This window comes from Durio zibethinus, chromosome 28, assembly GCF_047325235.1.
Source record: "Durio zibethinus cultivar Kanyao isolate XHJ-2024 chromosome 28, ASM4732523v1, whole genome shotgun sequence".
Classification (NCBI taxonomy): Eukaryota; Viridiplantae; Streptophyta; class Magnoliopsida; order Malvales; family Malvaceae; genus Durio; species Durio zibethinus.
Window position 1 is genome coordinate 14315998 of NC_143189.1, and position 72089 is coordinate 14388086.

General features: G+C 30.2%; 2 protein-coding genes across 11 annotated transcripts in view; one reads left to right on the forward strand and one right to left on the reverse strand.

Moving 5' to 3' along the window:
• LOC111281142 (metal tolerance protein C4-like) overlaps positions 1 to 4745 on the forward strand; it is a 6935-nt gene extending 2190 nt beyond the window's left edge. Inside the window, exons 6-13 of one of the 4 annotated variants that reach the window (XR_016335073.1) lie at positions 64 to 121; positions 235 to 353; positions 999 to 1118; positions 2398 to 2499; positions 2587 to 2659; positions 3084 to 4239; positions 4371 to 4431; positions 4516 to 4745. Coding sequence is in view for 3 of the 4 variants with exons in the window: in XM_022868778.2 (XP_022724513.2) it covers positions 64 to 121; positions 235 to 353; positions 999 to 1118; positions 2398 to 2499; positions 2587 to 2659; positions 3084 to 3151; positions 4371 to 4431; positions 4516 to 4640 (726 nt within the window). In the remaining variant the exon portion in view is untranslated. Of the gene's footprint in view, positions 1 to 63; positions 122 to 234; positions 354 to 998; positions 1119 to 2397; positions 2500 to 2586; positions 2660 to 3083; positions 4240 to 4368; positions 4432 to 4515 lie in introns of all 4 variants that reach the window. The other 3 variants (XM_022868781.2, XM_089757136.1, XM_022868778.2) reach the window with 3 other exon arrangements.
• Positions 4746 to 25454: 20709 nt separating this feature from the next.
• ACA9 (autoinhibited Ca(2+)-ATPase 9) lies at positions 25455 to 53657 on the reverse strand. 7 transcript variants are annotated; one of them, XM_022867871.2, is made up of 35 exons: positions 53538 to 53657; positions 53184 to 53434; positions 52642 to 52916; positions 50567 to 50683; positions 50448 to 50487; positions 44364 to 44479; positions 44142 to 44273; positions 43945 to 44034; positions 43137 to 43206; positions 42887 to 42957; positions 42714 to 42797; positions 42558 to 42635; positions 42411 to 42482; positions 41552 to 41635; positions 41387 to 41469; positions 41195 to 41303; positions 39881 to 39936; positions 39712 to 39754; positions 39522 to 39605; positions 38018 to 38155; positions 37531 to 37596; positions 37356 to 37454; positions 35257 to 35367; positions 33590 to 33757; positions 32566 to 32625; positions 32157 to 32321; positions 31914 to 32030; positions 31391 to 31489; positions 31123 to 31260; positions 28783 to 28883; positions 28357 to 28402; positions 28043 to 28180; positions 26712 to 26819; positions 26504 to 26595; positions 25455 to 25870 (listed from the first exon to the last, which is right to left on the reverse strand). In XM_022867871.2, exons 3-35 carry the CDS (start codon positions 52792 to 52794, stop codon positions 25765 to 25767), a joined length of 3234 nt encoding a protein of 1077 aa, XP_022723606.2. In that variant the 5' UTR covers positions 52795 to 52916; positions 53184 to 53434; positions 53538 to 53657; the 3' UTR covers positions 25455 to 25764. The 7 variants fall into 7 exon arrangements, with proteins under 7 accessions (XP_022723606.2, XP_022723608.2, XP_089613096.1 ...); XM_022867873.2 differs by having other exon boundaries at positions 52642 to 52946; XM_089756970.1 differs by having other exon boundaries at positions 53184 to 53450.
• Between the last annotated feature and the right edge of the window lie 18432 nt (positions 53658 to 72089).

The following is a 72089-nucleotide window of genomic DNA, read 5'->3' on the forward strand; positions in this document are numbered from 1 at the left end:
CATTCCTGCTTTTGTAGCCATTGGCTTGACAAATGGCAGCTTATTTACTTCTGTCCTTTTCAGCCCCCGGCTAACATTGAATATGCAGCTTTGGTGATAGTTGGTTCATTTGTAATTGAAGGTATAACTTGGAGCATTATGATTGTAGGCTATTATATTGTCCACAAAATTGCATTTAGCTTAAGCCATTCAACCTCAGATTTCCCTTTTTAAACTATCATATCTTCTCTTCAGGTGCTTCTCTTGTTGTTGCCATACAAGCTGTCAAGAAAGGTGCAGCAGCAGAGGGAATGAAGGTTAGGGATTATGTCTGGCGTGGCCATGATCCTACATCTGTTGCAGTCATGACAGAGGTAACTGACTATGCCTTTGTGCACTTTTGGTTGTTAAAGAACTTAACTTGTTAAATGTGAAGTTGGGAAGTTTGGAACAGCATTTAAATGTTTGCTTCGGTTATTGTTTTGAAGGACCTGAAGGTAAAATGCAGTCAACTGGACGTCTAAATTGAAAATCTGTTACTTAAATTGTTGATAAGCTTTTCTTGTGCCTTTTTCCTGGCATCTTTTCCCCATTCGCTTTTCTGCCTACCTCAAGGATGATGTTGAGTGTTGAATGTGTTACCTCTATGCTGTATCTTTTCCCAATTCCTTTTTCTAACTTCTTTACTTATCATGTGTGCACATGCCTCTATGCACAGTTTTTCTCCAACGACAAAAACAACAAACTAAGCTTTATGTACCATAACTCTGGGGTCGGCTGTATGAAAGGCCAAAAAAAAGGAATTATTTTAGGTCGTAGTTTTGAATCTTCTTGTGCCACTCATTTTTATCAAAATAACCTTTTCATCTACTTTCTTAACCTCATATCATTTCTCATGTGCAGTTTTTCTCCAGTTATTTAAAAAAAATTATTAAGAATCGTGATGATAGTTGAAATTTTCCTAGCTACTGCAGTTTGTTTCTCTAATTGCTTCACAGTGATTATGCCAATATTTGCAGGACGGTGCTGCAGTAACTGGTCTTGCTATAGCCGCAGCATCACTAGTTGCAGTGAATACAACTGGGAATGCCATTTATGATCCCATAGGCTCGATTATAGTTGGCAGCCTTCTTGGAATGGTATGTCATACTTCTTACCCATGAAAATTTTACATTTTAACTGAATTTCAGCAAATGATGCCTGATATTTGCTTACAAACTCTGAGTATTTGTTATTTTTTCATAGTTCATAAGTAGTGTTAGGTTTGAACTAGAAGCTTGGTTTCTTTTTGAATTCAGGACATAGTCACAGCTTTCTTGACCATTCTATCTGGCTTTTATGGTGATATGCTTCCAATTAGACCTTAGTAATTTGTGTTTTCTCATGGGTTACTGAGAAACATACTATGTTGTCTTTAGGAATTGATTGGCGAAGAACAAGGGTGTGCCTAAACATTATGCCATGAAGTATGAAGGAGGATAAGACCAAGAATTTAGTCAAGTTACAAAAATCTTATCTAGCAAGGTGGTATGTAGGATTTGTTTTGGATTTATGCCATATTTAGTACTGTGGCAAAAAATACCTCACCATAGTTGCAGCGTTAGGTTTGGCTGGAAAGTCATCTATTGAATGGATAATCTGGTATAAGTATTTTCCAAAGTTTTTCCATTACATATATTGCTAGACTATTGTGTGCTTCGATGGATTGAGCAACCTTGGTGATGAGCCTGGATTTCTAGACATTTCTTATGTAATGAAATGTTGTGAAAGGATGACTTATTGAATGACTTTAATTAAGATTTAGGCTACTGAAATAAGATTCATGGATGATTAATACATATGGAATTATACTTGTGGGTGTGTTTTGTTTTTTATTGGGTTCATATGTTCTTAGTTTTGTATTACAAATAGTTTGTCATACCCATGCAGCGATAGCTAGGTATATTTGGAATGCCAATTGTTTATTTTCATAATTTTTAGCTGGTTTTTTTTTGGGATTAAGTGTAATATATAACTTTCGTTTGCTAACCATCTTTTCTTTTCTGTTTCAATTTTTGAAAATGATCTTTTGTTTCCTGAGAATTAATTGATGGCATAAGATGTTTGGAGGATGCATGGAATTTGGCATTATGAAAGTGGGAAAACCTGAGTTGGTGTCTGATGCAATGACTACTAGGCAGTAGTTTGGAGATGATTTTAGGAGTTCTAGTTCATTTTGGACAGATTCTCTGAGAAAAGACATTGTAAAGATGCGCATGTGAGTGTATGTTAATGAGCAAGAGAAAGAGGGAGGGAGAGATGGAGGGGAGGAATTATGTGGGTAGAGTCAAGTTAATAGTCTTATGGCTGTGCTATTATAATAATTTCAAGCATCTTTGGGTTTGTGGTATATCTAATTGAAGAATATTACTTATGCAGGTTGCAATATTTCTCATCCAGCGGAACCGGCATGCCTTGATAGGAAGAGCAATTGATGAACATGATATGCAGAAGGTTCTCCATTTTTTGAAGAATGACCCAGTATAACTCTTCTACAATTATTTAACTTGAAATCCACTTCACTTGTAATCATCCTTGAAAGGTTTGAGGGGCATAAAATTTTTTCAGGTTGTAGACGCTTTATATGATTGCAAAAGTGAGGTGATTGGGCCTGGGTTCTTTAGATTCAAGGCAGAGATAGGTGATTTTCTCACACAGCCTTTTCTTTTTTGCTGATTATTTGTTAGGATCAGTTTTCTTAATATTAATTTCTATTGCAATATTTTTTTTGCAAATTTCCTTCATCTTGTGTAATACAAGTAGTTTAATTGCAAAGCAAGAGATGCATTTTGTTAGTTGTCTTGTTGGTAACACATTGATGACACTAATATGTTATGAACGTGGATGTGTTGGTCTTGCTAGAATTATAAAAAAAAATTCATACTGATGTCCATATTTTTGGAGTAGGCAAGGATAAGTATCTTGTGAGTCCAAATAAATCATGGACATTAGGTTACTGGCACAGAATTTATGCTAGATCTGGTCTGCTAAAATAAATCATTGACATTTGTCTAGTTGAAACCTTTTGGCATTTATTGCTTTTGCTGTGACAATGTATGCTACAGATTTCAATGGAGTGGTGGTTGTGCAAAATTATCTTGATAGAACAGGGCGTGAAGAGTGGGCAAGACAGGTTATATGTATAAGTCTCCAATTTCTTTTTTCATCTTCAACACATTGCTTGTTCAATTATTTTTGCAGTTATCTATGTGAAAATGTTAATACTTGTCCAATTAACTGATTTTGCCTGTTTGTCCTGTCTGCATGAACATTTTCCTGGATACAAGCATTTATATTTTTGCATAAACTAAAAATTGAGTATTAAAGCGCAACTCATTTGTATATTAACTTTTTCAAAATGAAATGATGCCCTTGTGAATATATCCAACTTAAATTATAATGTAATTTTCACTATAACCTTTTCAGTCAATACGCTATTAACTATTTGTTTTATGGTTTGAAGTTTTCATGTTTTATCAACATTACACCACTTTTTTGCTTGTTCATTCATACTTTACACATTACTTGCATTTTTTAAAAGCTTTCCCTGGTAAGATGGATAGAAAAATGAAAAAGAATAAAAGTGAAAAGATAAAAAACATTTTTTTTCTTTCCATTTGTGTGCTTGGCAGGAAAGATGGAAAAGTTGAAAGTAAATATAATTTTCTTTTCATCCATTGCTTGGTACAGTGGAAAAATGAAAATAATGAAAATGGAAATTATATTATTTTACCATTATACCCTTTGTAAATTAAGTTGAAAATGTAAAATCTAAATATGATGGATAATCTTGTAAATATGCAAAACTTGACCCACTCTTTTTTTTTTTTTTTTTAATTTTTTCTTATTCTATCTTTTCAGTTTGGAGTAATTTGCTTTTGTAAATAAGTATAAAAAATGGTCAGGTTTCCTCTTTTCTTGTCTTACTTTTATTTCTTACCAAGCACATTTAAACTTCATTTTTCCACTCTTCCTTGTCTATCCTTTCACTTTTCTACTTTACCAAGCACATCCTTGATGTTTTCTTAGTGCTTGAGTTGGCAACTTCTTGGTACCCTTTTTAGTGATTTTATTTCTTATCAAAAGAAAGTCATATATTACTTGGAAGTGAGCAGTAGAATCCAGTGTTGTCAGAATTGTATCAGATTGGCTGGTTGGATCAGTTGAATCGAGAAGTGGACATCCAACTGGTTTGATCTCCGTCTGGTTTTTAAAACACTGGTAGGTTGAGGTAAAAGCACCAAGGCAGGAAGCCTGAAGCCTTCTAAATAATCCACTCATGCAAATTTCACGTCCTGGTCTTTTTTTATGCTTTGTATGCATTTGACTAACTGGAATTTCGTTGCACACAGTTTCGAGAAGCTTCCAAGGAGAAAGATGATTCTGCATTGCTAAAGATCATGTCAAACTATGGTATGCAAGTTGATGAACTAGTGATATGCTAAATGAGTTGTAATATGTCTAAGGAAAGGGGCTTTTTTTTTTTTTTTTTTGCAGGTGAGGAAGTAGTCACAGCCTTAGGAAGTGAAGTTGATCGGCTGGAAAAGGAGATCCAAGAACTTGTTCCTGGTATTCGGCACGTAGATATTGAAGCCCACAATCCCATAGACCTATCATCATGATCCACATTTTTATGCAGCAATGTTTCCACCATTTTATTTTTGTTTTATATATCTAATGGACATCTAAAGGCATGCAATTAAAATATTACTTTCTCATTCAAACTACACTGATAATCTGGAAATATTTATGGTGAGACTGTAACCTGTGACTATGGGGGAGAAGGGGGGGAATCATGTTTCAGTTTTCGAGAGGAAGTGCAATTCCTGCATTGTCTTGTATGAGCCTAACTTTAAGAATCATCACTGAGCGTGCTACAGCTCCGTAAATGATGGAATTTGTAAGTCCATTTGTTTGCCGCGGAGCAGTCGAGTATATATATATATATATATATGAATTGGGGTTGAGTACTAGTTTTAAATTTTGTTTAAGATCCAATATAATATTTAAATAGGATTAACAATTATGTTTAAAATCGTTTAATGAGTTTTAATTTTTTGTTCAAGTCATGATTAGTTCAGTTGGATAGACAAATGACTTTGATTTGGTACATCAAAATGTTTGCATCGAATTGTCTTCACGAGACTAAAAACTTAAAATCACAAAGTTGGAGGTCGGTTAAAAGCAAATGTAAGAGGTTTTTTTAACGTTTACATTTTGACGTTCAACTCAATGTTCAAAACAAGAGAAAAAAAAATCTTAAGAAGAGAGAGAGAAAAATTGAATGAATATATTAGATGTGAGAAGAGTTATTTATATTTGTAGACTAAAAATGTCTCTAGTTTACGGTTAAAAATGTTAATTCGATCTAACCTAGTAGGTTACAATTTAAGTAAGAGATAATAAGTCAGCATTCATATATATATGAATTTGGGTTAAGTTGAGTTGGACTTAAGTTTTAAATTTTATTTAAGATTTAATATAAAATTTAAATAGGTTTAAAAATTATGTTTAAAATTGTTTAATGAGTTTTAATTTTTTTTTGTTAAAGTTATGATTGGTTTGGTTGTTTAGACAAATGATTTTTATTTGTTATGCCAAAATGTTTGCGCCGAATTGTTTTCATGAAGCCAACACCTAAAATCACAACGTTAGAGGTTGGTTAAAAGCAAAGGCTAGAGGTTTTTCTAACATATATGTTTCGACACTCAAATCAATATTCGAGAAAGGAAAAAAAGAGAAAAATCTTAAGAAAAGAGAAAAATCAAATGAATATACTTGATATGAGAAGAGTTATTTATATTTGTAGAGTGAAAATGTCATGAGTTTAGGGCTAAAAATCTTGATCCGACCTGACCTAGTAGGTTACAATCCAAGTAGGAGGTAATAAGTAAGCATTCTATGTGCCTTTAGGTGAAAAGTTGAGTTAATTGAGCTAATGTGGGTTCTGAAATTTCAGGTTGGCCGGACATGTTAGCTTGAGTCGAAATGAAAAAATTACTTGTACTTTTGTTGATAAGCCACATTTGAAGAAAAAGTTCATAATGCCCTTATGATAAAAAGATGCCTGTAACAAAGTGCATGAATCCACCATAAAAACAATGAAGGTTCAAATTATGGTTATGTCATTCATAATGGAGGTTAAAAAGATAGTATGTCGAGTGCATATGCCTCGTTAGGCTAGACGCTTTATTTGAATACCTTATGGTTGACCTTCATTTAACAATAAGAAGGCACCATTATGAGGATATAACATTTCTTATTCCCTAGCCTCTAGTGTTTAGAAACCATAAAAATTTAAAAACAAAAAAAAGGGTTATTGCGTAACATACTACTAGCATAGTGTTTCAGCTTAAAATTTTTTTTCATTTTGGTGAAAATTCTTTAACTCCAAGAATACATGGACTATAGTTAGAGGCTAGATACATGGGCAGATGAATGTTTGTGACAACCTAACCTAGTGATCTTGGAGGATTAGTGTTTAAATCAAATTAAGAAATTTTGTAAGCAAAATTTCGTACCTTATCCAATTATATGCTTATTGTATATCATGATATCAATGCTTGATTTTGTCTTTGACATTGAAAAAAATTTTAAATTATGCTATATATGCATGCCTTAATTGTGTTCCAATCCCAACAGGGTATCAGAGCTTATGTTGAATTATTTTATGCAACATTTTATTTGATTGTTCATGATATTAAACTATTTGATTACAATATGCCAATTATGATTCATGAGCTAAAAAAATTAATTTTTCATGTTTTTTATTTGATACTTTTAAAATATTAAAATATAACATATTAAATTTATAGATATATTAAATCAAACTTAGTTAATGAATTGGTGAAAACATTAGTTTTTTAGGAAATGAGCTTCATAGGTTTAAAGCTGGTTTACTAAAAGCTCATTTAAAACTCGTGTAAAGCCTATTCATTGTTTAATAAAAATTAGATTTATTACACTTTGTTATTAACTTTTGTTTTATTAGTTCTCCCTCGTTGATAGTTTTAGAATCTAAGTCTAAAACCTAAGTATCTAAGTAACTAAATTAAACCTATTTAATTATCTAAGTTATTAAACGATATATATTTTTTAAACCGAAACTAAATAGTAACTGAAAAGTTTGGTCAAATTATGTCAAAAGTTCTTATATTTTGATAAAATTTGAAATGTAACCTATGTTTTGTAATTTGTATAAATTTAGTTCTTATTTTATTTTGATTTTATAATTTTAATCAAATCACTAATTCTATCAATTTTTTATTGTTAAAAATGGCATGATCATTAACTTAATAACCTCAGCATTGATTTAGTTGACGTGATATTTGGATAAATAAAATCAGTTATTAAATTATGCAAATGGTCTTTTTACTTATAAAATTTGAATTTTAGTCCATTTAATATAATTTTTATAAGAATCTCGTCTTTTACATGTTGAATTTGATAATATTTGTCCAATTATTAATGAAAATCATACTTTATTTTAGGCTTTTTAAAAACCATATTTCAATTTTTTAGAGTTTTTTTTTTATATTTTTAAAATATTAATTTTAATATGTTAAAAATATTTTAATCTTCAAAAATCATATTTTTTATTTTTATAAAATCTGATTTTATTTTTAAAAAATATTAAATTTGAAGTCTTCAATATTTTTTTTTTAATTTCATTTTTTGAAAGTTTTGTATTTTTCAACTTCTAACATTTATTTAAGAAAAATATTTAATTTTAATATTTTTAATATTTAAGAATTTTTATAAAAATTTCTATATTTTTTAATTTTTATGTTTCTTGTGTAAAGTTTTTATAATTTTTATACTTTTGTGTTTTATAAAGAATATAGATTTTAGAAATTCTCTACGTATTTTTTTATGTTATTCAATGAAGAATAAATTGGAATCAAAAGCTCTTTGTGCCCTATTACTCTGTTTTACCTCAATTTTTTGTGCTCTTCCATCTCATATATATCAAAATAGACAAATTCTAAAGACCCTACCTTTTTTATAATTTTTTTTTCATTCAAATATTAAAAAATGTGAAAAATTTATAAATAAATGAAAATAATTATAAATAAAATAATTATAAAAATTCCAAAAAAATGAAAACAAAAAATTAAATATTTTGATTAAATAAAATGTTAAAATTTCAAAAAATGGATTCGCTTTTACAAAATTAAAATATTAAAAAAATAAATTAGTATTTTTAAAATTCTAGAAATTTTCTAAAGAATCAAAATATTAATTTTTTAAGAAATAAAATATGATTTTAAAAAACTCATAAATTATGATTTTTTCAAAATTAAAATTTTGATAAACTATTAAATTTAATATTTTAAAAAAATTAAAATATTCTAAAATATTCAAAATATTATTTTTAAAAAAATAAAATTTCAATTTAAAAAATAAAAAAATATGATTTTTATTAGTAATTAGACCAACATTATTAAATTCAACTTGTATGAGGATAAATTTTTTACGAAATTATATTCGAGGAATTACATTTTGATTTTTGTATAAATACAAAAATCATTTGCATAATTTAACAATTAATTTTGTCTCACCAAGCTATCGTATCAGTAAAGTCAATGATCACATTATCAAGTCAATGGTCACATTATTAAGTCAATGGTCACGGAGCATTTTTAACTATAAAAATTGATGGAGTCAATGATTAGATTAAGATTACGAAATTAAAATAGTATGAAGACTAAATTTATATAAATTACATCAGTGGATATTAAAGTAAAGGGACTTCTGATAGAATTTGACCAAAAACTTTTTAGCTTTTTAATTATATCTTCTTGTTTTTATCAATTTATTGTTATTGGCTCTAATTTTATGTTTGATTAATTGATTATTAAATTTTTTTTTGTTTTTTGTTATAAGAAATTTGTAGCAAAATGTTTAAAAGTAAATGTTATAGTTAGTTTATTAAATTATTTTTAATTATTTTTTGTTTTAAAATTATTGCTAACCCTGTTTGTTGAATCTAAAAACTTCATTATTAGTGTATTTAAAAATTTCTCTTTATAATATATACTAATTAACATAAAAATTCAATTTAATTATCTTATAATAAAAAAATAATTTGTAATAGTAAAAAAAAAATTAAGATATTTTAAAGTTATAGAATTAAAATAAATAAATAATATATGTTATATTTATTATTTTTATTAAATTAATGTTTTTAAAAATAAAAATATATGTAATTTAACTTTGAAACATTTAGGATTAACTTTTCAAATCAATTAGATTCGAGTCAACTTTGATTTCAATCAATTAAGATTTAGGTCAATTTGGCTTAGGTTATTTTTTTAGTTCAAATTAATTCAAGTGTGGATATTTTTAAGTTTGGATTATTAACTTTTTGTTATATGGAATCAAAAATTTGTCGAGCTTTTTTACTTATGATCAAAATTAGCGGATCTAACTCAACGAGTTATATTCAAATCTCCATTCTCTGATAGGAAAATATATTTGTTAAACGAAGTCGTATTGTGATGGGACATGTGCCATATCATAATCAGCGATAAAAAATTGTCTATATTTAGTTTAAAAATAACTTTAAGCATATTATAAATACATTCCAATTGTAACTTTCCATTTAGCATTTAACACTATGTGATTTTTTTTTCTCATGCACATTGTCTTTGTCTTCTTTAGATGTTCATTTTCTTTAGCTAATAAAAGCATGGAAAATTTTTTAAATCTCTCCCCATAGTTTTCGATACTTTTTTTTGTTTCTAATTTTTTACTAAAATTTTCTTTTCACAACTAAAAATGACCTAAAAACAAAAGGATAAAAACCATGTGTCCAATTCTAAAGAGCCAATAGACTAGCTCAAAAAATATACATATTTAAGTCTCAAATCTTACACCTACAACTATATCTATATTATTATTCTCAAAACTCTTTTTTATAAATTTTTTTTTAAAGTTAAGACGTTCTTTGTATATAAAAGAAAAATTAAATCAAAATCTTTATTCTCCTTTGTAAATAAAAATTAAAAAAAAAAAGAATGAAATTAAAATCTTTGACATTTCAAAGAAAAAAAAATCATATACTCAAGAAAAGATTGAAAAGGATAAAAAGTAAGAAAATAGAAAACTAAAAAGTTGAAAATACAAATATATTTTATATTTATATTTATATGTATATAAGCTTGGATGATTAGGTCGAGAAAAAAGAAGGAATAGAAAAAGAGAGAAAACTTAATCACACCCTAACCACCTCCTCCTCTTTTTGGCTTTAGAAGTGATATTTAATAACCTAAAAAGTATATACAATAAAAAGTGAACAGTACTCGGATTGCTTATCCGTTTTTTGTTTTGATAGTGACTGTTATAGTGATTGTTATTAACTGTAACAGTGATTGTTATTGACTGTAACAATGATTGTTGTCGATTGCAATAGTGATAGCTGTCTTGCTAGTCTTTGGCTTCAAAATTTTTGTCTTGGAGTGTCGGCAACTTAGAATAGCTTATTTTGATTTAGAATAGCTATATATATTTATAGTTTAGAATTATCCTTCTATGGCATTTTCCAGATTATGTAACTTTTCATCTTTAGGGTTGAAAGATTAAGGAGAAACTAATCTGAATTTATTCCACATTTGCCATCTTTCTTGATACTGGCATAGTAACTCTTGATGATGATTAATTTTTTTCATCTAAGATAAGTTTTTGTAAAAGTTTTAATGTTTTTGGTTCACTTTGTATCTCCAGATCTTCATATGATGCATAGTATTTTCAAACAAAAATTTTATGTCCATCTGTCCAAATAGCAATTTTGGGAATATTGGTTCTGGTTGTAAGATGATGGAGATATCTAGCTTTTTCCATCATGTCAATTCCTATTTGGAATTGATATTGTGAAGGATTGGAATATTTAAAAATGATCTTATTTGGATCATCTAGGTTTTTTAGGGCACCTGTAGGTGGTTCTAGTAGATTTCCAGAGGTAAGTTTTCAGATTCTCAAATTTGATAGGGTTGATAAAATCTTTCTCTTTGAAAGGTACTAAAAAGACTGGTTATAGTGAAATGAATATAGTAAAAATGTTTAGAGAATTTTACAAAGGAATGGATATGGTGTTTTATAAATGCTGAAAAATCTTTGATTAGATCAAAAGAAAAGTTTTGTACAAGAATTTAACCAACAATACAAAGTTCGATGCTTACATCGAAAGGTTCATGATTGAGACGAAATTTAATTTTTGAAATTTGGTCCCCCAACTCAAAAGTGTAAATATACAAAGAAAAATAATATTTAGAGAATTTTTTGACTAACAGTTTTTCTATAGTCTACAAAATTGAAAGATTTATTTGTTGAAATAATTCCTTGGTTAGGAATTATGTTGCCTTTTCGAATAACAGTATTTTCATTTAGCTTGTTTAGCTTTGGAGAATTATAGTTTTCAAAATTTTCACAGAGATTCAAGAAATTGTTTATTTCTTGAACATAATAGGCATTTTCTTCTAAAGCAAAATAATCTATATCTTGCTATTTTAGCAAGTTAGTAGACAGAAGCTTTTGAAAAGCTGCTTCTTTAAAATTTTGAATTTCAATAGCTTGTTTAGCTAGAAATTTAGCTAGATTGGTCATCTCTTTACAAAAATATATTTTGTTTTGAGAGAGATGAGATTTTTAAACAGCATTTAACAGATCATAGACTTGTGGTTCAAGTCCATGATTGTAAAAATCTTTAATCTTTGGTTTAGAGATTTTAGTTTCTGTTAGTAGTTGTTCTACTGAAGAAACAATTTGTGAATAGCTTATTGGACTTCACTGTTAGGATCTTGAGCAAAATTATAGAATTCTAGTGGAATTCTGGCTTGCATGTATGGTGGTCTAACTAGTAGTGTTTCAATTGTGTAACCATGTGGTTGATAGAGAAATAATCTTGGGTTAGGATTATAAAGAAATCCTTGTTTAAGATTTTGAAAAGGGGTTAGAGATCTAGAAGAAGAAGAGGTAGAGGAAGATGATGAAGAAAAACCTTTGTTAGATTGTTTTTTCTTGATCATTCTCCATTCTCTAGAGCTTTGTTAAGGCTGTTTACCTCTATCCATTTGACTTATTGAGAAAATTTGTAAGAATCTTTTTATCACTATTTATGAACCAACATGAAAATTGTATTGGCCAAGAAAATTATACCACCTGATTCTTTTGGGATTATCAAAAAGTTTTCAATTTTTTAGGAAGTCTCGAACAACTTGATTGTTTGTTTTGATTACAAAAGTCGTAGGGGCTAAATAAATGTGAAAATTATTGACACCATTTTTTATGGCCAGTAATTTTTTTTCAAAAATAATATATTTTACTTCGTTTGATTTAAATTTATTAGAATTGTAGTCATAAATCAATTCATCCTTTTGATGAAGATTTTTTACTTTAAGGACACATCCCCAATGTTTATCACTGGCATCTGTTTCCAAAATTAATAAATCACCTTATTTAGGAAGATAAGTGTTAGCCTTGAATTGATCTTTATTTTGAAATGACAAAACATTAAAGATAAATAAACTTGATCAAGATTTTGAAAAAGATTTATTTAGTACATATTCTTAAGTTTTATATTTTGGTACTAAATAAATAATATGATTTTCAAAGTTTAAACAAACCTTTCTTGGTGTCATATTTCTCAAACCAAATCTATCTTTAAAGATTATTTATTTTAGCTTAAATGAAAGTCCAATTGTTGTTTTTAAAGTGAACTTATTCATTTTGGACTTAATACAATTTTGATAATATTGGTTTTGAGAAATAGATTAACTTAATAAAGTTGTTTTACAAGAACAAAGTTTTCCAACATTGAAATTGTTTTATTTTTTTGTATTAATTCACAAAGTTTTAATATTTGAATTTTATATGGTTGGAAAGCTCTTTGAGTCTACTTTCTAATGGATTAAACAAAATCAAAATCTAAATTTTCTAAGAAAAGATTTTAAATTTTTACTAGACACACTATAGTTGTCTAAAAACTGCACAAGGAGTAGATTTGAAAATTCACTATAATTCATACACAGTGAATTAGGTGATGAACTTTATATGGATAGAAATCTCTTTAAGTCTAGTTTCTAAATCTTCAAACTTTTTGTGATTTGGATTTGTATAACTTAAGATATGGTCAAATTAAGTAGAGTACAAAATGAGAGACTACCATCCAAGATGGACAAGATCGATCCCCTTTAGAAGGGATTGATTGCTTTTTTATACAGAAAGCTTTTTGGGTCAAAAACATGAAAAAGGGATCGATTACCCTATGTAGGGGATCGATCACCCCCTTAACCAATCAATCCCCTATATAAAAGGATAATCGGGTCATGGTTTCAAGTCGAAAATTGCATCCAAAACTTGAACCAATCAATCCCCTCACTTAAGGGATCAATCATTTAGGCTCTTTCAGAGGTAAAATTACCTTAAAACATGAACCAATCGATCTCTTCAAGCAAGAGATCGTTCGGGTCTGGGCAGAATCACACCAATGACTATTTTTTCATGCTTTCAATGACTATTTTCTTCTCCCAAGCATCCCCAACGGCTACTCCTTCAATTTCTCTATAAATTGGGCACTTCAACGCACCAAGAAGATTAAAAAATCAAGAGAGCAAGAGCCAATAAGTTATATTTTTATTCTCTCAAAGAATCAAGAGTTTTTAGAGCTTCAAAGTCTATCTTTGTATTTATTGTATCCAAATTATATTTGTTATTCATTCATCATTTTCTTGTACTTAAACTTAGCAAACACTTAACCTTAGAGAGGTTGTTCTATTATTTGCAAAATTACCTTTAATATACAAGAGTGGAAGAGAATAAAAGGTGAGGTATCATCTTGAGAACTTTGTAATGAGATTGGGTAAAATACTACAAAAGGTAGATGTTTCTATCTTAAGCCTTAGAAAGAAAAAGATAGGTTATATTTTCACTTCAAGAATAATGGATTGAACCCTTGGTGTGGACAACCAAGAAGAGAGGACATAAGTGCCTTGTGGAGAAGGACCAAACCTCTATAAATTATTGTGAATGATTTTTCTATCCCTATCTCTTTACAATTTATTGTTGTTTATATTTGATTTTAGGTTCATTAATTATTATTGTTTGCATTATATTTTCATCAAAAGTGTTTATTATTTTAATTTCCATTCAACTATATTGAAATCATTGTTTAAAAAGAATTTGAAGAAATCCAATTCACCCCCTCTTGGATCACCATCTCACCTAAAAAGCTAACAATTGGTATCAAAGCTTTGGTCTCTTTTTTTTATAGGTTTAACCACATTGAGTAAAGATTCTATGACTCAACTTAGGTTTCAAGATGGTGAGGAAGTCTTCAAAGTTTCTATGTTTGATAAATTTAAGTTTTGTGAATGAAAAAAGAGGATGAAGATGTTCATAATGGCCCAAGATTTTAGAGTATGGAATGTGATGGAAAAAAGGCCTTAATACTCATTCCAAAGATGCAAAATATATGAAGCAAATAATAGATGATACAAAGGCCAAGTGCATTCTCTATGGAGCTTTAGATGATTACAACTTCAACTTGGTCTCAAAATGCTCAACCTCAAATGAGATATGGAGAAAGTTGGATGAGTGACATGAAAGATAAATTTCCAACCAACATCCATCATGTCTCATGGCTATTGAGGAACCAAAGGTAACCTTTAACTCTTGTAATTCAAACTCTTATACTTTTGATGAGTTACAAGATGCTTACAATGATTTTGTAATTGAGTTTGAAAATATGCATTTGAAACATAAGAAAATGATTTCAAAATTGAATGTTGAAAATGATTTTTTGATGAATGCAAAAAATATTTTAGAAAAAGAAAATGAAAAGTTGAAAATAGATTTAAAAACCTCTCAAAGTAGGAATGAATTTTTATAAAAAGAAAATTTTGATTTGAAAAAAAAATTTGATGAATTGATGAATGAAAAACAAAAGCTTTTAAAGAGTTCATTACGTTCTAAAATGATTAAATGTAATTTTTGTAATTTTCATGATCATACTATACATACTTGTCCCGTAAAAAGAAATGTTTCATTTAGCATTAGGCAAGTATGGGTTCCAAAAGGAACAAGAGACTTGGTGACTAATTTTCAAGGACCCAAAGCAATTTGGGTACCAAAAATAAAATGAAAAATATCTTTTGTAGGTGTGCTAGAGCAAGGAACTATAATGTGATATTAAAGATTGAATACTCTAGACACACAATGGAGATGGGTAACCTCTAAACTTTTATTTGAAGAGAATTTTGAATTTGATTATCTATTTTTGATGAAATTTGAATGCTTGATTGATTATACAAAATTTGATTGACATTGATTACAAGACATATGTTGTGTAATCTTGAGAAAATGTGAGCTTGAATTAAATATGCATTTATTTTGCTTTTAAATATGTTTGAGAGGCTTGTTGAAATTGTTTGTGGTGTTAAATAAAACTTTTTTAAGTGGTTTGAAGAGCTTAACATGTGTTTAAACATATTTGCCTATCTTAATAGCCATTTTCAAGGAAATATCGGGATTAAGAGTTGATTTTTTTATTTCCTTGTTTCTAATGCCAAATGATAACTTCAACAACTTTGTTTTATCATTTGAAATTTTTTGGAATGGTTCAAGTTGGTTAAAAATGAGCTTGACTAGATTTGAGATTTATTAAGGTATTTTTCAAGCAAAAATAAGTTTTATAGTGCAAAAATCAAAACCATAGACATATTAAGCTTTGAATGATTTATCCTATGGAATTTGGTATAAATATACTTGTTTAAATGATTTTAGCATGATGAAAAGGATTTTTGTGATTTTTATGCATATTGACTTGTAATTGTTGAACATGCTTATATGACCATGTTGATTAAAATTACTCAATTGGTTCTCAATGCTTGGATAGTGTGAAATATTTTTTTAAACTTGATTGTTAAATTCTAAATTGTTATAACTCTTGATTTGTGAATTGATGAACATCTTGTGCTTAAGTGATATATATATTGATTTTTTGTTCATCTATATTTTTGGTCAAGGTATGTGCTCATATGATGATTGGTTTAACTTGACCTTAATACTTATGATTTGAAAGTGCTTAAATTATCTATTTTTTAATTTGTGAAATACTTTTGTGAAATATGCTTATTTTTGTGCTTAAATGTTTTATTAATTTTGTGAAATATTTTTTATCTTTGTGCTTAATTGATATATCTCTTGATTTATGATTTTGAATATGATGAACAACTTGCTTGTAAATGATGTGTTATTGGTCTATATATTGCTCTTGTCAAGTGTGTGCATATATGATAAATATGATTTTCCTTGACTTGACATGGTTGCAACATGACTTAAGTAAATGATTATCTTATGATGCTTATTTTTAGTCATTGTTGATTATGGCCTATAATTTATATAACATATTTATGCTTTTGTGTTAAAATTTTCTTGAATTTTTTTTTAAATATGCCTTCCTCGAGTTTTTGGTTTTTATATGGCATAAAATTTATTTTGACATATTTCTTGGTGATTTATTGAATATATTGAATATATCTATTTTGTGTTCATAAATAATTTAAAAGGTTTGATTTTTGCACATTACATGAGAACTTTTGCTTTAGTGCCATTCTTATGTTATTTGATGTTTAAATTGATTCATGGCCTTTAGCTTAAGTATATATTTTCCTTGCAATTGGCAACTTATGCTTAGTGAATAAATTTTCTTTTGCCTATAATGACTTAGAATATGGAATTATTTTCTAACAATCGGTATAATTTTTATCAATTGATTTTCTTGGTTCTTCTAATGAAAATCTTTTGTCAAAAAATTTTTCTAAGTCTATGTTAGGAGAACTTGAAATGAGTATGAATGAGCCTACATTTTTGAAATTTCAAGTATAGCAAGCAAAGCATATCATCCTTATCAATCAATCCTAGTTTTCCTCAAATGAAGTGGATTGGATAATTTAAAGCCAAATGAGCACAACAACAAAGCATGACATGGATGGAGGTAAATATATAAATTTTATGATATGATGTATGAGTTTGAATACATATACATGCTTGCTTTAATATGTGCAAATATATGATTTTGTGGTTGAATATATGAACACATTGCACAAATTAATCACCAAGCCACTTAGTAGATATTATTCTAATATATTTTTTTTAAGATTAAATTGATTAACTCACCTTCATTGATATTCATCCTAGTTCTTAATTGCTTTGATAAGATTGATAGTTTTAATGCATGAATATTTGGTCAATGCATGAATCCTTGAATATGGATATGAGTTAAGGTGATTGATTTTTTTATACATGTTCATTGATTAAGTCCATTGAAATAGCATATACCACATTATGTCTAAATGTTTGTATCTTTATTGGTATATTGCTATATGTGATTTGAAATGGTTTTGCATATACTTGTATGACTTTGATTGAAATATATATTTAGATACTTGCATATATTTAGATTAAGTTCATTGCTATGCATTGAAATAATTTGAAATATATTTGAATAATTATACTTTTATTATTTCTTTGCTATAGAATATGTATTCATCATGTTTGAAAATTGCTTGAATAATCTTTGTTATGACATGATGATAATTAAACCTTATTGCTTATTAGTATTCATGCTTTAGTAAATCCATATGAGCTTTTGGGTTCTTGTTTGGATATGATAGCTTATGAAAGATTGCTATTATCATTTATGCATGTATTGAATGAATTTTTCATATGCTTGAAGTATGTGTACTCTACGAAAGTTGTTGAATAAAATTGCTAACAATTGGTAATAATTGATATCAAAATTGCTAAAGATTCTTTTTTTTTTTAAACTTTCATAGACATTTGTTTATGTGCCTATCCTTGATATAGCTTATACATTTCATGCAAAATTGTGTGCCTTTAATTGATTAATCCTTATTTTGAAAATGAGGAGAAATCTTAGAATATAATTTTGCTTGATTTGTTTTGTGATAACAATTGGTATGCTTTTTGATGACCTATCTTTAACAATTGGTATCCATAACAATTGGTATGAGTTTGTATGCATGTGCTTGAATTTATGCTTAATTGCTATTGATGTTTTAGGTTCTAAGCACATCTTATGATAATATGATTTATGAATAGGTTGCATATCTTTTATTATCATTTTGCTCATAAATTTCATGCAGTTAAGTTGAATGAATGATTTTGTGCTATAACATCTTAATTGGATATACTTATGGTTTTGTACTTGAATACATGTATATGAACTTTATTGTGCATATTATACTTGATTACATGTATTCAAAATACTCTTGATAATATTAGTATCAAGCATTTTGTCCTATGCCTTGCACTGATCTCTTTTTTTTTGAAATGACAAAAAAAGGGGAGAGAGTTTAGAGATATTTCTTCTTGTATGCTTATTGCAATTAATATGTGAGCTTAAACATTTGGTATAAAGAGCATAAACAAAAGGGAAGAAAATACTTTATGAATATATTTGTTAATGATGCCTCTTTGTGTTTATTTACTCATTAATATGCTTATGCCTTTTTGCTATGACAAAAAGGGGAAGAAATATCATATGGACAAATTTGCTTATGCTTGACATGCATATGTTTGATTATGCTTATTTGATATATATGCTCTAACATATGTTTGGTGAGTTATGTTGGATTAGGATGCATAAATTAAGGGGGAGTTTTGCCATGCATTGTTTAAGGGGGAGTTTTCTAAAATGCCTTTCAAAATCTTAAATGTTTCAAAGAAAGTTTTTCATCAAGCAAATTTATCTTTAAGTTTTGTCATATCAAAAAGGGAGAGATTGTTAGCCTTGAATTAATCCTTATTTTGAAATGATAAAACTTTAAAGATAAATAAACTTGATCAAGATTTTGAAAAAGATTTATTTAGTATATGTTCTTAAGTTTTATATTTTGGTACTAAATAAATAATATGATTTTCAAAGTTTAAACAAACCTTTTTTGGTATCATATTTCTCAAACCAAATCTATCGTAAAGATTATTTATTTAAGCTTCAATGAAAGTCCAATTTTTGTTTTTAAAGTGAACTTATTCATTTTGGACTTAATAAAATTTTGATAATATTGGTTTTGAGAAATAGATTAACTTAAGAAAGTTGTTTTACAAGAACAAAGTTTTTCAACATTGAACTTGTTTTAAGTTTTTGTATTAATTCACAAAGTTTTAATATTTAAATTTTATATGGTTGGAAAGCTCTTTGAGTCTACTTTCTAATGTATTAAACAAAATCAAAATCCAAATTTTTCAAGAAAAGATTTTGAATTTTTACTAGACACACTGCAGTTGTCTAAAAACTGCACAAAAAATAGATTTGAAAATTCACTATAATTCATACACAATGAATTAGGTGATGAACTTTACATGGATAGAAAGATCTTTAAGTCTAGTTTCTAAATCTTCAAATGATTTGTGATTTGGATTTGTATAACTCAAGATATAATCAAATTTGTAAGTAGAGTGCCAAATGGGAGACTACCATCCAGCATGGACAGGATCGATCCCCTCTAGAAGGGATCGATTGCTTTTTTATAGAAAAAGCTCTTTGGCTCAAAAACATGAAAAAATGATCAATCACTTCATGTAGAGGATCGATCACCCCTTTAACCAATCAATCCTCTATATAAAGGGATCGATCGGGTTATGGTTTTTCAAGTCGAGAATTGCATCCAAAACTTGAACCAATCAATCCCCTCACTTAAGGGATCGATCAGTTAGGCTTTTTCAAAGGTAAAATTGGCTTAAAACATAAACCAATCGATCCTTTTAAGCAAGGGATTGATCGGGTCATGAAATGGATCGATCCCTTCAAGGAAGGGATCAATCGAGTTTGGGCAGAATCATACCAACGACTATTTTTTTCATGCTTTCAATGACTATTTTCTTCTCCCAAGCATCCCCAACAGCTACTTCTTCGATTTCTCTATAAATTGGGCACTCCAACACACCAAGAAGATTGATAAATCAAGAGAGTAAGAGCCAATCAACTATATTTTCATTCTCTAAAAGAATCAAGAGTTTTTAGAGCTTCAAAGTCCATATCTTTGTATTTATTGTATCCAAATTATATTTGTTGTTCATTCATCATTCTCTTGTACTTAAACTTAGCAAACACTTAGCCTTGGAAAGGTTGTTCTATTGTTTGCAAAATTACCTTTGATATACAAGGGTGAAAGAGAACAAGAGGTGAAGTATCCTTTTGAGAGCTTTATAGTGAGATTGTGTAAAATATTACAAAAGGTAGAGGTTTCTATCTTAAGCCTAAGAAAGAAAAAGATAGGTTGTAGTTTCAATTCAAGAGTAGTGGATTGAAGCCTTGGTGTGGACAATCAAGAAGAGAGGACATAGGTGCCTTGTGGAGAAGGACCGAACCTCTATAAATCATTATGTTTGATTTCTCTATCCCTATCTCCTTACAATTTATTGTTGTTTATATTTGATTTTAGGTTCATTAATTGTTATTGTTTACATTATATTTTCATCAAAAGTGCTTATTGTTTTAATTTCCATTCAACTATATTAAAATCATTGTTTGGGAAGAATTTGGAGAAATCTAATTCACCCCCTTCTTGGATCACCATCTCACCTAAAAAGCTAACAATAGGTTTTTGGAATATAAGTTAATTATGATTTTATTTGTTTAATAATATCATAATCAACTTTTGTTCTGACAAACTCTACGTTTTTTTGTAGTTTTTTAAGTAAAACACTTTCCTTTTTAGAAGATTTTTACAAAACTACCTGTCATAGTTTAATATTCCTAAGAATTGTTGAAATTGTTTGATATTTTTCAGGGTTTTTGGAAAATCTTTAATCTTGGATATAATATGATCTTGCAATATAAGACCGTTAGCAGAAAGATTTAATCCAAGAAATTCTATTTCAATTTTTTTGAGTTTTACCTTTTTGGGACTCAAAATAATTTCATGAAGTATAAATTCCTGAGCAATAATATTCAGGTGTTTCTTGTGCTCATCAAGAGTGTTAGAAAAAAGAAGAATATCATTAATATAAACACAACAAAATTGTTTATGTTTGCCAAATGTATTGTCTATCCAATGCTGAAATATTTGTGGTGCATTGCATAAACCAAAAGGCATTACAATCCATTGGTAATGGCCTATAGATGCACTAAATGTTGTTAATAATTCGAATTCAAGTTTAAGCATGATTTGCCAAAATCCTTATTTATAATCAAATTTAGAAAAATATTTAGCATTTTTTGCTAAATTTAATAAAACATTTTTTCGAGGAACAAAATAGCCATCAAAAACAAGATTTTGATTTAATTACTCGTAATTAATAACCATTCTAGGTTTACCTCTTTTTGTCTCTGAGTGGTTTCTTACCATAAAAGCTGAGCTAGAATGAGGGCTTGTAGTTAGCTCTATAAGTCCTTTATCTAGCAATTCTAAGATTTGAACTTCAAATTCATCTATATCCTGTTTGGTATAGATCATGGGCTTAACTTTAATGATCTTTGTTGTATTGATAAGAGTTAATTCACAATATCATGCACTTCTGCTCCATAGCTTTAATGGTTTTTCACCGAAATTTTCCTACAAAGTCTTATATAACCAATGTTTTTCATTGATAGCATTTACAATAGTTGTTTTTAAACTTTTTGGTTGAAAATTTTTATCACAAATGTGCTCATGTTCTTATAATAAAGGTATATCAACTAATTGTTTATCATTTGTTAATGTAACATGAGTCATTGAAATAGAAAATGGTACATAAGTACGAATAAAATTATTTCCTAGTAATATATCTCCATGCATATTAAGAAAGCATAATATTTTTAGAATAACAAACTTAACATTATTAAAATAAACAAGAATATTTTTTGCTTTATATTCGACTATAGTTTCCTTACCATCAATACCTATTATAATGATAGGATGTTTCATTGATTGTTATTTGTTTAAGGGCAATGCATTATTTCGACAACTTAAGATTGTTGCTCCAATGTCCAATAATATGTTTAGACTATATGGTTTATAGCCTTGAAAATGAAAATCACCTTTCACAAAAGTATAATATATATCTTTATTAGAAAATTGAATTACTTTAAAAGAAGAAAGTTTAAAATTACTTATAAAATGAAACATTTTAATTTCTTTTGGATTTTTTTCTAGAAGAAGTAGTACTATTTAAAACATAATTAACTGAATGAAAATAAGTTTTTTTGTGATTGATTATCACTTGAAAGATGCTGAGATGAATTATCTCTTGCAAAAATTAAAATTTGAGTATTAACTATATGGCTAATACTGTTTGATTTTTACAGATTTCCTATACTGGTTGTACTATGAAATCCTGAAAAAAAAAACTTATGTTAGGAGTATAAAAAGATTGATAACTAATTATACTCTTTGTGTCATCATCTTTATATTGTTCAAAAATATTTGAGGTGGTAAAACCAGATTTGGATTAAAACGGGCTGATGCATTTGGATTTTTAAAATAAAAATTTTTTCTTAAAGAGAAAAATTCTAAACTATTAACTTTTTGTTTTTTAGAAGTAGTCTCTGACATATCTTCAAGACACCATCCTATTTGGATAGATAAATCTTCAAGGTTTAACAATTTGGGTTTGATTTCTGAGTCAAAATTATTTGGTTCAAAAATCTCAATAATACGAGAATTTATATGTTTGATAGATGTAGAAGTAATATTAGTAAATTCGTAAATTGCTGACTAATTAATTGAAAGGTCATGTGATGTTTCTTCAAAATCAAAATTGTTCATTTTGATTCGAAGACAAACATTTTTCAATATTTTCATCAAAAATAGAAATAAAATAATTTGGTTTAACTTTAGAAAAAACTACTCCAGCAGCTAAATTGGATTGGATTCCTCCAATTATGGCATTAACTGCATTTTTAAAATAATTGTCCATTAAAATAGCTATTATAGGAATATCTTTAGTAGGTAAAAGTAAAGGTTTTATAGTAATCAAAATCAAGCCAATATGAATATATTTGACTTTTGGGTATTTTTTTAGAAAAATTTTATTTTCTGTTTTGAAAAAAGAGGAATAGAAACTAACCCTTGTTTAGAGTCATTTGCAACTGTGTCACCTGAGATTTTCTCAACATGACGTTTTACCCATAGTTGAAATATTTTGAAATAATTTGTTTTATAAATTTCATCTTTTGAAACCATTTGTAATTCTTTAGTTTTTTCTTCAGAAATATGATGAGTTTTTCTCATCATATTTTTAAGTTTAACCATACCTTCTTCAGATGCTTGATTAGTACCTGTAGAAGCTGCAAAATTTTTTTAAACAGTATTTTGGTTAGATTTTGTATTTATCATAAAGATAAACTTTGACTCACTATCAGATTATTCTAAATCTGTTTAAAAAAAAACTTCATAAAAAATTTCTTTATTTGATAATTCATCAGCAAATAAAATTTGAAGAGCATTTTCTTCAAGTTTTTTAATCATTTTCTTAGCACTTTTCCCTTCGTTAGTGTAGCTATTAGCATAATGACCTTTGTTATCACAAATAAAACATTTACAAGTTTGTTTTGAAGATTTTTTCTTCTTTTTAACAACAAATTTGCTTTTTTTAGGCTTTTTGAATTTACCAATTTTTTCTAGCTTTCATTTTTTCCAGAAATATTTTTATTTTTTAAAATGAGATTTTCTTTTATATAGTTGTTTATCACAACCAAATTCTAAATCATTTTCTAAAATCTTAGTACGTTGTTTGTATCTAAGTTTAGATTTTACCTGTTTGGCTGCTTTGAGCTTGAAACAGTATTCTGTAATCTGACTTTGGACATAGGGTATTTTATTTTCAAGAGTATCATATAACTTTATGTTGGGGTTTGCAGCATTAGAAGTTTTGAGCTTTAATTCTAAATAAGTATTATAATTTTGAAAACAAAGTTCATCCCATGGTGAGAGAAGTTTAAAAAAAAATTGATTTAACCAAAAATTTGAATGTTCTTCATTCAATTTTTGATATTCAGAAATATATCTTTTGCTAAAATCATCAAAATTTTGAATATTACATAATCTAAGTCTTGAAAGAAAAAATTGAGCTTTTTTATTGGGATCTAGTGATTCTGTACTCCTACAAAACTCATTTTTTAAGATTTGAGTTAAATCTTTCAAAAGTTAAAGAATATTACCTACTGCCAAAAGAGATTATTTTTTAGTCTCTCCAAGCTTGGTGTTTTCCCATTTTTTGAAGAATTGAAAGACGTCTCCTTGCCATGTTTCACAAAAATAATTCAAGAAACGTTCTTTGTTCCATGAATCCTTGTATCCTATTACTACAATAGACAAGGATTGCGCCCAATCATCAATAGCTTTGCTATAATCTTTTAGAGGAACTCTTGTTAGATCCAAATAAGTGCCACATTGTACAATAGTTCGTTTGTTTAACAAATTTATAACAGGGACTTCAGGTTTTACCTGGCTAGTTTGGTCAGTTTCAAAAGTTTGTTTAATCTCATCCTTTTTTAGGTGAGGTTTATGCTGTTCTAGAATTTTTGAATATTCTAGATAATTAGGAAATCGAAGAAGATCATCAATATCTGGGTTAGATATTTTTGAAACTTTTCTTTTACCTCTATCTTCTATTTGAATATTAGGGTTTGATTGTTCTGGATCTGATTGATTTACAGAACTAGAAGTTTCTTCTGATGTGATTTCATCTGAAGAATCTTGATATTTCTTTACTACTAGGTTAGTAGCAAGAATTTCAAAGTTTTCTTCTATAATTTCTTCTTATTCACTACTAACACTGGTTGTGTTGTACTTTAGCATATAGTGATAATTATATTTTTGAAAAATTCTTTTATGTTCTTAAAGGTTTTCAATAACTTGCAAATATTCAATCCATTGTTTCGGGTCTGGAGTTGCTTGCATTTTAACTTTAAAATTTTCAATTAAATATTTATAAAATTTAAAGTCCAAATGTTCTTGCTTCACCTTTGCTTAGAAAGATGAGGGTTTGCCTTTATTCATTATAATATTTCTATAATACAAAAGTGCAAGTCCTAAAGATTGTTTTGATTGAGACGATCTTTGGTCTATTTTATCAGTAATAATATCTATCTTATCTTCTAAAGTATCCATTTTTATAAATAATTTATGAAAAAAAAAATCAATTAAACCATTTACAATACAACTAAAAGAAACATTATTAGATTCAAATTTAAGATTTATACGTAAATTATGATTATAAACCTAATCCTTACAGATAAAATTATCTTTTATAGTTGGCTCCATGTTTAAGGTGCTTTAAGACCAATTCTGATATTTTGCTTTAGATTATCAAACGCCTAATAACAAAGACATACCTAGCCCACAAACTCCAACAAATAACCACAGATATTCACGGCATGAGTTTTAAAACATGAAACAAGCTTTAAAAGATAAAAGCACAGTAAAGATAAATTTATAATATAGAAAACAGAATAGATCTTTCAATTTGAAAAGTAATTACAACTTTATAGTTTATACTTACAATAAACAAGCTTTGATACCATTTACAACCCAGTGAGAGGAAAGGATCGAAATCCTTTTGCCTTATTATAAATTATTTTATAAAAATGAGTGCCTTCAGCCCAATAAGCGATCGTCTTATTGTGTGTGTGTGTGTGTTTTGCCTGAAGTTAAGAGAGCTGTAGCATTATTTATATACAAGCTTTAGCAATTCTCCAGTTGTCAAATTTACTTGTTACAAGGAACAACAGAAGCAACAAATTCATGCATTCCGAGATGTTCTGCATCGTTGAAATGGCTTGGTGAAGTATGCAGCCAATGGGGTCTTGGGAACCGGAATCAGCTTTCCCAACATCGCTAGAGGCCAGCTTCAAAAGATAATAACAGCAGTCAGTGAAGGGTTTTTTTTTTTCCCCCCCTTTCTATTTCTGCTGATGTTAGTGAAGCAAGTTATGTGCCAAACTAATTAAATATCGGATAGTTTAGAACCTTGAGACTCAAAAACTACTGGCTAATTTCCAAACTTAAACCATTCTAGCAATGAACCATTTAATAAATGAAAAAAAAAAAAAAAAACTTGGTTAAAGGGTAAAAACTTTCTATAGTTTTATTACAATCCATAAAATTTCAAACATATATTTTCATCAATTCAGTCTTTATTATACGAGAAGGTTAATCATTAATACCCATTTCCATCGAATTGAGAGTTCAGTAAAAATAGATGTTTAAAAGTTCATTTGAGTGAAAATAGATGTTTAAAGATTCAACTGATCCTAAATAAAAAATTCAACTATGATTGATTGCAATATAATCTTAGGGACTTAAATGATTATTGATTTTTTGTTTAAAAGCTTTTATAACCCTTTTGCCAATGAACTTTGAGTTGTGCCCCATCTTAACTCACATCAATTAGCATGAGCATCATGTAGTAATATGGATATTCCGAGACACTATCAAGGTATTTGGATGACTAAAATTGGCAAGAGACCAAGAGAGCCTACCTGATAATGCCAATGCCAAGGGATACAAGCCATAGCTGCCAATCAAGTCTCACCGTTGAGGTAAATTTTCCGAGGAACTCGATGATGATTATCTAAGAAAGATTTGGAATTAGCATCTTGAGTAAACCAAGTAAAAAATCTACAAACAAAATTGAATAACCCATGGAGAAAAGAGACAAAGAAAAGAAAAGAAAAGATGATTGATCACCTGAAGAATGAATGTAAATCCAACTATTCCCATGAAGAGGTAGTTTTTAGTCACTCCTTTGAAGCAATTGATTTCTTCAGGCTTTCTAGCATTAAACTCATTGAATATCTGTGATTTGAACAGTTACCAAACTTAGGTTTTACACTACATGCAGAAATGATTTAAATAGGTATGCTTCAGCATTAATTTATACTCTTCGCACATAAGATTTAGAACAAAAGAAGACCTTTAATCTAACCAATGAAAAGTTAAGGGTTATTTACATATTTGCTACCTAACTATAGTCAATTTCTTGATTTGATACTTGAAGTTTAAATATTTGCAATTAAGTATTCTAACTTTATTTTCTTCCATCAATTTGCACATTAGCCTAACAATGTTAGTGGCATGTTGACATGGTTAGACATGTGGCATGTTTTTATTGGTTGTTTTTGGATGTGTCAACATTTGACTAACGGTCTAACAACATGTTTGGATTGATATAACGGGAGAGAAAGGAAAAGGATGAAAAGGAAACAAAAGGAAATGGATAATCCTTTCCCTTATTTGTATATAACATAAATAAAAATATAAAGAAAGTATGCTTAGTTCCCCTTGATTTCACTCAACTTCATTTTTTAATTACCCCAAATTGAGGGAAAAAGAATAGAAGGGAAAAGAATAAAACTTTTAAAATATAAAATAACTATTATATCCTTATTAATTTCTCTAAATTAAAAGTATATGATTTTGAACTCCAAAATTATACTAAGAATACAAAACATCATTTACCAATAAATTTATTGTTTCTAATTTTTTCTCATTTTTATGAATTTTATAAATTTCACTTAAGACTATTTTTATGAAGAAATAAAGGAAAATTGAAAACATGGAATACGTTAACATAAACATATAAATGTTATAGCAAAAACAAAATTTATCAAAGGTTATAATCGAAAAAAATAATATAATAAATCATTTCCTTCCTTTTTCATTATTTAACCAAACAATAGTTGTTAGGATCCTTTTACTTTCTTTTCTTTTATTAATTTTAGCTATCCAAACAAATGATACATATATTATTTTCTTTCCTTTAAAAAAACCTTCCCTTCTTTTACTTTCCTTTCCTTTCCTTTTTTTTACTAATGTTTATCCAAACATCATGTAAGTCTCGTGCAAACTAGTGGATGAAAGCAAAGCTCAAGTACCTAACTGCTAATTTTTTAAACTTAAGGTACCAAATCAAGAATTTAACCATAGCTTGGGTACCAAATGTGTAATTAACCATAAAATTAATACCAGCAAAATCAAGAATTGACCCCAGAATGTCACACTTGTCATCAAGTACTTACTTGACACATGACAAATGCATTGAATATCAAAGTATTCTTCACTTCAACAGCATGTTTCCTGTTACCATCATCCTTTAAATGAAGAATGGACAAGCCCGCGAAATTGAGCACTAGGAGGACAGTAACTTGATATAAAGCCTGAAATGACATGTGAAAAGATGATAAGAGAACAGGGAATCGCAAAGCAACATTTCCCAGACTGTGGTCTGAGTTAATAACTCTCAATCAAATAAACTTCCAAGAGAATAGAAAGCTATGACAAGTGAAATGTTAACAGGAGAAAATAATTAGTCATAAGGTAAGGACCCAGGTACCTGTATGAGTAAGTTCCTCCACATGATGTTTGTAATCAGAGGTTCCCTGAGAAAATAAAACATCCACAAGACCATTAAATATCAACTAAATAATGGTACATTCAGCCCTTTTTAATCATATACTAGTATTTATGCTTGTAGAAGCATTCAAATTATTCAAAGATCCACTCTATTTCAAATTTTTAAAATTAAACCAGATCATAGTTGTTAGACATGCCAGAAAGAGTAGATAAGTTGAAAAGATAGAACAATCACACTGAAGGACTTTTAAAAGAACACCACGATACATATCTCAATTTTAATCAATAATTAAATCTGGTAGATGGTTGCCATATCTATGTTACCACAAGTGGTACTAATTATAAAGCTAGAATTCTACAATCAAAGTACATGATGTAATATTCACATGAGCAAAGGAGCTCAAACCTTCGGCCAACTGGGGACCTATGCATAAGGTTGTCCGTTGGTGGTTCAGTAGCCAATGCAAGTGCTCCAAGAGTATCCATAATCAGGTTAACCCATAGTAACTGTACCAAGAGAATTCAATAGTTCAACTTTGGTCATCATAAAGAAACATTTAAATGCACATAGTTCCTTAGGCTGAACAAATTACAATAAGTTATCCTACAAGTTCCTTTTCTCCCTTCTTTGCCCCAACAGAAACAACATGAAGTATGAATTCTATTGGACATGCAAACTCCACAAATTTTAAAGTTTCATAACCACATACAGACAGATACAGAATGAAAAAGTTATCAGTGAACAGCTCGTTATAGTTTATGCCCCCAAAAGAATTCCAGAAAATTAAATAAAATCAGAATTTTACTCTGCTGTCTATTCCCCTCGTCAAAACATGAATAAATGTTATTCAGGCTTTTAAGCTGTAATACCCATTATTAGAACATGAAAAGCCCTTTGTGAATTGACACTTGAAAATCCTATTTACAATTTTAGAGAAAAAGAAAAGTACATTAAATCTTTTAGAAGAAAAACCACTTCTCTCCCTCTTCAATGCCAACATGAAATTAAAATCATTTATTTCTTAAAAAAAAGTTGCTTATAATCACTAACAGCTTAATGCTCAATTTAATATTTAAACTTTGGGTAATTTTTAATTAAGGATCAAACCTTTTACTTAATCCAAATTAGGATCAAACGTTTTCGACATTTTTTAAATAAGGACTTTTCCTATTGAAATAATATAAGTGAACAACACTCGCCATTAAATAGAATGATATTTAGTTTGCATGTCATATTTGCTAAGGTGGCAAATAAAAATATCATTTATTGGTGACGTGATAGTGGTTATGTAATTTAATTGGTCAAACCATGTTCGTCTAAAAATCCACCTCTTATTCCATCCAAATTTAAAAACTTAGAAACAATAGTTAGGAATTACCAAAAAACAACTACCATACTTAAAAAATACCCGAAATGAGCGGTTGCAAACAACTAGGAATTACCAGAAAAATACCTATAAATGGACTTGTTGTGCATCCTATCATACTTTGCTGGTGATCTTGTTTGTGGTGTTATTCACTGTGAGACCATGGCAAAACAATGGTGGTGGTGGCAACAGTCTAATTCAAATGCCAGCAATACCAGTTCCACCTCCACCTACTGCTTAACCATAGGGTGCAATGACTAGGCATTGACCAGTGTTAGCTATGCAGTACTCTTGAGATTTTGGTTTTTTGCATTTTCCTCTTTCTTTAGATTGGTTTAATGAATCTATCATAGAGATGAAAGTTTGATGGGCTGAGACTTTTGAGATCTAAAATTTTTGCATTTTCCTATTTCTTCCTCTACCCCGCGAAAGGGGCTTTGACTGTGACTCACTGATGCTTGTTTTTACTCATGTTTATCGCCATCATCCTCACCCTAATTAACTGTTGTGGCCTTAGCATTTTCTCATTTTTCATTTTTTATTATAAGTTACTTTTTTTCATGAATTTTATCAAAATGGGTTTTAAAGTTTTCTTTTAAAAGAAAAAGGTTACGTCTTCATAAGTTCACCAAGCAAATTTGACCTTTTTGTTTTTTTTGCCAAGTAAGCAGTCAAATTTAATTTTTTTTCCCAAGTCAGCAGTCAAATTTGTCTTTTGCCAACTTAACTGTGCATATCTTTTACAGCCTTATTTCTATTTAAAAATATCCTAAATTATTATAAGTTGATAATGTTTAATCTTTATTTGTATAAAATAATATGTTTACTCCTGAATTGGGCAATCATCCAAACAGTTAGTCCTAAATTGAACATTTAGCCAATCACTAATAGTCAAAAGTATTGGCGACCCAAAACTACTTTACCACACACTCCGACACAAAATAGCTACCAGCTAAGCCTATCCCCTCATATGACAAAATTAGCTAAATAGCACACCTGGTTCCCATTCCCATATCAGGAACCGTGATGCACCACGTTCCTGGTAAGTATGGAACCAACCCATTTAGAAAATACACACCACCAAGGATGCTCAGGACAAAAGAAATCCATAGATTATTCGTACCCACTATGATGATACTATGGCACTAATGTGAAAGGCAAAACTTTCAACGATATGTCAGACAGTTAACCAGAAAACTAAATTTCATGGGAGAGCAAAAAGTCAGGGTAATTTTGGGTATTTTAACCATTTTTATTTAACTCTTTTTTTTTTTTTTGGAAAAATTAGTGAACATTTATTAAGGTCTAAACTTTTGAATATAGTCAAATTGAAACAGAAGAGATGTAGGGACATTGAATGAGTAGAGAAAGAGCTGTACCTGCACTGAATTTAAAGGAACATCACCGGAGGATATTGCTGCCACAACATTGATTACAAGAGCTGCAACATTAACTGTAAGCTGGAATTGTATAAACTTCTGAATATTGGCATAGACAGAACGACCCCAGCGAACAACCTACATTAAGGATACAACGCTGAACCTCAATTGCTGGAAATTTGATACAAGCCTTTCCTCAAATCCAGCAGTGGGATACAGGAAGACAGGAAACAAAATATCTATGTGAAAGCATGCGACATGTACTAACCTTCACAACTGAAGCAAAATTATCATCCAGTATAATGATATCTGAACTTTCTTTTGCAACTTCAGTCCCTTGAATACCCATAGACAGACCTATATCTGCCTAAAATACAGAAAAAGTAAAAAAGCAATCAACATTTAATTGAAAAAACAAAAAATGGGGAGATAAGCAAATTAGGGTATGGAAGACACGGTGTAGTCACCATGCAGTACCAGAGGCAGAGTAAGGGTTCATTATATTTAGGAGCAAAGCTGCTTGAATGGAAGAGAATTGTTGTGATAGTTCACATAGCTGGTAGAAAGCAATATAACTATTCTCCATATTTGATAACGAAGCTATTGTATTGTAAAAAGGGTAGACAATTTGGCAATTGTAAATGAGTATGAAAGTGGATATGCAAGTATACTAAGGGGACGCATAGATACTAAGCCAATGCGTAGTTCATATAAGATGCATCATCAAGCATCATCATTATAAGAAAAATAAATGAATAAATAAATCTAACAAAGTTAACCTAAAAACAAACCTCATGAAGTGCAGGAGCATCATTGGTACCATCTCCAGTCACAGCCACAACATCCCCTCCCTTACGTAAGGCTTGAACAAGCAAAAGCTTGTCACTTGGAGAAGATCTACCCATTACCTACAAAACACTCCCAGTTAGCCAGTTTTTCATGTTTGAATCAACAAAATATGTAACTGACACTTGAGAAAAGTTATCAGGAACATAAGGCAATAATAAAATCAAGAAATTATAGCCAACAGATACCGTTATTTTCTTGGCCACTTGTTCTCTTTCTTTTTCAGACAAGGCACGGAACACCTTTCCTTCAATGATGGTAGGCTCAGCAGAATCTTCAGCAGAACTAAGTATCCCACACTCCAAAGCTATTGCTTTTGCTGTTTGGATATTATCTCCAGTAACCATACGTACCTAAAGATTCAAAATTATATGGCTCGACGTTTTCAGTTAATTTAATCATATTATATATATAAATAGCTGTGCGTTGTTTAGCATAAAGCATTATCATTCATCAAAAAAATCAAGTTTTTGTTCAAAACCAAAGAAGGAATGGAAAACTTGACCATTCAACTTATGAACACTATAAAAGTAGCATTGCTAGGCACCAAAGATATAATAAATTTTGAAGCTGATCTTACAAAGCCATCGAAATTACCTTAACACCAGCATCCATGCATATTTGCACAGCATCTTTAACACATGAACGACAAGGATCCTGCAGGTGAGAATTATATTAGCTAAAAACAGGCAGCAGTTGCATTTGCAGAAAAATCCAGTTCATAATGAAGCAGGACTATTCACGATTAATTCGAATAATTGAACAAAAAAGGCAAACCACCCAGGGGATGCTTTTGTTCAATTGCACATAAAATCTAAAGAAGAAAGCTTCCAAACACTATCTCTACAGAGGAAAACACAAGAACTCTAAAATTTTGGCAATTAAAATAAAATCAAATTTGAAAAATGTATACAAACTAATAATTTTGAAGAAATGGAATATTATAGTGCAGCTGTATAAAAAATATTTTTTTATAAGTGTATAAGGAAATCCACCTTTTTTAATAGGTAATTATATAATAACAGGAGCATTCCTCCATTTATTTTTGGCATATTTCTCATCATACTAGAGGGCCTGTATGAAAGGATATGTAAGATTTCTTTTCTTATAAGCAAAAACCACTGATGGGTGAGTAAATTCTTTGCATCGACCAAAGTCTGAACAATGATTTTTTTAAGTGTTAACATTTAGTGAAAGGAACATATTCAACAATTAGAAGATAGAAGAGGCAATCATTATGGGGCACAAAGCGCACAATAACGTTATAAAGTGGGGGAAAAAAGGGAGAAATTCCATGGCATAAAGGTTAAATAGACCATAGCTAATTTTTTCCTTTTGTTTTTTTTCTTTTGTGCAGAATCAATCTACCTTACTAAACTTCAATGAGTAATTTTGTTTCTAACAACAGATCTACTTGCTTACATGTGCATGCATGAAATGCTTTGTTTAGTGATAAATCTCATAAAAAAATGTTGCACTTAAATGGTAAAGAGGAGTTGTTTCCACCTTTGACACAAAGCTTTGCACTGCCACTCAGGCCACTTGGCATAAGTTCATTTGTAGAAATACCATTTGGTAAAAGAAGTGGAGAATTCATACTATAACTAAAAAACATCTGTACCTTTATACCAACAATAGCAAGCAAAACAAGGTTCTCTTCAGGTAAGACCCATCCACTGAAGCCCTCTTCATCAGCAGGAACTTTTTCCTTTTCACACAATCTGTATGCAAGGGCAATGCAGCGCAAGCTATTTGCAGCCATTTCATCAATAACAGCCTTAAAAAATTCCTGCACAAGGGGGATAAACATAAAAAATGAAGCATTTGCTGATATTGAGTCATTGCCCATTATTTATGGTTAGAGAGAACTGATGCTTTGCATAATTTTCTCAACACAGATTACCAAAATATGCAATTCTGTTACTGAAACATATCAATCACCACGAAACTGGTATAAATAATAGGCAGCATGTCAAAGAAATTTACAGCAGAAAATAATTTATTTGATGCAATAATAATGAAATAGATAAAAGCAATTCAGGAATCAGAAACAATTACAAATTGTTGTGTACAAATATATAATACTAATATAATTATGTAAAAAAATAATGATCACATAGTTCAATTTAATTCTGGAAGGAACAGTGGCAACAAAGTCCTAATTTTCAATCATACGATAGCAAATTGTAGACTTGTTATGGAATAAGCAATTTATTTCTGGGTACGAGACAGCCTTTGTTTCCTAATTATTTTATGCAAGGTTTTATTGGCAATGAACAATGATTATTCATAATGTATTTAAGCAAGCTTTACACTAGAGGCATACACAGGAGTCTCGAGACTTTAAATTGAGTAGATCTAAAACTGAATATATGAAATATAAGTTTAGTAATCAAAGGAAAACAAGTGCTAGTGCTAGCGTGATTAAGTTGGATGGTGACGTAGTACCAAAAAGTAGTCATTTTCAATATTTGGGATCAACTATTCAGAGCGATGCTAACAGAGAAAGGGATGCAAATCATAGGATTCAGGCAAGATGGGAGAGATGGCAAAGTGTGTCAGCTATGTTGTGTGATTGCAACAAGCCTTTAAAGTTAAAGGCGAAATTGTATAAAAGAACTGTAAGACCTGTGTTGTTATATGGAACTGAGCGTTGCGCCATTAAAAAACATCATGAGAAGAAAATAAGTGTAGCTGAGATGAGAATGCTTGGATGTGTGATAAGACTAGAAAAGAAAAAATTAGAAATTAAGAAATTCGAATAAAATTAGAGGTAGTCCGAATTGAGGAAAAGATAAGAGAGGACCATTTGAGATCATTTGGACATGTAAAACGTAGGCCTATCTATGCACCAATTAGAAAAAATGAGCTTTTAGATTTAGGAGACCAAAACTTCTAGAAGTAGACCACGAAAGATGTGGATACAAGTCACAAGAAAATGATATGAAGATTAAGAAAGTAGATGAAAAGGTTGTTGTTGATAAAAATGAGTAGCGCAAGAAAATTCAAAACGACGACTTAACATGATTCCTTTAGGCCTTTCATACAGTCGAACTCAGAGTTATGAAATATAAGGCTTTGTTTGTTGTTGTTGTTGTTTATTTACGCATGGTTTACGTATACAGCAAACCTAAGAGTGGTAAAAATGCTAAAGCTAAAGTTAATTCTGGAGACCGAGTGCATGTAACAGAAATGAGAAGGAAATTCCTTTAACCTATTTTTTCCCAGGAGAATTTTCAAGAACATGCGTGCATGCGTAGGCATGTGTGTATATACATAGTCACTAACCCTATCTTCATTGATGGATTGCAGGCAACCATTTGAATCAAGATATCCAGAACATGAGGCTAGAACTATCTCAGCCGCTCCCTTCCAATGTATATAAACTTCAGAATCAGACTGCCATAAAGAAAATCGAAAAAATTCATTAGTAAAGGACATTGTATAAATTATTATCAATACTCCTGCAAGTTTAAAATATTAGGCAAAAAAAAAAAAAAACATTTTTTTAATGATCTGCATCAACTTAACTAAATTCTACCAAAAAGCACTTGAACCCGACACTTCAGCAATACTCCCGTCAAGTAAAAACACTTGATGAAGGAAGCATCAAACTACATAGGCAAGTTAAATATTTAGAGCAGCTAAGAAATCACTGTTTTCCTAGGCCAAAACTCCACAGATCACATAAGAGATCCATATCTCATACATAGGCAGAATAATCAATAAATTCTACGAAATCCACTGCATTTTGCCATGGAGGCAAAATTTTTTATAATTTTTAAAACTATAAATCAATAAAAAAATTTATTCACTATCTTTTTTTAATTATAAACATTTGATGGGAAAATATATAAGAAATCTGAGAAAAATTAAAGAAGGGAAAAAGAGGAAAATAGGAAACAATTAGAATCATAAATTTTTCATATTTATTTTCATTTGTCACTTTTTCTTTCTTCTTTTCCCTTTTTCTTTTTTCTCACCTTTGTTGTTCTTTTTCCTTTCACCAAAAAATAAAACGCCAAACATTTTTTCTCACCCAACTGAACCACTTTTTCTTCCCAAAACCCATTGAACCTATTTTCCATTCTTCTTTTCTTTTATGGCTTTTCATTTTTTCTACTTTATCCCTGCTTCATTCCCACAGATGAGTGGGACATATCTGGCTCGCACCTTTATCTGCACAGCAGGCAAGCTGATCCAGCTCTGCCCAGCACAGTCGGGCATGGGGGATCCAGATTAGTCTTCCCCCATAAGACTTCTCTCTTCTCTTTGTCCCTCTCTTTTTCTCTTCTCCTTCCTCTTCCTAAACTGACCAGACTTCCATCCTGCATATCCCCCCCCCCCCCCCTCCCTCTCCCTATGTCACCTCTCAAGCTTCTGCCACCCCTTTCACTCTCCTTTCTTCTCTTCCTCTTAAGTTTTTCTCCAAAAAATTTTTAAGGACTTACTTTTCAGCTTTAGTATAAATAGATAGATTATAACTCCCAAAATACAAAATAATACACCAGCCTATGTTTAGCTAGCTCCTAACCCAGTCCACCACCCAAATAAAACAAAAGACAATCCTTTATAACCAAGTCAAGAAGTTCTAGACAACAAATCTTTCTAGCATTCGTGTCCATAGTCCAGTCCAACAATACACTACAAATACAAATTATAAATTGGAACGAAAATGTTGTCACTTCACAAGATCCAATGAATGTTGATTCCATGCAGTTAATAGTATATGAATTCATTTAGTAGACTATCATTAATGACCACCAACATTCAAATTCACCGGTGTCTGAAATGAATATAAACTAAAATTAAAATCTGTCACTCTACATGGTTTGACGAATGTTTTTTGGCACAACTAAATTTTGAAATAAGGCTAACAATGATATGAATTGTAACAAAAAAAAAAAAAAAACAATAATATGAATTCATACAGCAAGACACCATCAACTGCAACTGACAATCAGAATTCACCACAATTTGAACCAGAGTTAAAAGAGGCCAAAATTTTCTTTCATATGTTTGAAACCAGAAACTGGCGTTGTAGGCAGGAAAATTTTTTTATTTAAATTCACACTTAAGAAACCTGTCCATCAAAAGTTTGACCAACTTCATCTTCCTAGACAAAAGAAGAAAAATGAGGAAATAACTGAGATGCTTCTGTCCAAGTGCTCAAATATACATCCAATGTTTGTACAACAATCATGCACAGTAATGTAAATATTCCCAGGAGAGAAATCATCGATTGTTTCAGAAGGTCATTAGAGTTTTAGCCATGAACAAAGAATGTAATTTGTTTAGTTAATTTTGATAATTGCATTTTAAATCTTTCCATTATAGAAGCATCAACAAAGTCAAAAAGCATCAAGAAATGAGACTGAAGCCGCTACCCGTTGTAATGCAACACCGCCTCGCTTTTTCTCTGAGTTGAAAGGGAAAACATGAAGAATGGTGGATTCTGATCTGATAACATCAAATTTCATTCCCAGCTGCACCACAATTTTCAATGACTAGTATGTATAAACAAAATCTAAAGTAAATGATGGAACAAGTTATGGAGGGTACCTTTACCGCCCAGGAAAGGATAGCTTTTTCCGTGGGAGATCCAGAAATCTCGACAGCACCACCATCCTGGAAAAATGAATGTAATTCAATGAGATTTCCTGTAACTTATGAGCAATAATAAAGGTAATCAGCAGAACCAATTTATAAGTTACAAAAGTAGTGGAAAATGTAGATACTTGAGAAAATATGACACTAAGCAAATCAAATCTAATCAATTGAATCAACAACTACAGGGAAAAAAACAAAACACATTTCCATTAGGAAACTGTATGACACAATAGGAAGAAAAATGCTTCTTAGTAACACATTAACCATCACTTAGACCACTTCCAAAAATCACACACACCAATATTTTATAGGAGGAGCAGTCATTTCCTACGCAAAACAGTTAAGCTTAGACAAAAACTAATATTTTCTTACGCATGAATAATTATTTCTTGACCTTAGCATAAATAATTAGATGAATAAATCATGGAACTAATCTTACCTTAGACACAAAAACATTGCCTGTGCTATTCTGTGCAACTCCTTCACTCAACAGAGACACAACTGATAGGTGCAACTGGGAAGAATCAGAAGGTGGATTTATCTTCTTTTTGCCAACAAAAGCTTCAACAACAGTCATCTGTGATACTAGTTAATCAGACTGATATCTAAAAGCTTTCAAATAACTCAACTAAAAAATAGAAACAGCTAAACAATTTTAAAAAAGCCAAACTTCTTGAAAAAACCATGTGAAAAATTTTGACCAAACAGTAGCAATTCTGATGAGGCAACACCATGTAGTAAGGATAAAAATATGCATAAGGAAAAAAGATAAGGCACAAAAAGAAGAAGTTGTCAATGATGTAGCCAAAATCATAAGACAGGATAAAAAATTGAGGTGAGATAGGGAAGAAAATATTGCAATCAAGTGTATTTTTATTCATATATATTTATATCATCACTATTGTACAAATTTTTACATGTAGTGCCTGTTTACATTGATGAAAATTAATATTAAATGCATGGGATGCAATTTAGTAAGTTTAGAGATATGAATTAGAATTTGAGTGAGAATTGCTAGTCAAGAAGTCCCTAGGAGCATAATTTTCAGTATTTAAGACGGATCATCCATAAGAAGAAACAAACAGGCTATTGTTCATAGAAGTAAGCATACTGTATGAAGGTGATAGTTAGATACCAAATAGTTGAAATGATAGGTAGAAAATCAACTATGTGTATGATTGGATACGTTAAGCAATTAGGATACAGATAGCAATAAGATAGTGTAGCAGAAATAAGAATGTTGAGAAGTAATGGAAGAAAAATGGAATAACAAATGAAACCATTCTTAAGAACATAGGGATGGCACCTATTGATGATACACTAAGAATAATTAGAGGTTTAAACACATAGACCAAAGACATAAGAAAAAACTTGAACGTAAAAGTGATTTAATATGCATAGAAATAAATTGGGGTAGAGGGAGAACATAAACCACAGGTTGTGAAGAATAAGGATAGATTTGGTAGACCAACGCCATTCAGAAAGTATGACCATGAATAAGGTGGAATAGTAGAAAATGATTTATTTAGTAGAATCCAAATAGTTTAGACTTAAGGCTTACTAACATACATTTTAACTACAACTTGAACTAGAGAAGAATATTAGAACAATAAGGTTATATAAGCCCTAACCCTATTTCATTTAAAAGAAAGGAAGCAGTAATTTTGTTATGCTTTCTTTAGTTGCTACTTTCCTCCTGTAGCTCCCTTTCTAACTGGAAGGAGCCCAGCATATTTTGAGACAATTCCCCATCTACCAAGTGTGAAAATAGAATGCAAAAATCATAGTAGTGAAAACAAAAGGCAGATAGACTAGGGAGGATCAGCTTCTATCCTTACATGAGAATAGCTATAATCACATAAAAGATACCCAGTCTTTTGGTCTTAAAATATTTGATTCTAATCAACTTCAGAAGCATCCATGTTCTTTAATATAGAACCAACCTCATTCAAAGTCAATGTTCCAGTCTTATCACTGCAAATTGTTGTTGCAGAGCCCATGGTTTCACATGCTGAAAGCCGACGCACCTGTATATCTATGTCTGTTAGATAAAGATGCTACTAAACTAGGAAACTTTGATACATAAGCAATCATGGAAGCAAAACATTTAAAAAGTAGAATTAATGAACTTGCCAAAGCTTTATCTGCCATCATCTTCCGCATTGAGTATGCCAGGCTGTAAAAGTTCAAGTAGAGAACAAAACCATGAATCAAAGAGTAGGAAAAGTGTAGGAAAATGTACTCCACAGCATGAGCTTAATTGTTAGTGCAGGAGGAATCAAAAGCTGTGACTTAAACTTACGTTAAGGTAACAGCCAAAGGAAGCCCTTCAGGCACAGCAACAACGACAATTGTTACCTAAACAACTCCAGAGTCAGGAAATCTTGGACTTACTGTTAAATAAACATAAAAATATTAACATCCTCTTTGCTTCATGGGAATAGCTATTCCATTCCAGTGCTATTTCAGATGAAACAGTCATTCCCATTTTGGTTCACTTTATAGCTATTGCTATTCCAGTCACAGAGTCTATACTAGTCAAATTTGGAATACTATTCCCCACTCCCCCATGGTATTAGCCATTACTGGATTACGAACAGAAACACTAATTTGTGGATAATTTTAAACTTAAAAGGATTTTTAATATTGAGTTTTCATATAATATGGTGGCAACATCAGCAGATGGTAACAACCCAACCACCACTGGTGGCCAGAAAACAAAAGAACCACATCAGCGGCCTAATATGGTTGTCTAGCTGCGGCAGCCCTGCAATGGCACGCCAAGCAGAAAAGGCCAAACATGGTTGTCTAGCTCTACGAGCAACTAAATGGTACACTAGTGGCGAAACTTGGCACTGGCAACACCACAAAGGCACACTAAGAGGCCAAATCTGGCTGCCTGCAGCCAAATTGGGCCCTTGCAACACCATAAAGATGCGCCTGTCAGCTGTGCCTATCTGCGACCTGTGGCTGCACTGTTAAGGCACACATGGGACTGGATCTGGCCTTTTGCAGTACCAAAATAGTGCACCAGCCACTAGATCTGGCCCTAGCGAGAGGAAGGTGAAGAAAAAATAGAGGGAAAAATAAAAATTTATAAAAGAACATTTATAATTTTATTTGAGTAAAATGGTCTTTTTTTCTGTTCGTTATTCCATATTCCATGGTATTATGCCAACTAAACAAATTAACATCTTCCTAACTAGATTTTGGCACACAGGAAAAATAGGAGGAAGGTAAAAAGAAGTCACCTAAAATAAGAAATGACCAGTTTTTAATTACATGTGGAAATATGAAATTTAAAAATCAAAATCAAAGGAAAAAATGAGACCCAAGTCCTCATTTATAGGAAGGTAAAATAACATTATATCCTTAATTTTGTTTATTTACTATTACTAATTTGTTTTTTCGGTAATTTGGCCAACCGTGTTGGTGTCACAAGTGACACCATACTCAGTTTCTCCCCATCATATAATAGTATAGAAGTATTCCATCCTAATAAACCAAACAATGTAATAGTCCTTACATTCTATTCTCACTCTATTCTATTCCTTAATAATTACTACATAATTCCCCATTTGTACCAAACATGACCTAAGGGACTATTTGTACTTACAGCAATTGTAAAAATTTTAACAACATCATTAAATGCATCATCAAACTTAGTGTGTCCTTTGATAAATTGTGTAGTTCCACCTGGATCTTTTGTATGTCCAGTGAAGTATCTAGAAAATCAATCACATGGTAAGATGTTAGATGACATCCAATTCATCTAGCAGGAAATAAAATTTACTGATTCTTAACTTACCTGACCAAAAGAACAGCAAGCACAGAAACAGCTACAGCAAGCCCAACTATGCCTATAAAGGTTGCAACTCCATTCAGGCGTACCTATAGTGTGTGATGAATAATAAGTTTAAGATGCATCATACCAATCGGAACTAGGTACTGCAAAGGCACATAAAGCTGAAACCTGTAAAGGGGTCTCTTCACCGGTGTCCTCTGAGATACTTGCCATTAACAGTCCCCACTCAGTATTGATTCCAACACCAGTCACCTACAAATAATTTAAGAAAGATGACTTTTCAATGATTTCAAAGTAAAAAAGTAAACTCGGCTAAACTATCCAGGTTGTTAAGGAAAGATCAAATATACAGTGAAGAAAGAGATAACAAAGATCAGAATCTACAGAAGGGTCCATCTCTTCTCAAGACAAACTCCCTACTAAAGGGATAAAGGTATGGACAATCAAGTGCCACAGGTCAAGCTTACCAAATTAGGTACTTCAGTTTGTTGAAATTTTGCTGTTCTTTGCCCAAAAAAAAAAAAAAAAAAAAAACAGTATTCTACACTTCATCACATAAATCTTGTACATTGGTAGATCAACCAAAACTTTTTTTCAATCCAACAAAAAATTTGTAGCAACACATACACAAACAATCAAAATCTAGTTGGCAATCATAAAGCAATACTAACAATCTTTCTCGAACTACTATCTCTGGACAAGAATCTCATCAGATAATGAATTGAAACATAAATGAAATCAGAGTTAAAATATAAAAAGAACCATTTTCCCAAATCAGAAAACAACCTTTACAGCTTCTCTACCATATAATAGACAGATAAAGCAATGATTAGAAATGCCTAAGTGCAGTGCAAAAACAAAACCACATACTAATTCTTAGTATTTGTCCACAATCTCTGTAACAAGAAATGACTAAAAAGTTCAGTGGACATGGCAAACATCATCCTATAGAACTAATAAATTACCAGTGATCATCAAAATGCATAACATGAGCACCAAGGAAAGAAAAGAGTGAGATATAAATTACCAGCATGGTACCAACACCATCTGCAACTTTGCAGCCAGACATCAAAAATGGTTTTTTTTTATCCTTGTGAACCTACAACAAACCTTGTACTTAAATACAATGAAGCCTGAGCATTAGATAACCGCAATACCAAAACAAGCAACTTACAATCTTGCTCTCTCCAGTCATGCTCGATTCATCAATCGCTAGAGAATGGCCAGTAATTAAGATTCCATCAGCCGGGATCTGACCAAAGCATCCGACTATTATTTAGTCCAATGCACATCAATATCAATGCCCTGAAGAAAAAACTGAATGACCTACCTGATCACCTATTTTTAGAGGCACAACATCACCAACAACAACATCATATATTGAAATCTTCACAGTTCTACCACCTCTCATGACCTGAAAGGATATTAAAATATATATATATATATATATATATAAACCAAAGTTTAAGGTGACAAAAGAAATGGACGTTGTCATAAACACACCTCCAATTGGATATTTCGCTTTTCCTCATTTAGATTTTGAAACTGAAGAGATTGACGATAATCACTGGTAGCTAGTAAATAAGTAAAAAAAGAAAGTTAGAAATGGATTATCTACCAGTAAAACAATTACCTTGCTCATAAAAGCACTAACAATATAGAAGCAAGGCAAAAGATTACATGATGCTACAGTGGAACACAGGACTGAAATACTACTTGCATTCTATTTATTGAGACTAAGCAAATTTCATACCCGTAACAACTATAACAAGAAAAACAGCCAAGAAAATGCTGCCCCCATCGTACCATCCTTGTTTCAAACCCTAGAAAGAATATCAATTAAAAAAATGAAACAAACAAGGGAAAAAGAGGGATAAGTACCAGTAAGGGCAACAAAAGAACTAAGAAAAGAGAAACAAAGAAAAAGCGAAGTCAATGCAAAGTAGATCAAGACAACCAACAAAAGGTAATAACTTATTAGTGAGAAAAGCAGGGGAACAGAAATGTTCAAGTGTAAGAAAAAGAAGCAGTGTTGTATTTGATAATTTGTTTGAGTGGAATAAGATTAAAATAGATTTCTTCACTTTGGAACCTGTGAACTAAGAATAAACACATACCAAAAGAACATGCAATGATATCTATATGCCAGAGAATGATTTTTAAAAACCATAGTGTCAACATATGCTTGAAACAAACATCATAATGCTTTACATCCTAAGAACTGCAAAATTCAAATATAGAAAATTCAGAACACTGCAATTCATTCACAACATCATGTGAAGTAGAGCTAAGATATGATAAAAAAAATTTAAAATTTAAAATTACACTCCCGCTTCCTCATACCATATACATATTTAGCACTTCTACTGCCTTTACATTTTATCTTCTTTGGTTTTAAAAAATTCATAGCATAAAACAAAGTGCCTAGTCATGCCAAAAGGCATAATCATAATCATTAGAACTTTCAAACCCCAAAGAAGGGGGGACTTAACATCCTAGCAAGGATACCACTTCCCAAGATACAAACATTAGTAATACAATGCTAAGAAGAAAAATCACACCTCTGTCTTTATTCCCAAGCCCAATGACACAGCAGCGGCTATAATCAATATGATAAGGGTTAAATCCTGCCATGCCTCCCAAAGGAATCTCTGCCAAAAGGCATAGGTATCAATACCAGTAACCAATAATTTCTACCATAATGGAAAGAATAGAAAGAAAGGAAGAAAGAATAAGGACTAAAAAGCAGATAATATACCCAGAAACTCCTTCCTTTTTTCCGTGGATATGTATTTGATCCAAATGCATTCCTCCGGTTTAACAAATCAGCCTCATCCCCATTAATTCCTTTCTCTAAATTTGTTCTCAATACACCTGACAACCCCTTAACCTGATGAAGGAACCCACCATGAATTACACAAATTAACTATAAAAGAAACATCAAGTAAAATGAGGAAAATTACATTGATAGATAACTTACCCCCCCATATTGCTGAAGAACAGAGAACTTATGATCCCTGGTCATTGAAGAAAGTTGTTCTAGCCCAATTGCATAATCACCATTAGCAACTGGCGATGCAACTGGTGTACCTGGTACTGAAATAGCACAAATAGGTTAACATGAAAAAAAATTCTGGAATAAATCAAAGAAAACCATCTTAGAAGAGTAAAATGCTACTCCATAACAAACAAAATCACAATAAAACAATTTTATAAGATCACATTGGCAAAAAACAAAATTAAGTTTGATTTTTACGTTAATAATCTCATGAGAGAAAATGAATGAAAAGCGACATTAGCACATTCATATGAAGTATGTTCATAACAATCCCATTTTGACAAAAAAAAAAAAAAGCCATAAAATATTCATTTTGGTTGAAACACCCAGTAGAAGTGTCAAACCTTCTCAAATCACTAATAATTGAGACAAGAAAAATAAAACAGTATGCTACATAAGAACAAGAGAAAAACAGTACTATGGCATCATTCCCAACCATGAATAGCTAATCCATCAAAATAGAATCGTAATGGAATAGCCACTCCCATAAGCCAGACATGCCAAGAAGTTTTTACATGCAACTTTTGGGCCACATGTGAAACTCGTAACATTCTCAATTAGGATGGGACTTAATCAAGCATCAACAAGTTCAATTGACTAACAATTCTATGAAAATCTAATCTTCATTATTACTTGATAAGTTGACTTTATCTATTTTAGTTAAGTCTCTAAAAATGATTTGGGTAATTACACCAAATCCAGTAGATATTTTCCTATTATGTGTAGAGAGTAAATTACTCCTTTGATTAGCTGTTTTAATGCATGAAAATCTTGGGTCTTAAGGCTGAGAATCTTTAGTTTTTAGCTTATATATTTTCATGCAATTCTAGCATTGTAATAAGAAAAATATAGAAAAATAAAATAGTTTTATTCTAAAGATTTTTTCATGGTATCAAAGCACGATCTGAACCTTTGAAATTTTTCACCCGGAGTCCAACATAACCAGCCGAAAAGAGAGCCCGGCATCAAAGGTTATCTCTATCCTCGGAGTTTGTATTTCCCAATCATTACAGAACATTACCACTCCTATTCGAATAGGTTCTTTAGCACAAAAAGGTAATTTTCTAAGTGCCTTGAGTGTAAAACTAAAAAAATCAAATTCATAAATTGTGGATTCAAAAGCTTCAAACCATATGACTGCGGATGCATCTGTATTTAGTAAATACAACCCATGTCATGAAAAGTTCACAAAGTGAATTGCTAATGGGTCACTTTCAAAAGTAACCGGTACAAGTCTTGTTATTATTTCCAAAGAGATAACACTTGATTATGTTTTGTTTGTCCTAAATCTAAGTTGCAATCTACTGTCTATAAACAAACTTACAAAAGACCTTATATGTGCTACTAAATTTCTTTCAAATATATGTGAATTTTAGGATTTGGACTCGGGGAAGATGATTGGCAATGCTAAGATGTGTGCAGGACTCTATATCCTAAAAGCTAATGATTCTGAAAGACAATATCAAAAGACCTCTTGTGTAGCTTCATCCTCCAATAATAATAAAGATAGTACTATCATGTTGTGGCACTATCAGTTAGATCATCCAAAATTTTTATACCTCAAAAGGTTGTTTCCCTCATTATTCAATCAAAATCCTAACAATTTTCAGTGTAAAGTCTACCAACTATCCAAACATACTCATACCACATATCCTAATCAACCTTACAAATCATCCATCCTTTTTCAATGATACACAATGCCATTTGGGGTCCCTCCAGATTAAATAACATTAATGGCTCCATATGGTTTGTCACATTTATTGATGATCACACTGGCGTTACTTAGTTATTCCTTATAAAGGAAAAATCAAAAGTGAGCCAATTATTCCAAAACACAAATCCAAGTGTTAAGAGCCGACAATGGGAGAGAAGACTATAATTCAATTTTCGGATAATGTCTAATGAAGCATGGTATAATTCGTCAAAGTTCATGTGTTGACATTCCTCAGCAGAATGCTGTTGCTGAAAGAAAGAATCAACATTTGTTGGAAGTTGCAAGATCCCTCATGATGACTGCCCATGTACCTAAGCATTTTTGAGGTGACCCTGTTCTTATTGCTACATATCTTATAAACAAAATGCCTTCTCGAGTCCTAAAATTTCAAAGCCCGTGCCAATCCCTTCTTGGTTCCTATCTACATTTGTTCTTACCAGCCAACAAAACCAAAGCAAATTAGATCCCAAATCCATCAAATGCATATTTTTCGGATACTCCCTAAATCAAAAAGGATACAAGTGTTACTCACCAGTAACAAAAAAAAATTCTACCATTCCATGAATGTTACTTATTTTTGAAAATAAACCTTACTTTCCCAAAACTGCCATTTAGGGGGAGAATCCAATCACACGAGAATATCAACTTTAGGAAGATCCTATTATTGAACCACCAAATACTTTTCAAACTCCCTTTCATGTCCAAAGCATCCGACCAGATCCTCCAAGCCCAAAGTCCACACAAGGAAAAACAAACAAAGAATTGATTGTCTATTCGAGAAAACATAAAACTCAGAAGGATCTAGAAGAATGTACACCTTCAAAGCAAAACTAAGAATCTAAGTCGATTCCAAAAACACTTGAAACCAACAGGTAACAATATGCAAATTCCCAATAATATTCTTGAAGCACTCATGCAACCAAAATGAAAGATGACTATTTTGGAAGAAATCAGGGCCTTAGAAAAGAACAAAACATGGGAGATTTTAGAACTACCCAAAGGGAAAAATCCAGTTGGGTGCAAATGGATTTTTACTATCAAGCACAATGCAGATGGAAGTATTAACAAATTCAAAGCTTGCCTTGTTGCAAAAGGATTTACTCAACTTATGGTGTTGACTATGAGGAGACATTTGCTCCGGTTGCTAAACTTAATTCAATCAAGATGTTATTATCATTAATAGCAAATCTAGATTGGTCACTCCACCAACTAGATGTCAAAAATGCATTTCTTAATGGTGACCTAAAAGAAGAAATTTACGTGGAAATCCCTCCAGGATTCAAAAACCAAGACAATTTTAGCAAGGTATGTAAGCTTCAAAAGTCTTTATATGGTCTCAAACAATCCCCACATGCATTGTTTGATAGACTAACAAAGGTGGTAAAGAAGTATGGTTTTTCACAATGCTAGATTGATCATACCATGTTTGTCAAACATTCACATGAAGGAAAAATAGCCATTCTTATTGCCTATGTGGATGACATTACTCTTACTGGAGACTGTGGAAGAAATTAGCAACCTAAAGAACCTCATACCCAAAGAATTTTAAATCAAAGATTTGGGACACCTCAAATATTTTCTTGGCATGGAGGTAGCTCACTCAAGGAATGGCATCTCTATTTCACAGCGCAAGTATGTCCTAGACTTACCAAAGCAAACTAGAATGCTTGGATGCAAACCTGCTGACACCCCTATGGACACAATGAATAAGGAAGGAATGGAAGAAGGAAGTCCACCAACAGATAAGGGTAGATATCAAAAACTTGTTAGGAAACTCATTTACCTCTCATACAAGACCAGATATCGGTTTTTTAGTTAGTATGGTAAGCAGATTCATGAACCCAACCGAGGAACACTTGGGGCCTGTGTATCGAATCTTATAGTACCTAAAGAAGAGTCCTGGCAAAGGGTTATTTTTGAAGAAGACATCACGCCGAAATGTTGAAATTTATGCTGATGCTAATTGGGCTGAATCCATTATTGACCGAAGATACTGGTTATTGTACCTATGTGTGGGGAAATTTGGTTATTTGACGAAGTAAGAAACAATCTATGGTGGCTAAAAGTAGTGCGAAAGCTAAGTTTAGAGCTGTTTCACGGCATATGTGAGGGAAATTAGCCGAAATGATTGCTAGGGGAGTTAAAGGTATTTGCAGAAGAATCCATGAAGATATTCTGCGACAACAAAGCTGCCATAAGTATAGCAAAGAATCCTGTTCATCATGATAGGACTAAACATGTGAAGATCGATCGTCACTTCATCAAAGAGAAGATAAAGGAAGGAATTGTTAGATTAGTTTATACTCCCATGTGCCTCCAAACCACAGACATACTCACTAAGGCTCTCTCTCAAAACAACTTTGAGAATCTTAAGTCCAAGGTTGGCATGATTAACATCTAACATCCAGCTTGAAAGGGAGTGTGAAAATCTAATCTTCATCATTACTTGATTAGTTGACTTTGTCTATTTTAGTTAAATCTCTTATTTTTAGAATAAGGAGTGATTTGGGTAATTACACCAAATCCATTGGATATTTTCCTATTAAACGTGGAGAGTAAATTACTCTTTTGATTAGCTGGTTTAATGCATGAAAATCTTGGGTTTTAAGGCTGGCTGAGAATTTTCATTTTTAAGACTATGTCTTTTCATGCAATTCTAGCTTTGTAATAAGGAAAATATAGAAGAATAAAATAGTTTTATTCTAGAGATTTCTTCAATTTCATGATTTCGAGACATGAATGTTCAAGAATAAAGTTGTAATCAAGTCAAGCCAAGCCAATGCAAGGCAAGCCTCAAGTTCTAGCTCAATCAAGCCTTATTTTTGTACTAAAGCTTAGGTCAAAAAACAATCAAGCTACTCGAGCTCAACTTGATTGGACATTATTAACATCAACTATGTCTGATAGCACCTAAGATTATAGTGAATTTACATATCAAATTGGATGCAAAAATTAAAATTTTGGTAGAAGTTGGTACTATTAATGTTGTTTTCATGATTTTTAGGGTGTAAGGCGTTTGGACATTATTTCCATGCAATGCATGCATGCACACATACAAGATGACATTCGGCCAAGCAATGCGAGAATGTAGCCAAACCTTAATGGCCTTCAATCACCTATCCATGTGGCCAAAAGAGGAAGTTGCATTCATTATGGACTCTTACACCATTTGGCTAGATCAAATGTAAGGGGATTGATGCACATTTGAAGAATTTTGCATGCACAAGGACTCTCAATTCTCCATCACATTCGACCATATCCATTCCAAGAGGATATCAGCAATTTCAAGCCATCATGGCCACTATCATATTCGGGCAATGGTGTTTACACTTCACCATGATTCTTTTGCTTAGCTTTGCAGACTTTAACATGGAGAAGGACTTTATCTATTTGAATTTAAAGTTTGGATTCAACTCGCTACATGGTCTTGTAATTCTACCTTAGCAGAACCTACCAAGGAGATTGAAGCATCATGGACTCCAAGATATGATGAATGGCCAAGATGGATTACCAAGGATCCCATTCAACCAAGGCAACTCAACCATAAAGAGCCCATGTTCTCTAAAGATGAAGATCAACCCTATCCATTAGCATTTGAATAAGATTCAAACTTTTGTATCCCTTATCCCTATCTAGCCAAACCTATGCCTATAAATGGAAAGATAACATCGTTTTAGGACATCAAAAAAGAAGAGACAGGTGAAAAGGATAAGAAGAGTATTTGTATTTGGTACATATGTGTATATTATGTTAAAAATATGAATATCAAAAGTGCAATTAGGCTAGCAAGCCGCACAAGCAAAATATCAAAATACTTGAACTTGGCTCAACTCATTCATCATCCACTTGAGCTCAAGCTTGACTCAATAATATATCAGTCGAGCCAGAGTCCACATCAAGCCAAGCCCAAGTAGCTGACAATAAGCTTGATTCATATCACATTTCTACTCAACTATAAAATGGGTATAGTTAGGATTTCTAACTTAAGAAGGGAAGCGGTTAGGGACTATAGAGTTGGACTATACCACAAATGAGAAATGGATAAGTCATAATTGATTTCTAACTACGTGAGCAACAATTTCTTATTTGAAAGGATTCTTCTATACTATCACTATACTATGTTCATGTTTTTGCAAGCACTTTCCAACTATGCAAGCTAAACTGCAGGATCACCACTATATTTCTACTATTTTCCCAAAATTGGAATTGGATTGAAAATATAGACAAAGAAAGCCCTCAAATATAGAGTTGCGAGAAAAACTATAGCTAAATATTTTGGCAAAGCAGCATACCAATTAGCTTTTCCCCAGCCAATTTGAAGAGCAATGCTGCCTGAAACAAAGCAGATAAGTTAGATTTTACTGAAACAAAAATATAAAAATGAAATGTTGATTAAAATATTTAACATTACTCGTATGACTTGTGCATGAGCTCTAATCATCCTCTTTCTTTGCTCTTTTTCTTCTTCCTTTCTCAAGTCCAGTGTGTAGCGAAATCGACGAGAAGCATTTAACACAAGTGCCGCTTGCTGTAAAGGAAAAAAATTAGTCTAAGTTCCGAGAAAAACAAGAGTCCCTAACTCATCCTACCCAAAGACCATAGATAAACAGCCAATTAGTGCATATAATAAAATGAATTCAACATGAGACATTGCAAATAATAAACAGCTATAAGAAATTAGTAATACTTGGTTATAAAGGAATGAAATTTTTTTAAGGTAAATAGATAAGGCATCTATAATCAATTATTTATACAAAAAAAAAAAAAAGGCCCATGAGCTCCATCTAAATGAAAAAGGTCATCTGCCAAGAGACAACTCAACAATTAGAATTTGAGATTCCATTTTGTAGGTCTCAAGTTACAATCCTAGGAGGGATGAGGTGAGACTTATAGGATGGGAGAGTGGTACCTCCACTTATATTGCTCAAAATTGTGATGTACCAAACAATAACAAGGTCAAAACCACTATTTCAAAGCATAAGATCAATTAAAAATAATGACAATATGGAAAAACACAATTCTCAAGCAAATGGATACCATATTTCTAGAGCACAAATTTTATGATCTATTTGCAAGCATTTTATGAAATATTTTTGGGGCCCATGACATGCCTAAGACAGTTGGTTGCTGTAGATTTAAAAGGACAATATTACATGAGGCATTTGCACATAATTTACCTTTATATATTCAAATCAGCAAACTAAACCTGAAGGTGCCCATTACCCTTTTTAGGGAATATTAAGGTAAATATTAAAAATTTTCAAGAGACACACAACCACACAGAAAACACTCAAGAAAACCTGACACTGCAAGCACGAGATATGCCACCCTTTCAACGATTTGTGCATCAACAAAAACCAAAAGTACCCAACTCAAACCAAATAAATAAAAAGCATACCCTGTAAGAAAAATCTCAAAGTGACAGAGAATCACAAACTAAGAAATACCTTGCACTTTCTAAGATATACCAACACTTGCAAAGGAAGAGCATTGGTAAAAATTTGATTCCAATGAATTCGTAAGGAATCCAGCCATTGGGGGTTGCTCTTCTGCTAGAAACATTGATCGTAACTCAACCATAAAATTAGGAGTGTACTTATAATGCAACCCCAACAGCTCAAACAAATAATACAGCAATTATTAAGTGTATCTGCCATAGTCAAATGAAAATAAGGCAACTGGACATAAAAACACACTCTCTTTTGCAGGCTGGATGTGTTTCTTTGGCTAATCGTTCACTCAATTATTAAGAGTCTATCACAAGGTCAGGAAGCATTCTACCCACACACGGGGTAGAATGAAATTGCCAATGGCTTAGTAGTCAGTTGTATGCTTGCTGTCAGTTGATTTGTATCCTATTTTGCTGCAACGCTTTTGCAGGATGTTTAACTTTGTAGCGGGGCATTATAATTTCTTTGAATAAAATGAAATTGCAATTATCCAGAAAAGGAGGAGACCTAAGTGTAAACCAACCACTTTTCAAACTAATCATACAGCATCCTTAATTGCAAACCTCCTGCTCGGTACACTGATTGATTCAAGAATGGAGCAAGATAACAAAAAAAAAAAAAAAAGAAACAGCTGAATGTTTCACCTATGAGTCAGTTCATTCTAGCTGCTCATATAAATTTATAACATGATGGCACCTTGCGCAAAAGTTTCATAAAAAAGACAAATGCTAGACATAATGCATCCTCCATTCTGATGTTGATCCGAGCAAGCATTCAGATAAGAGATAGAAATTTGCATTGTGATCATTCCAAGCTTGCATTTAAAAATCGAATCAATCACTAAACAATCCTCGGAATAACAAGAGAAAAGGAAAAATAGCCCACATACGCAATTGAAATGAAAATTCATTTAATTACCACTAAATCCTATATAAATCACTTTTTTTTTTCTTTTTATCTTTGTTATTTACAATTACAGTGAGACGAGCACACAGATAGAGAGGAGAGAAGAATAAAGAAGGAGAAAAGGGATTACCCTCCACCGCTTGAGAGTCTCGGGGGGAGCATTCTTGGTGTGAGCAATGTCGAAGGGATCGGAGGGGTCAGCATCGGGATCAAAGTGACTGTTGAGGTTATCATCGCCCTTGGAAGGGCCAGCCTCCAAGTCGTCGTGACCATTGCCCGACATAGTGCTACTCGTGTCGTTGATGATGTTGATCCAAATTCACCAGAAAACCCAAAACTGTCGCAAGGGAGATGGCACACCCGCACACAAGAATGCCACAATCACCTTATACGGACGTGGGCCACCTCGAACACAACAAGAAAAACGCCAGAGCTCTGAGAATCACACTCAAATCTTTATAGATTTTTTTTATTATTATTTTAACTTTCAAAACTAAAAAGAAAATCAAACACCACCAAACCGTAGAGAAGCACAGTTGTTATTGAAGGGGAAAACATAAAATGCGGACGATTTTGTTACATGTGTAATAACAGAAAAAAGCCTAATTCTGTATACTTAACACCAAGTAATTGAAAAAAAAAAAAATCAAAACAGCTAGTTGTTGGCTTCACCAGAAAAGGGCCGATGAATTGGCAGATGAAAAGAAACTACGCCAAGTGATTGGACTTCATTTCCCATACGCGTCATCGACTAGCTCAGAGTGAATCGAAGAAAACAATTTTTTTTCTTTTTTTTTAATTCCAAAAGGGTACTACGAAGCTTCTGCGAAGCTTCCCTCACGATTGACCTTGAGACAAAATTGGTAGTACACAGTTCTTCTGTTTACCCACTTCTACGCGATTTTGACAGTGCAAAACAGCTTCTGCTTAACAAAAATACTATGAAAATTCGACATTGACATTTGTCACAATTTACATTACATATGCAATGAAAATAACTAATGAACAAACTTTTCAGGCTCATACCTGGTAAGGTCATAGGCTTAATTTGGTAGCAAGATCGAAATTTGAAAAAACAATTGAAAATTGGAAGAGTTGAAAAAGCTAAAATATATATTTTTGTTAGTGTGTTTGTGTTGAAAAGACGAGAAAATTAAATCATTGTATTAGTATATATCTTAAGATTAATCAGATTGATTATGGATACGTGTTATATTAGGTCTTACTATTATTATATAAGAGATTCTTTGTCAACAAGTTTTTATAAATATATTTTTGATACTACTTATCGTAATGTTTTTGGACTGATAGATAAAAATTTTAAAAATATTTAAAAAAGAGAGTTACTACTATTTTTTTTTGTTAAGTTTAATTAATCAATTAAAAATTTTATTTTTTTAATAAAACTTTAAAATTAGTTTAAAATTTTTCAAAAAAACAAATTTAATTTTTGAAATCAGAGATAGTTCGACAGTGTTATTACATGAGAGAAAAAATTAACATCTCACAATATCCGTTTTAAAACGACATTAATTAATCATATGTTATCTTTTAATTTTGATAAAATACCTTAAATTCTATATTTAAAAATGATTTTATTGATTTATTGCAACCAAAACATTTTCTTTTTTTTTTAAAATCATTTGTTTAAAAGATAAATAAGAACTTTATATATTAAAAAATTTTCAAAAATATTTTAATACTCTAGAATATTAAAAGGAACAATCTCACTTAAAGATTTTTTTAAGAATCACTATTTAGACTTCTCAAGAATATCAGTTCATAGTTATCTTCAAAATCAATATTTAAAATGTATATAATAACAAAATATTTAATCCAACTAATAATAACAAAATACTTATAATTTAATCCAACTAATAATAACAAAATAATTATAATTTAATCCAACTAACATTTTCTTTTCATAAAAAATTATTTCTTATTTCTTTATTAAAAAAAAATGTAAATCTTTATTAAAAATTATTATAAATGCTCCATTACTTTGACAATGTTTTAAAAAAAATTTTCTTTATAGATTCTTAAAGAATTATTACTTTGACTTTTTAAAAAATCTCATTATAAGGAATTTTATTTTTTTAATTATTAATATTTAAAATTAATGCAACAATATAATTATCTTTAAATAAATTTATTTTCTAAAAGATGCACACTTTTATAAATGTTTTATACCTTCATTTCTTTTAAGAAAATTATTCAAATTAAAAAAAATAAAAATCTTTGTATTGAAACAATTTTTAAATATTTCAATATTTTGATAACTTTTAGAAGTCTTTTTTCACTTAAAAAATTTTCAAAAATCGTTATTCAAACTTCTTGAAATCCTATCATCAGAAATTTGCAATTAAATCTTATCATCAAAAATTTGCACTTACTTTTCAACTTTTTTTTATGTCTCTTTTTCATTTAAAAAAAATCTTTTTTTAATTCTAAATTGTTACAATTCATTTGTTAAAAAAAAGGGAAAAAAACTTTTTTAATCCACATCCTCAATCATTCACGACAAATTCATCTATTTTAATACTAAAATGCATAAAGAATAAATAAATAAGAAAACAAATAAAACGAAAATAAAGTTTACCACAAATTGGGCCAAAATTCAAATCAAAATGACATGATCCAAAGACTTAGGCTACAACTTAGGCTAATCAAGAAGTGTTGGATCTAGGGGCTCCAAGCATAGCCTAGTCCATTTGAAAATAAGCTTGGGTCGGCTTAAAGGGTATACGAGTCAAGCCTATCCGGGTTAGGTAAACCCATTCTCTTTTTTTTTTTTAAACACTATGAAAACCAAGTTTTTTTTTTTTCATTCATTTCCTTTCACTTGTAAAAAAAATTAAAAAAGACCTATTCCTTCAAAAAATCACAACCAAATGTCTTCTTCTCCACAAACCAAGTTTCCATTCACTGGTCGTTGCCCAACATCATTTGATTTTTTAATCATAAATTCCTCTTAACCCTCTCTTCTCAAATTAGGCCTCTGTTTTTGGTGAATTGCCTCAGATTTTCCTAGATCTAAAGTCCTAGCAAGTAGCTTCAACCTTAAAAACTACCTATTTCTACCACTTCAAATAGGCCAAAATTTTACTATGTTGGTCTCTTCACTAAGGCCGACCTGTCATTCAAAAAATAAGCCTCAAAACCTTCTAGAACACCCCAAACATGCTTTGACCAAACCTTATTTTTATGTTTTTTTTTTGTTCTTTTTCTTTAGCTTTGGTGCTAAAGTTCCCCTACCCAAGGGATATGGTTTTTTTTTTTTGGTATTTTTTGTGTTTTGTTTTATTTGACAGCTTTGGATGGGATGTTTGAGATGGGAGAAAGCTTTGGCTTATGGTGTTGATAGTGGACGGTTTGGTTGTCAAAAGGGAGTCTCAGCAAGGATAATTGTTTTCGTGGATTTGTTTTTGGTATTTTTCTTGTTAACATTGATAAGATGCAATTATGGGAAAGCCAAATGGGTGTACGATTATTTTTCGGTGTCCTGGTGAGGTTGGTATGGTAGTGTCGGATTGTCTGGTGTTGTTAGCAATAAGGGATATAGAAAGGTGTCTATGTAGTGGCAGTAGGGTTATAGAGGGTTTCGATTGGCTGGGGGCTAATGGTAGTTGTCTCGCTTAGTGATGGGGTAAAAGTAGTGACACTCGACAATTGTTGTGACTTAAAAGTGGTGAGCAAAATTGGTTGTAGAGGCTTTTGGTGGTAGATTAGGTATAAAGGGTACTAATAGGGGTGATCAAATGGGGGTTAGTATGGTTATGATCTTTTTTTAAGGTTGGGGAAAAAGTAATTTTTAGTGGTGGAGGAGAATAAGGGCCAAATAGGTATGTAAAATTCACCCCCTAACTATGTCCTCATTTTGTTCTTATAGAACCACCATTTAGATAAGATATGGAAATTCAATGTTTTGCAGAGCTATAGCAGCAAGCTGTTGCATTTTGGATAATGTGCTTGCTGCTATTTGAGTCATAGGTTTTGATTTCATTAATCCATGTTAGGAGGTCAATAAGGTAAAAAAGGAAAATAAAAGGTGAAAATTGTAAAGCTAGAAATAAGCAAGTGAATTCAAGAAGGGAAAAATGAAAGAAACGAAAAAAAAGCTGTAGGTAACTGAGATTTTTTTCTCTTTTTTTCTTACTTTTTGAAATTTTTTGTAAGTTTTTAATTAATTACAGCAATAAAATTAAATTGGGCCTTAAAATAGGATTTGGACTCACATTAGATTTTTAGCCTTCAAGCCCAAATTACCAAATTTTTTAACTTGAACCAAATTAGATTAGGTTGGGCTTTGACCCGTGCAAAAAGATTAAAACGATTAATCTGACATAAAGCTTGTTCATGAATATGACTAAAACACGTAAGCTAGCTTGTCATAACATATAAATTTATAGACCTACCACTAACTATAGACTTTAAGAGTCACCACCAATCTTTTTTGTTAAAATGTGATTGATCACCTAACAGAATCTATTTCATTTAAAGAAGAGTCTCAAGATTGACTTAGGTATCTTTAAATAGTATATTTTGGTTCATGAACCAAAATTTTGGTTCAAAAGTATAGTTATGCGTAAGAAAGATTATAGCACTCTCACAACACCCATCCAAAAATGGTACCAGTATGATTTCAAGTTATCCAAGCTTTAAAACATGTTTAAAATTTACCAAATAATTCAATATTGGAAATTTTTCTTAAATTATTTCAATATATTGGTAATAATTTAAGAATATTTGCTCATCTCAAGAATGCTCAAAAAGACTATTTGTCAAAAAGACTTTGTCTTTGGATTCATTTAATTTTACTTCCAGAAATAAATATCTATAAAGCAGGTTTACGGTCAAAAAGTCCTCTAATCTATTAGTAAGATTTTATATTGAAAATTATCCTTCAATATGTTAGTAGGATTTTGAAAACATTTTTTTTAAAACAATTTCATTAAGTCTTCCAATGTTTAGTAAGACTTAATTCAAGATTTAAATCCTCCAATAGTTTAGTAGGATTGAAAAAAAAAGTTTAAAGCTTCTTTTTTAAAATTTGAAAAAAAATCAATTAAAATAAATAAAAATTATCATGCAAATAATTCTATGTAGTAATAATATAATAATATAGTAAATTATCATGCAATGAAAAAATAAAAATGAAATAAATAAATAAAACATCTATAAAAAATCTAACTTTTTTATCATATTAATTCACTCCCACAATAACACAGAAAATAAAAATATGAAAAACAAGAAAAACATAAAAAATAGAAAAAATCAAAAATCAAAATCAAAACTAAAAATTAAAAGAAAAAAAAAGCCAAACCATGCGATTCGAGCCGAGTTACTAAATTGGTCAAGGATGGATATTCATGGGTTCAAGCGAGTTAGACCCCTTCCAAAAAACGGTGTCGTTTTGCTTGAGTATAAAAGCCAATGAATTAGTCTTTTCTTTAGAAGGCCTTTCTCTTTTCTCTTTCTAGTTCAAATTTCCTCTAACTTCTCTTTAGAAGTCTCATTAGGAAACTCAATCAAATGAAGAATCCGGCCAAGAAACCCAAGTTTTGGTGCTAAAAAATTTAATTAGCAGTCGAAAACTACAAACTTTTCCAAAATACTAATAAAATCCAAAAAAATGACTGTCATTAAACCCATTCAGCTATCGTGACTTCATTGAAAAATTCAAACATTTAAATGAAAAAAAAACCCTAAAAATACCTAGATTAACCCTTATTTCAACAATTTCTAAAAATATCAACTAATTTAAAAAAAAACCCAAAAATTATAAGTTCCTTAGAAACCCAAAAATCTCATACTAAGAAACAAACAAAATCCATAATAATAATAATAATAATAATAATAATAATAATAATAATAATAATAATAATAATAAAATCAAATCCAAACCTAATACTTAGAACTTTCTAAGCTTAGAAAATTTTTTATGCTCAAACTGATTCTTTGTTCCCTTATGATTTTCTGCCTTTCCTCCCAGAATCTAGAATAAAAATTTTCAGTTAAAAAACACAAACCCAATAAACCCAAAAAAATCCCAAGCCTCTTATATCTTCCCTTGTTTTATTGATTTCTTTGCATTTTATTTATAGAGTTTCTTATCAGAAATGTTAGGTATTTTATTCATTAACAAGGATTGAATCTATCACACACAGATTCAATCCCATTTATTAATTGATTAATTCCTTAAAAATTGATTCAATTATCTCTTTTTTTTTTTTATTTAGTTTCCTCTTTCACTCAAATTGGATTTTTAGGACTAAATTCCACATTTTTTATTTTTTTTACCTTCATTTTTTATAACATTTTTTTAGACTTTTGACTTTTTAAAACAAGCAAAATTAAACAGAAAAAAATAAATCAAATTAAAATTAAAATTTTTCCATTGGGCTCAAAGCTTACCAATTGGTGCACAATTTATGGCCAAAGCACGTTTTGCGATTCCTAAAAAATTTTTAGACAAAATGGGCTACATAGCCCAAATCTTGATGTTGAAATTAAGCATAAAAATGATCAAAATAGAGTCAACCCGAATAAAATTAGGTGTCTACAATTTCCCTATTTACACATTATTGAAAATCAAGAATAAGGTAAAAGCATAAACAATAATTTTGGTCGGAGTCAATAATTCAAGGATTTTTTAATTTTTTAGAGTTTTTTTAATTTTGTTAAATTTTAATTTTTGGATGTTTTTAGGAATTTTTTTTTTGAAAACTCATCTCATTAAAGATTCATAATTTTTGAAAATAAATTTTGAAAGCTCCACTATTAGGGCTTTCATAACTTTTGAAAATAAATTTTAAAAACTTCTTTAATTAGAGGTTTCACAACTTTTAAAAATAAATTTTAGTGCTCATTTCATTAGAGTCTCCACAACTTTGAAAATTTAAATCTAAAAGCTCCTTTCATTATAGGCTCATCAATTTTGGAATTTAAACATTATATTTGAAGGACTTAAAGACTATACCTAAAAGTTTTACAAATCTAGACACTAAAACAAATTCAGTTGAATGGACTTACGAATCTTACCTAGAGGATTTAGAGATTACATCCGGAAGTCTTATAAATCTCAACATTAAAATAGATTTAGCTCAAAAAACTTATTAATATTACTCAGAGGACTTAGAGATAACATCCAAAGGTCTTATAAATCTCAACACCTACAAATGCTCCTTTCATTAAAGGTAACACAACTTTGAAATAAAATATTTTACCTGAAAAACTTGCGAATCATTTTGATTTTTGCCTAGAGGTCTTGGGGATTATGTCCTATGGACTTACAAATTATTTTCTAAAAATTTTCTTCTAAAAAAAATTGAAACATTTAATTTTTAAGATTTCTCAAATTTCGAACATCATCGCTGATGGGAACTTGGATATCACCATCGAGGAAACTTTAATGATTTGCAAACACGAATACTTAGATATTACAATCAAGTAAAGATGCAAATGATTTCGAATATCATCACCATCGCCATTAAAGAAAACTCAAATATCACCATCAAGTAATTTTAAAGAAAATTTTATCGCAATATTTTCCTTAACAAGTGTTAATTTTATTGGGCTTAAAATCTGGGTGCCAACTAAATTATGCTTAAATCTTGTTGGTACCGACTAGTATAGGCTTAAAGTGCCAATTAAACTAAGCTTAAAATTTGGTCATTAGCTAATCTGGGCTTGGGTACCAGCTATTTTAGGCTTTAAATGTTAGCTAAACTAGGCTTAAAATGCCATCTAATCTGGGTTTGGGTGTTAGCTAATTTGGGCTTGGGTGCCAGCTAATATAAGCTTAAAGTACCAGCTAAACCAAACTTAAAATTTAGGTACTAACTAATCTAGACTTAAATTACCAGCTAAATCGGGCTTAAAATTTAGGTGCCAACTAATCCAAGCTTAAAGTGTTAGCTAAACTTTTAATTAGTATTAGCTAAACTAGATTTAAAATCTCTTCGGTGCAAGCTAAACTGTGCTTAAATTTTATCGATGCCATTTAAACTAGGCTTAAATCTCATCTTTTTTAAAATTTCTTGACATTTATTCTTTCCCAAAACTCAATTTGTTATCATATCTCATCTTTTTCAGTCATTTCTTCAATAACACTTTCCTTTTTTGCCAATTGTTTTTTGACTCTTTAAACACTTTTGTTATTTTTGCCTCTCATCAAACTATTTTCTCTTTTTCTTATTTTTCTCTCTTTTTTCTCATGACAAACTTTTTCATTTCTTTTTGCTTTGTTTTTACTATTTTTGCTATTTTTTTATGGACTCTTCTTTCTCTTTTTTTTGCCTTTGGCAGACTTTTTCCTTGATAATTTTTTTTTGTATTGCTTTTATTTTTTTCAAAACTAAAAAAAATGTCCATATTTCTTATTTTTTCCTTATTGTTTACAAATTTAATAATGCAATTATGCCTAAAGGTGCAAATGTTGATGTTTCTATACAAATGCAAGTACAACAAACATGCATACATTGTTTCCATGATGCAAACTACCTAACAAAGATTCATATGCAAAACTTATCCCCTATGTAGATGCCAATATTTTTTTCATGTAAAGGCCCCAACAATGATGTAAATGCAAATTTCATTTTTCATGATGCAAATGTATCCAACAAAAAAGTAATTACAAAATTTTTACCATCAAATTTCCTTTACATGATGCAAATGCCTTTACACATGCAAATGCCATTTTTCATATACAATATGGATACACTGAAGGTATAAACACAAATTTGCAAATTTAATTATTTTTTCAATGATGCAAATGCTTCCTACAATTACAAAATTCAGTTTCAAAAATGCTAATTTGCCTACTCCCTATTACCCATCAAATTAAGTTTTCAACTTCTTTTCCAAAAAAATCTCAACTTCGCTTCTCCTATTCTTTCACCTATTTTCATCTTGTTTCCTCGCCAATTTCTCCTTTCTTTGCTTTTCAAACACAGTCTCTTAATTTTAATTTCATTTTTCAACACATGTTCTTTTTTATTTCCATTTTCATACAACATGCAATATGTATTTCAAACTTGATTGCAAAATTAAGAAGACAAACTACAATGTTTCTCCTAAAAAAATATTTTTTTTCTTGAGTCCAAACTAATGTAAAATGTTTTCACAATTAAACAATTTTCTTTTACACCAAACATAGTTTCCATATTTTTCACAAAAATATGTGACTGTTTATTCAAAGTTTTTCAAAATGATCAACAAATTACCTATATAATTAATTTTCATGGTCACAAACAATGAAATGTCCAACCAAAAGTGACTTTAAAGTCTTTTGAAAATTAGTGTTCCCTATTAGAAATGAAAGAGGTGATAATGAATTGAATAGTTCAACATGTCAAGGTTTCAGTTCAATCATGAAAAGTTCACCACTTAAAAGGAGCAAAAGAAATACATACTTTTCCATCTAGGCTTACAATGAAATATAAAGTTTTCTAAAAAATATGAATCTTTTAAAAACCAAATATATTTGACACTCTCTTTAGTTTATAAACATGGCACATTGATCGATGTCAAAACTAGCTGTGAAAGGTTTAAGATTGTGAAAAGTCATTTAGGAATACAAAAAAAAGTCTTAAATTTTTGGAATTAATCATTTTGATAAATTTTCAACTTTCAAGGCATCAATATTCTCAAATCTTTCAAAAGATTGGGTTATTTCATACTAGCTTCTCCTACTTTATTCAATATTAGGATCAACTATAAGGTTGTCAAATTTACTTTAGATTGCCCTTTTTAGAGTTTTTGCCTTAGAGCAACATTTTCCTTCTTTTTTTTTTGCTTTTTTTTTTATTATTTCGTCATGCACTTAAGAATTAAATATTATTCAAAATGGACTTATGGCTCACAAAGGATAATTTTCACAAAAAAAGGTAAAGGCTTTATCAATTATAATAGTTGCTTAAGAAAAATGCTCTTTAATTTAAGTATCTATACTTGATCAAAATAGAATTTTCATAGCTTGTAACATAGGCTAGGTTTGAGGTTTAGAAGGAAATGATAAATAAGCCCAAAATGTTTTAAAGGTAATCAAACTAAGAATCATTTTGCATTATTTACAGGATTCCTTTTGGGACTTATTTCCTTTCTTTTTCCACACTTGCCATTTAATCATTTTTTTCTTTTTTTTTTGTTTATTTTTTCTTCTTGCCTTTTCTTCCATTTAATCTTTTTGTCTTTTTCTTTTGTTTTTTTTTCTTTTCATTTTTCTTTGCACATATTCACTTTTGATTTTGTGAGTTCAAAAATTTTTAAGAACTCATTTTATTGGATATTTGTCCCTCGACATATAGGATTGTTTCGTTGTAGCTGGAATAGGACCTCATCATGCTTGATTCTTGAATATATCACTCATTTGCCCCTTCATTGTGGAAAGTGTATCGGGCTCAAAAATGAAACAAGTAAATAATTTTCATGTTTGTAAAAAGATGAAGAAAGATGGTTATTTGTCATCTCAAACACAATCACTTAAATTAAAGAAAAATTTCTTTTAGGAAAATGAATCTAAAAAATTTTTTTTTCAAAATTTTCTTTTTTTTTTCCTTAGTATTTTTTTATTTTTTTTACTTTCTCATTTGGTTTTGTTTTTATTTTATCTTCTCTTAGTTTTTTTTACAAATTTTAATTTTTTTTAACTTTCAAGTCTTTTTTTGGATTTATTTAAACTTCTCAAGTGCATGATGCCATAATCATTTTTTTTATTTTTTTTATATGCCCCCATATCTCATATATCAATCCACTTTGCCAAACACACGATTCATGAAAAATGTCCCATTTCAATGTAACACTTCAAATGATAATGCGATTGATGAACTCATTATAGGTCTCAAATAGTTCGTATCATTCAACAAAAAAAGGGTTGTGGCACAAATCAAGTTATCTTAAGGGTAATTGGTAATTTTGCTCTTCTATTTGATTTGCCCTAAAACATAGAATTAGGTGGGGCAAGAATTTGGCCTTTGTGTGTTAAAAAAAGTTTGATAAAATTTGGGTGATTTTGCATTTAACACACTTGAAGCTATAGCACAATCTTGACACATCAAATTACTAACATCTGAATTCTTAAAAAAAAGTGTAATGTTTTATTAATTTTCTAAAAGTCCAAAATGTTTTTCCATTTTTTTTTCTTTTTGAAATTGACTATCTCATTATTCATTACATAGGAAAATATTATCACCATTTTATATTACAGTATGATCAAGTGAAGACAAGACTTACGAATTCAAGTTCATACTCTTAAAAGGTTACGGTTGATGAGCGAAAATACTTAAGTGGCATGGAACATGAAAGTATAAAAAAGATGAAAGTATTTTATGAGTTCATTTTCAATAATAATCACTAATTTCTTTGAGACTTTTGTCACTTTTTATATAAAAATATGAATTTTTCCTTTCTTATTTAAGAAGGCCCATTTTTTTCAAAATTTTTTCCTCACTTTTTTTTATTCTAGTTTTCCTTTACAATCTTGAAAATTGCTTTTATGAGGCTTTATTCCCAAACAATTGTAAATTAATTTTTATTTCTTTTCATTTTTTTTAAAATTTTTCTCAAACAAAAGTTAGAAAATATATAAAACAAAATTTACAAATCAAATCTAACCAAGCAATATGTTATCATTTACAAAGTCCAAAACTTAAAACCATTCCTTTTTGAAGAAACAACAATTCACTTTCAAGAATTTTCAAAATAAAAATTATGTACAAAACTAGAGAGACCAAAGATTATATGTGACTATCAACTACGTCCTTTCATGTATATAATGTTATTTTTCATCTTAGACTTATTTGTTTCAGAGTGTTCAATCTTCTCTCATATTCAACTTCTCGAAGCTCTTACCAAACTTAAATGAAAAGGAAAAAAATTGAACTTAATCAAAATTCCATAATCATGATCTTTTTTAGCAAAAACTTTAGAATTTCTTTTTTACCCATGAAGAGCACTCTTTATTCATCAAATGATGTGTCATGAAAGAACATTTAAATAAATGCATGAATGGCATGATAATTCCATGATGAATTTATGAACATATGTGCAATAAAGATGATGCATACTTCCCTGAAATGCAATGCATGAAGCATTCAAGTTTGATGAGAATCATATTATTCATTAGCATATACAAACAAAACAACAAGACATTCTTTATATGAAATGAAAAGTATTTACAATGCGAGTATGATGGGAATCATATCATTTCTAAATATATGAGCATGAAATGTAATGTTTTAGTATATATATGTGATAAGACACATTTACATGAGATGCAGTATATGTACAATAAAACTGTGAATATATATGCATGGAATGCAATGTCCCATTTCATGAAAGATGGTGTGCTTACATAAAATGAAATGAGTGTGCAATGCAAGTTTAAAATCATACCATTTATGAATTTATATGTACAAAACAAAATGACATAATACATGAGTAATGGTATGTATATGAATGACAACACATACTTATATGAAATGCACTATATCATATTCAAGAGAAAACATGTTTACATGAAATGTAATGCAAGTGCTGTGTACATTAATGAAATTGGCACTACCATTCAAATATGCATGAAATGAAGTGTAAGTAAGACCTTATTATTTCTAAATATGAAACATGAAAAAAAATGGATGCAAAACAGATTAAATGAAATATAAAAGGTGAAATGACATTCAAAATCAAAATTTTCTTTCTTTCCTTTTTCCTCTTTTTTTTTGGAAAGAAATAAAAACTTAAGAAAATATTTTTTATGAAAAAAGAGGTACATAAAAAGACTAAAATTCAAGGATCTTTCTTCATATTTCAACTTTTATTATTTGGCAAATACATAAATAGATTATGAAAAACTTCTTTTTTGTGAAAATATTTCGATTTTTTTGTTTATTTTGATTGTTGCAAAATATAAGAAATCTTCTTTTTTTTTTAACAATAAGCGAATCAAACAGTATCTTAAAAGAAAATTTATTGGAAGAATTTTTTTTATTTTTTTCTAAAATTTTAGTTTTTAGTTTTTGCATTATTATTGCCCAAAATACAAATTATACTAGAATGTTCTTCACGTGTCCTAATTGGGTAATTTCTACAAAAGATTTGACATAACTCTAACCTAGGCTAGCCTCATAAGGTTCATTATATGATGGGTTGGGATTTATATGTCTAAAGGTTTTCAAATTGTTCCCCATATCATCATTTATCATAGATTAATAAGGCACTACGATCCTTACTCATTATAGGCTACAAATAGAATAATTCAATTTGAGTGGAAGTATTTTACTTGTCATTGCGGTGGTTATCACCTCATGAGAGTATAGGTATTTACTCCTTCCTAAAAGGGCTAAAACCTAAGTATAGAGTTCATTCATGATATGAATATTCCATTATGTGTATAAGAGAATAGAGTATCATAATCTTATCTTAAGTGCTCCACAATTTAAATATAATATATACAAGGCATAAAATAAATAACCAAACAATAAATGGATGAAATTGTTACAACAAGATACAAGTGTGTTTTTTTTTTGTTGTTTTCTTTTTATTACTATTGTTATTTAAAAAAAATAAAAAAACAAGGAAATTAAAGTTAAATACCGGTTAAGACCATTAAATCAAAATTAAGGATAACACAAATTAATTTTGGCTTGACTTTAAAAAAAATGTATCATTAATGGAGTCACCAAACTATCATAATGATTTTAAGGGTCATTGGACGAAAATTTTAAAAATCTCAAAATAAGAAAAGTCACCACCAATATTTTTTATTAAGTTTGATTAGCCACCTAAAAAGTTTATCTTTTTAATAAAACTCTAAAATTAGTTTAAAGTTTATCAAAAAGATAATTTTGGTTTTTTAAATCAGAGATGGGTTTAAGAGTGTGGTTATGTATAGAAAAGGATTAACAGTCCTAAGCACTTGTTTTAAAATAGTATTAATTAATCATATGTTATCCTTTAAATTTGACAAAAAAAAAGGTCTTAAATTTTATATTTAAAAATGTTTTCCTTAATTTATTACAACCAAAACATTTTTTTGAAAGATAGATAAGAACCTTGTGTATTGAAAATTTTTCAAAAATATTTCAATACTTTAGCAATATTAAGAGGAATTTTCTCACTTAGGAATCTCTTAAGAATCACTACTCGGACTTCTCAAGAATCCTATCATAGACAGTTCATATTTATCTTTAAAATCAAAATTGAAAATGTATATAATAACAAAATACTTATAATTTAATCCAAGTAACATTTTCTTTTCATAAAAATTTATCTCTTATTTCTTTATTAAATAAAAAGTAATAAAAATCTTTATTGAAAATTATTTTAAATGCCTCGTTACTTTTGTAGCATTTAAAAAAAATTAAATAAAAAGTAACGAAAATTTTTATTGAAAATTATTCTAAATATCCCATTACTTTTGTAGCATTTTAGAAAAATTTTTTCACCTATAGATTACGAAAGAATCATTACCCAAACTTCTTTAACATCTCATCATAAGACATTTCATTTTTTAAATTATTAATATTTAAAAGTTATGTAATAATATAATTATCTTTCAATAAATTTATTTCTTAAAAGATGCATATTTTTATAAATATTTTATATTTTTATTTCTTTTAAGAAAATTAGTCCAATTAAAAAAAAATAAGAATCTTTGTTTTGAAAAGTGTTTCTAAATATTCTAATACTTTGACATTTTTTATAAATCTTTTCTCACTTGAGAAATTTTGGAGAATCACTACTTAAGCTTTCAAAATCCCATCATCATAAATTTACATTTACTTTCAACTCTTTTTTTAAGTCTTTTTTTCTTTTAAAAAAATTCTCTTTTAATGCTAAATTATTGTAATTCATTTGTTAAAAAAAGGAAAAAAACCTTTTTTTTATCCACAACCTTAATCATTCATGATGAATTCATCGATTTTAATACTAAAATGCATAGAGAACAAATAGATAAGTAAACAAACAAAACCAAAATAAATAGATAAGTAAACAAATAAAACCAAAAATAAAGTTTACCATAAATTGGGCCAAAATTCAAATCCAAATGATATGATCTAAAGAGTTGGGCTGCAACCTAGGCCAACCAAGAAGTGTTGGATCTAGGAACTCAAAGCAGTGCCTGATCCATTTAAAAATGAGCTCGAGTTGGGTCAGAGGGTACATGGGACAGACATATCCAATTCAGGTCAACTCATTCTCTTTCTTTTTTAAAATATTATAAAAACTAAGTTTTTTTTATTCATTTCCTTTCTCTTGTAAAAAAAAAAACCTATTCCTTCAAAAAAATCATAACCAGATGTATCCCTTCCTCAGACGCAGTTTTCGTTCACCGATCATTTACTGGACCTTCACTCATTACCGACCATCATGCTAGTCGACATCATTTTATTCTCAAATTTTAGCTATAGATTTCTCTCAATCCTTTTTTCTAAAATCAGGCCTTTATTTTTTGTAGATCACCTCGAATTTTCCTAAATTTAAACTCCTAATAGGCATCTTCAACCTAAAAAACTACCACATTTTGTCATTCCAAATAAGTCAAAAATTTGCTATGTTGTTCTCTTCTCTAAGGTCAACCTATCCTTAAAAAAATAAGCCTTAAAACGTTCTCAAACACCCTAAATATACCTTAACCAAAAACCCCATTTTATGGGTTTTTTGGTTTTTTTTTTTGCTTTTGGAGTTGAGGTTCACCTAAAGGATGTGGTTTTCTTTGCGTATTATTTTATTTGACAGGTTTGGATGGGGTGTTTGGGATATGAGTAGGCTTTGGCTTATAGTGCTGATAGTGGAGGGTTTGGTTATTGATAGGGAGTTTCGACAAAGATGGTTGTTTCTATAGGTTTGTGGTGGTTTTATTTTTGGTTTTTTTTTTTTGTTATCGTTGGTTATGATTATAGGAATGCCAAATGGGTGTATGGTTATTTTTTAGTGTCTTGGTGAAGTTGGTATGGTAGTGTGGGGTTGTCTGGTGTTATTGGCAGTAGAGGATATGGAAGGGTGTTGATGTAGTAGCAGTAGGGGTTATAGAGGGTTTTGACTAGTAGAAGGCTCTTAGTAGTTTTCTAGCTTAGTGATGGGTTAAAAATAGTGATAGTTGGTAATTACAGTGACCTGAAGGTGTGAGGAGAACTGGTTGTAGAGGCTTTTGGTGGTAAGTTGGGTATATAAGGTATGAATAAGGGCTAGTATGGTCATGATCTTTTTTTGAGGTTGGGGAAAAAGTGATTTTTGGTGGTGGTGAAAAGTGAGGGCTGAATAGGTTTGTGAAAATTCCCTCCTAAACCATGCTCTCCTTTGGTTCATGTAGAATTACCATTTAGATAGGACACATAAATTTAATATATGCAGAGTTGTAGCAATAAGCTGCTATATTTTGGATGATGTGCTTGCTGCTATCTGAATTATGGGTTTTGATTTCATTAATCCATGTTAGGGGACTAGTAAGAAAAAAAGTGAAAATAAAAGGTGAAAATTGTAAAGCTAGAATCGGCAAGTGAATTTAGGAAGGGAAAAATAAAGAAAAAGGAAGCTACAAGCAACTAAGATTTTTTTTTCTTTTTTTATATAATTTTTTCTCTTTTTTTACTATTTAAATTTTTTGTAATTTTTTAATTAATTAAACCAATAAAATGAAATTGGACCTTAAAATAGGATGGACTCACATTAGATTTTAGGTTTTCAAGCCTAAATTACCAAATTTTGACTTGATCCAAATTGGATTAGGTTGGATAATAACCCATGCAAAATTATTAAAACAATTAACCTGACACAAAGCTCATTCATGAATATGACTAAAATACTTAAGCTAGCGCAAATCTAGGTGTTTAAATCAAGCATAAAAATGATCAAAATTGAGTCATCTCGGACAAAATTGGACGTTTACATTATTTACATCTTATAGATAAAATTTTTAGAGTAAATATGTTATGCAAGAGAATTACAATGAGATTATAATTATGAAATTATTATTGCAAGTATTATTCCTAAATTTAATGCTTTGTCAAGATAGGAAATTGATAAAACTATTAAGATTGATATATAGTTATACTTTTACTTATGTAGTAAACAACCGATTTTATAAGTTAAAGTTTGGATAAACCTGAGCTAATATGTTGGTGTTTATTGCGAAAACAAGTTCACTAAACATGACTTGAGATGAGAATACTATTTAGTTGGCCACATAGTGTCTATAACAATATTCTTATGTAATGATTGTATAAATGATATTTTAACTTGAGATTATAAACAACTAATTTTATCTGGGCATGCCCAGTCAATTTTGACACTTTAATATCAAGGCTCTAGTTCTTTCCAAAAAGTTTTAAGCATTATACATATTTCAAAATTTTTGAATAAGTTGATTGTTAGGTCGATGCAAAAAAAGAATAAAAGCCAAAGAAAAAATCAAAAGTTAACTTAATCAAACTTGGTCAAACAAGAGTTTTATGGCATTGAAATTATTTGAAATTAAGACCATTGGATAATACTTGTAAAAAGGCTTTACAAAAGCATTTGGTTAATTTTTCAATAAAACCCGAGCCGAAAAAGTCAAACAAGGGTCAAAAAATTCAACTTTGGTTAAACTTAAATAGGGAATTTAAATAAAAAACTTTTGGATTTGTTTAAAACTCAGATTTTAATTAAAATATCATTCGATTAAAACCCTTGTCAAACTTAAGTTATTTTGGATGAATCGGGTCAAACCATTGATTTTTTAAAAAATTTTAAACAATATTTTGAATTTTGGGTAAAAATAAGTTTCAACCAAAATACCCTTAAGATGTGCTTAGGTTAAAAATGATCAAATTTTGTCAAAACATAGTGTTTAAAGAGAAATTCATGAAAAATCAAAATTTGAGCAAAAATGACCAAAATGCATATCGTTCAACTTTTGATTAACCTTGGCTGAACCTAGGTCAACCTTGGGAATCTTGATTGATTGGGACTATTAAAGTCTAGGATTAATAAAATTAAGATTTGTGACCTTAAAAGTCAATTTAGATCTTAAAGGAGATATGAAAAACCTCTTAAGGGCTAATTGTTGCTTTTTAAGCTTGCATGTACAAAGAGCACTATCAAGTAATAAAGTGATGAAGTAAAGTATTGTTCTCATGAGGATTATAATTAGGATGCAAAACCATGTATCAAAAGAGTTTCTTCCAAACTTTATATTTAAATAAATCAAAGGAATGATCGATTAAAGCCAAAAGTAAAAGTGACGAAAATATAAGAATCAACTACCAAACTAATCAATTGTCACCTGGTAGCTTTAGAAGGTAAGCAAATTATATAAGAAAAATAAAAAAACAAGATCAAATTATAAAATAGCTTTAAAAGAAAATAACTAAATGCTTCATAAAGTAAATAAGTGCTTAAAATAATAATAATGCGTGTCAAGAAAGAAAATGACCTTTTGAAAAAACTTGTATTTAAGAAAGCTTGAGAAAACAAAACTATAGCTAGTTTGTTACCTAGTCAAATTGCAAAAAAAAAAAAACTAAAGAAAACCAAAACAGAAAAAAAAAATGAAGAAAATGAAAGAATGGAATGGGAGATATGAGGAATACTTTACAAGTGAGATTACCTCCCCTATTTATAGGTTTAGGTTCACTAAGAGGTGATAAAAACTATAAAATCCTACTTTATCTTAAATTCTAAAAGATTACTATGCTATCTTGATTTTGATAAAGGTTGGTCAAATGTAAGTATCTTCAAAGATGATATGAAGCTTATGTTGGCTAAATGATATTGTTTGATTGATCCTTCATGTTTATCTGTCTTGTCAAGTCACCATGATCTTGTCATTTTAATGAAGTTTCGACTAAAATAAATTTCAAGACTAATTTTCTTAATTTATTTATCTTGAATTCAAACTTTCTTAGATTAAAACTCAAGAGTCCTTACAGTATAATAACTCTAGCCTTTATCCTCTTTTGATTTGTTCTTTTTAGCTTAAAATTCTTTTAAGATAAATAAAGAATCTTCATGTATCTATAACTCTTCTTTGACTAAACATATGATGGAAATCCTTTAGGCTAATTGGTTCGGGTATATCTTTTAATGCATGATCGAATGTTACATGTGCCTTGGTTTTGGCTGAATATTGCACCATGATAGCACTTAAATTTATACTGATTTTACAAGTTAAAATAGGTGCAAAATTTTAAAGTTTAGTTAAATTTGATTTTATTAATGTTGTTTTTTTAATTTTAAAGGTTTAAGGCCATGGAACGTGATTCATATGCAATCATGCATGCAAGCATGCAAGATAGCAGTCAACCATGCAATAAGGATAACTAGCAGAACCTTATTGGCCTTTTATTTGCTAAGAGATGAATTTTACATGCACAATGACTCCGTATCTATTCAGCTGGATCATTTCCAAGTGTACATTTGAAGAATTTTGATTGCATTAGGACACATACATTTGGCTAAATCAACTTCCCATAAGATTGCAAGCACACTTGAAAAAGTTCAAGCACATAAGGACACTAAAAGCATTCAGCCAAAAGTGTTGAAATTTAACCATAACTCTTTGATAACCTATTTGAAAAGTTGTGATAGAAGAAGAAC

What these genes read in the sequence shown, in the direction of transcription:
- ACA9 (XM_022867874.2), bottom strand. Translation starts at nt 52,794, where the DNA reads ATGTCGGGCAATGGTCACGACGACTTGGAGGCTGGCCCTTCCAAGGGC. An exon ending in GCATGGATGCTGGTGTTAAG is followed by an intron (nt 32,322 to 32,565) that starts GTAATTTCGATG and finishes TTGAATCTTTAG; the next exon opens with GTACGTATGGTTACTGGAGA. An exon ending in TTCCTTTAAATTCAGTGCAG is followed by an intron (nt 28,884 to 31,122) that starts GTACAGCTCTTT and finishes CTCTTGGTACAG; the next exon opens with TTACTATGGGTTAACCTGAT.